The sequence below is a fragment of the Ranitomeya imitator genome, chromosome 3 (assembly GCF_032444005.1).
Source record: "Ranitomeya imitator isolate aRanImi1 chromosome 3, aRanImi1.pri, whole genome shotgun sequence".
Classification (NCBI taxonomy): Eukaryota; Metazoa; Chordata; class Amphibia; order Anura; family Dendrobatidae; genus Ranitomeya; species Ranitomeya imitator.
In genome coordinates, this window is record NC_091284.1 from 380,797,354 (window position 1) to 380,851,106 (window position 53,753).

General features: G+C 45.2%; 1 long non-coding RNA gene and 5 other non-coding genes across 7 annotated transcripts; all 6 read left to right on the forward strand.

Moving 5' to 3' along the window:
- Positions 1–15,637: 15,637 nt before the first annotated feature.
- Positions 15,638–22,498, forward strand: LOC138670003 (uncharacterized). 2 transcript variants are annotated; one of them, XR_011319279.1, is made up of 7 exons: positions 15,638–15,794; positions 16,622–16,658; positions 17,497–17,545; positions 19,019–19,050; positions 20,088–20,116; positions 20,787–20,823; positions 22,180–22,498. It is a non-coding gene; the product is annotated as an uncharacterized lncRNA (long non-coding RNA). The 2 variants fall into 2 exon arrangements; XR_011319278.1 differs by lacking the exon at positions 20,088–20,116 and having other exon boundaries at positions 15,639–15,794.
- LOC138673240 (small nucleolar RNA SNORA16B/SNORA16A family) lies at positions 15,822–15,958 on the forward strand. Its single transcript, XR_011319895.1, has one exon. It is a non-coding gene; the product is annotated as a small nucleolar RNA SNORA16B/SNORA16A family (small nucleolar RNA).
- LOC138673253 (small nucleolar RNA SNORA44) lies at positions 17,276–17,408 on the forward strand. The gene has a single exon (XR_011319907.1). It is a non-coding gene; the product is annotated as a small nucleolar RNA SNORA44 (small nucleolar RNA).
- On the forward strand, positions 18,587–18,657 carry LOC138673270 (small nucleolar RNA SNORD99). The gene has a single exon (XR_011319923.1). It is a non-coding gene; the product is annotated as a small nucleolar RNA SNORD99 (small nucleolar RNA).
- LOC138673266 (small nucleolar RNA SNORD65) lies at positions 20,640–20,710 on the forward strand. Its single transcript, XR_011319920.1, has one exon. It is a non-coding gene; the product is annotated as a small nucleolar RNA SNORD65 (small nucleolar RNA).
- On the forward strand, positions 20,876–20,946 carry LOC138673247 (small nucleolar RNA SNORD49). Its single transcript, XR_011319902.1, has one exon. It is a non-coding gene; the product is annotated as a small nucleolar RNA SNORD49 (small nucleolar RNA).
- Positions 22,499–53,753: the final 31,255 nt, after the last annotated feature.

Sequence of the window (53,753 nt, forward strand, 5' to 3'; positions counted from 1 at the left end):
TAGAGTAGCATGTATTTAAATAGCTTAACAACGGTTTAGTGCATATAAAGCAATGTAAAGTGCCATAACAATCAATAAACATAAAGGAATTACATCACCTTAAATAGAGGTAGCAGGACATGAGGGAAGATCAGGACAGCCAGCACATCCCCAACCCCAAGATATGTAAGCTCGCAACTCGTGCCAAGGGTCCTCACACTTGCGAGTCCTAACACTAAATGGCAAATCCACAAAAAGAGGTTTGCGAGCTTGCATATCTTGGCCAAAATATCGACCAATACCTCACACATTTATATCTATTTTTTGCACTTTATTTTTCACGGAGCAGCCAACCTGGTCTTGGACACAGGTGTCCACATGGAATGCATTTACCGTAGATATTGTTGGGCAGCTCTCCTGATCGAATAGTATGGGCTTGACTAATGCATTACCTGCATGTGAACATTGCCCTATACAAGCCTCTTTTAGGCAATCATATACTGAGCTATCACCACCCTCCTTGAATTGGTTGGTTGTGAGTGGTTGTCTTATTAGTATTTTGCACCTGTGTTGCCGCCATCTTTATTACATGGGTTTGCTGCATCCTGATAGTGCATTTGTTCGGAGACCTGGGCAGGTAAGCACTGCTGCCCCTTTTCTGCTGTATTAACTAATACAAGACAACTGCCAAACGGGTACCTTCTACATGTTACTTAAAGGGCCACTGTCACCCCCTTCCAGCCGTTATAAACTAAAAGAGCCACCTTGTGTAGCAGTAATGCTGCATTCTAACAAGGTGGCTCTTTTAGTTTTAGGTTCAAGTATACCCCAAATAAAGTGTTTTTATACTTGGCCACAATTCCTGTCTCTAGCCAGGGAGGCGGGTCCTCACTCCCCAGCTCTAACCGCTCCTCTGCGGTCACTCCAATCTTCCTGTGCTTTCGGCGCCGCCCCCTCAGCGCTGTGTACGTTTCAAAACCGGTGCCTGCGCAGTGTACTGCTGTGCTGCGCAGACGCAGTAAGCTCTGGCCGTCTGACGTCCCAGCCAGGCTTGCAGACTGCGCCTGCGCGGGCATTGCGGCCAGCCACCTTTGGAATCCCCGCCCCGCACTGTGCATGATGCATAACACAGTGCGGGGCGGGGATTCCAAACACTCAATGGGCAGCGCCATGGGAAGCAAAATGTCCCCACAATATGCTCACCTATTTATGGGTAAACTAGAGGAGGAGTTTGTCATCTTTCTCTATTAAACCTCTAGCATACTTCTACATTGATGATTTACTAATAATGTTTGATCTGCTGCACCTCATTCAAAAGTGGTTGCAGCCGGAGTCCTTTACCCCAGTGCAGATTGTAGAGCAAGTTGTAATGGACCACTTCGTTCACTCCCTTCTGAGCCTGATGCAGAATTGGGCTACCTAGGGAGCTCCCTGGAATGCCAATGACTTGGTCGAAAGGTATCAGGGGATCGACGGTTCCTTGGGGAGGCAACCGACTCCATACTGGTAATCCCTTCAGGGTGTGAGGCTAAAAATGGGGTGGGGCATCCAAAGTCCAAGGAGGTGGCAGAGGTCATGATGTGTTATCGGGTGATATAATTTGCCAGATATATCACGGCCCAGGCCACATAGCTGCCCATTGTCCCCTGACCATCGAGCAAATGGACTGTAGCATGGGACATTGGTGTTTTACACACATCCGGCTAGCAGTGTGGACTGTAAAAGTGAATGGTCTGCAAATGACTGGACTACTACACTCAGGTAGTTTGCTGACCCTTCTGAGGGCCACACTCCCTCTCCAATTGAGCCCTTGGAAGAAGGTAGGCATCCTCTGCATTCATGGGGATGCTAAAGACTACGGAGGACAAAGTGGTCAATGAATTGGCCCGATGTACTGAGTCCCATGAGGTCAGCTTGGTCCACGATTTATTATACCCAATTATCATAGGCCGGGACTTTGTGTTATTTTGGGACTTGTGGGGTTGGAGTGGAGACCTCAGTAGCTCAGGTAAGGCTACGTTCACACTAGCGTTGTGCGCCGCTGCGTCGGCGACACAACGCACGCAAAAACGCAGCAAAACGCACGCAAAAACGCTGCGTTTTGCGACGCATGCGTCGTATTTTGCCGAAATTTGGACGCAAGAAAAATGCAACTTGTCGCACAACGCAGCACAAAAAGACGCATGCGTCCCCCATGTTAAATATAGAGGCGCATGACGCATGCGTCGCCGCTGCGTCGCCCAACGCAAACACGACGCAAAACGGGAAACGCTAGTGTGAACGTTACCTAAGAGACAGCTGGGTCCTAAAGAAATCTCACCAACCCCAGAGCCTGACGGGTTTCCCTTCTGTGTAATGGTGGGAGATGAGGTTTTATCTCGTAGGCCAACATTCCTGAGATACGTTTGACCAGAGAAAATGTTAAACTGCCCAACATAGGTGTAACAACCCTGCTGGCATCACTGCATGGCCTCCCATCCCCCACCTGCATTACATTCAAACTCACTTCTCTGGGCCATCTTATGACTTCTCTCTGCTGCCAGCTCCATGCTGTGTGCCTCATGTCTGCTGCTTGCTCTGTGCAAGCTCTGTGTGCATAGGGGGGCAGCACCGGCAACTCCTGTGTCTTATTGAGACTGTGTGTACCTTGCTAAGCTGTCCCCGGCCAATCGCCATGAGGCTTCCTGTATTTGAGACATCCCCACCCATTGGTGGGGTCCTGTGCAACTTACTCCCTCAGTTCTTAGCTGCTGAGGTGCGAGGCCCTGTCTCTGTTAATCTTATGTCCACCACCCAGGGGGGCGTTGTACCCTGGTCTGTGTCCAGTGTTTGCCATCCAGTGGGGCTTCGTACCCTGGCCTATGTCCGCCACCCAGAGGGGCGTCGTACCCTGGCTTGTGTCCATGTCTCTGTATCTTGTCCTGTTCCTGACTTTTTCTTAGCCTAGTCATGTTCCTGTGTTCGTTTATATCCCTGCCTTGATTTCCTTTCAATGCTGTGCGTACTCTGTGTCTTGCTTTGCTCTTTGCTCTGCATTCTGTGACCTTGCTCTGCTCTCTGTGATTTTGCTCTGCACTCTGTGTCTTGCTCTGCACTCTAACTTTGCTCTGCTCCCAGCTCTGCACTCTGTGGCTTTGCTCTCAGCTCTGCACTCTGACATTGTTCTGCTCTCAGCTCTGCACTCTGGCTTTGCTCTAGCTCTGCTCTCAGTAACTTTGCTCTGCACTCTGACCTTGCTCTGCACTCTGTGGCTTTGCTCTGCGACTCTGCTCCTTGCGGTTCTCCGCCTCCTGCTCTTGGCTCTGCCTCCTGTGTTTCTGCACGTGGCTCTGCCTCCTGCTCTTGGCTCCGCCTCCTGCGTTTCTGCACATGGCTCCGCCTCCTGCATTCCTGCACTTGGCTCTGCCTCCTGCTCTTGGCTCCACCTCCTGCGTTTCTGCACTTGGCTCCTCCTGGCTCCGCCTCATGCATCTCTGTTCTTGGCTCTAGCTCCTGTGCTTTCGCTCTGCATCCACTCTTGCGGTCTTTCTCTACCTATTCTTAAGTCCTCCTGTCTGAACAGGTTCTTACCTGTTTTACATACCTGCCTGCAGACCGGTCCCTACCGGTTCTTCCAGTGTACCAGCCTTGTCCGCCTGTCCTGCCAAAGAGCCAGCCGTACCCATCTGCCTGCCTGTGTCCCAGCCGTGCCCGCCTGTCTGCCAGAGTGCCAGCCGTGCCCGCTTGCCTGTCTATGTTTCGTTCCCCGGTGGGATCAGCAGCCACAGCCAGACACCACCCTGGAGTGGTACCTGGTAGCTTCCTATTGCACAAGTCTGACCTCACCATTAGAGGCTCCAGCGAACACCTAGGAAGCTACTTAGTTACGCCCCTTCCAGGGAAGTTTGGTCTGTGGTCCAGTGGGGCCACACCCCCGCACACCCATGCCAACCAGTCTGGGCGCGAGCGTGACTGCGTTTTACTTGCGGATTTACCACGGATTTCCAGTGTTTTTTGTGTGGCTTTCACCTACAGATTCCTATTGAAGAACAGGTGTAAAACGCTGTAGAATCCGCACAAAGAATTGACATGCTGCGGAAAATACAACACAGCGTTCCTGCGCAGTATTTTCTGCACCATGGGCACAGCGGATTGGCGCTGACTTTCATGACGCATACGCAGTGTCACAGGTCGAGAAGGGGTTAAAGGGATGTGTCGCGGCGGCGACGACCAGGTCCGTGGCCCTGGGCGCCCATGTTAAAGGGACGGTCTTTAGAGGGGTTTTTGAAATAAAGGAATGTTTGTGACGCCACCTGTGGTATTCGGTCAGGGGTGACCGACGCTGCTTAAAGGGGTCCTCTGGAGTTCTGTCTCACATTCTGCCCCTGTGTCTCGCATCATGCTCCCGTCTCACATGCTGTCCCCCTGTCTCACATCCTGCCCCGTCTCACATTCTGCTGACTGTCACAAATTCTGCCCGTGTCTCTCAGCCTGCCCCGTCACAAATTCTGCCCATGTCTCACATCCTGCCACCTGTCACACATTCTGCCCCCTTGTGTAGTTTCCATACCTGCCCCCTGTGTCTCACATTCTGTCCTGTCACACATTCTGTCCCCCTGTGTTGTTTTCATTCCTGCCCCGTTGTTTTCACTCATGCCCCCTGTGGTGTTTCTATTCCTGCCCCCAGTGTTTTCATTCCCGCCCCCTGTGGTGTTTCCATTCCTGCCCCCCTGTGGTGTTTTCATTCCTGCCCCCTGTGATGTTTTCATTCCTGCCCCCTGTGGTGTTTTCATTCCTGCCCCCTGTGGTGTTTTCATTCCTGCCCCCAGTGTTTCCATTCCTGCCCCCAGTGTTTCCATTCCTGCCCCGTGTTTTTCATTCCTGCCCCCCTGATTTAATTCATGCCCCCTGTGTTCTGTTGTTTCCTGCCCCTGTGTCCCCCATCCTTCCCTCCTGTCTTTATCATGCCCCGGGCTTGCCGCATTCAGTAAAAAAAAAACAAAAACACCTTACCTCGCCGCTGTCCAGCGCCGACATCCATCCCTGGCATTTCAGCGCGGACTCGCCGGCGAATGACGATGACGTCATACGCCGGCAATGTGCGCGCTGACGTCAGCTGCCAGCCTTCGATTGGCTGGCGACTTTAACTGTTGCCTTGTGGGCCCGCAAGGCGACAGAGAACACTGAACCTGCGTCTCAGACGCAGGTTCAGTGTACTGTCAGAAGCCTGCCGCTGGGGCCCGGGCCCGATGGGAAGATGAGAAGAGGCCCGATGCGGGCCCCCTCTGCCCACCGGGCCCCATAGCCCAGTCAGGGCAGTAATGCCCTGATGGCAGCTGTGGGGGTCTGGTACACGTGTCCCTGCAGCAAAAGTATCACTGTAGCTAAAGTATCAAGAAGCTGCAGTTATTTCAATGGCAGTTAGTCACGGCAGGAGTCAGGACCCCACACTATGTATCTGTCTCTTTTGGGTATGTCTGCTGAGTAAGCACTTTTGGATCTAGCCTTTCTATTTACCCTCTTACTCCTTGACCATGTTTACATATGCCCTTACAGTGTTTGCTCCACTAAAGGTACCTTCACACTGAACAACTTTCCAACGAGAACGACATCGATCCGTGACGTTGCAGCGTCCTGGATAGCGATCTCGTTGTGTTTGACACGCAGCAGCGATCTGGATCCCGCTGTGCCATCGCTGGTCGTAGCTGAAAGTCCGGAACTTTATTTGGTCGTCAGGTCGGCGTGATTCGTCATGTTTGACAGCAAAAGCAACGATGCCTGCAATGGTTTTCAATGGAACGAACAACCAGTGAGAACGATAAGTACGTCACTGGATCGCTCCTGCATCGCTCAGCTGTTGCCGGTGTTTGACGTCTACTAGCGACCTAAACAGCGACGCTGCAGCGATCGGCTCGTTGTCTATATCGCTGCAGCGTCGCTTAATGTGACGGTACCTTTAGCCTCACTTCGCTATCCCCAATCCCCAGCACCAAATAATCATCTTCCCTTCTCTCTTACCTCCCCACCTGACCTCCTCTGCTGACATGCTTTTCAACCTCAAATCTGTCCTAATAAAACATAAAACAAGCCACCCACTCTCCTTCTCCCACCTGCTCTTCCTTTCTCTGCTTCTCCTCACTGCTGGCAACATATCTCTCAATCCTGGACCCCCACAGCTCATACCTCCCATTACTACCCCCTCCTACCGCTCCCTACCTAATGTGAACTACCGCAATCTTTCCAACGTAAAACCCCTGCCCCTGATGCCCACCCCCCTGCTCCCTCTCTCTGGAGCACTCTGGAATGCCAGCCCAATCTGCAATAAGCTTCATGTGATTCATTCTTTCTTGCAATCTTGCCTTCCTCGGCCTCACAGAAACATGGCTAACACCCTCTGACACCGCCTCCCCTGCTGCGCTGTGTTACAACGGCATCCAATTCACCCATACTCGTTCGCCCCGGCAACAGACACGGTGGAGGAGTGGGTCTTCTCCCCCCCCCCTCCCGCAGAAACCTCGCACACCTAGTCACCAACACGCTCTCTGACTCTGTTCTACCACTGGCATCCATATCCTCACTCCATGACACAGATAGTGCCGCTGCTTTCTACAATGCCACTCTCGCATCAGCTATTGATGCAATCGCCCCTCTCATTGATGGCAGAGTGCGACGTATCAACAAACAACCCTGGCACAATAACACCACTAAAAAGCTCCGGCAAGTGTCCAGGGTTGCAGAGCGGGGTTGGAAGAAAACAAATTCGCAAGACAACTTCACTGCATTCAAACAGGCAACACTTGCTTTCAAATCTGCCCTTACCTCTGCTAAATATGCCTACTTCTGTTGTGAATTCTGTGGCAGAGCTCCCTCCTGTGGTCACAAGTGGTACTTCGGCTGATTCTCTCTGTGAGCTTCCGTTGGTGGAGGAAAGTGGTACTGCGGCTTCTGAGTTTCCTTCCTCAGGTGTTGTGGTGAAGTCGTTAGGTGCTGCTCTATTTAACTCCACCTAGTGCTTTGATCCTGGCCTCCAGTCAATGTTCTAGTATTGGACCTGTTTCCTCCTGGATCGTTCCTGTGGCCTGCTGCTCTGCATAGCTAAGTTCCTCTTTGCTATTTGTTTGCTGTTTTTTTCTGTCCAGCTTGTCAATTTGTTTTTTTCTGCTTGCTGGAAGCTCTGGGACGCAGAGGGTGTACCTCCGTGCCGTTAGTTCGGTATGGAGGGTCTTTTTGCCCCCTTTGCGTGGTTTTTGTAGGGTTTTGTGTTGACCGCAAAGTTACCTTTCCTATCCTCGCTCTGTTCAGAAAGTTGGGCCTCACTTTGCTAAATCTATTTCATCTCTACGTTTGTCTTTTCATCTTAACTCACAGTCATATGTGGGGGCTGCCTTTTCCTTTGGGGTATTTCTCTGAGGCAAGGTAGGCTTATTTTCTATCTTCAGGCTAGCTAGTTTCTCAGGCCGTGCCGAGTTGCATAGGGAGCGTTAGGCGCAATCCACGGCTGCCTTTAGTGTGGTTGGAGAGGATTAGGGATTGCGGTCAACAGAGTTCCCACGTCTCAGAGCTCGTTCTTGTTTTTTGGGTTATTGCCAGGTCACTGTATGTGCGCTGACCTCTATGTCCATTGTGGTACTGAATTACCTTTCATAACAGAACTGGAGGCCCAAAGTACTAATGATTCTCAATAGAGGGAAAAAAGAAGTTCTGAGACCATTTTTTTTCTCTGCACTGTGTTTTGCCTTTTTTTTCCCCTAGACATTTGGGTGGTTCAGGACACAGGTGTAGCAATGGACATTAAAGGTCTGTCTTCATGTGTGGATCAGCTCACGGCAAGAGTACAAAGTATTCAAGACTTTGTGGTTCAGAATTCTATGTTAGAACCGAGAATTCCTATTCCTGATTTGTTTTTTGGAGATAGAACTAAATTTCTGAGTTTCAAAAATAATTGTAAACTATTTCTGGCTTTGAAACCTCGCTCCTCTGGTGACCCAGTTCAACAAGTTAGGATCGTTATTTCTTTTTTGCGTGGCGACCCTCAGGACTGGGCATTTTCTCTTGCGTCAGGAGATCCTGCATTAAGTAATATCGATGCGTTTTTCCTGGCGCTCGGATTGCTGTACGATGAGCCTAATTCTGTGGATCAGGCAGAGAAGAATTTGCTGGCTCTGTGTCAGGGTCAGGATGAAATAGAGGTATATTGTCAGAAATTTAGAAAGTGGTCCGTACTCACTCAGTGGAATGAAGGTGCGCTCGCAGCTATTTTCAGAAAAGGTCTCTCTGAAGCCCTTAAGGATGTCATGGTGGGATTTCCTATGCCTGCTGGTCTGAATGAGTCTATGTCTTTGGCCATTCAGATCAGTCGACGCTTGCGCGAGCGTAAATCTGTGCACCATTTGGCGGTATTACCTGAGCTTAAACCTGAGCCTATGCAGTGCGATAGGACTTTGACCAGAGTTGAACGGCAAGAACACAGACGTCTGAATGGGCTGTGTTTCTACTGTGGTGATTCCACTCATGCTATCTCTGATTGTCCTAAGCGCACTAAGCGGTTCGCTAGGTCTGCCACCATTGGTACGGTACAGTCAAAATTTCTTCTGTCCGTTACCTTGATCTGCTCTTTGTCATCGTATTCTGTCATGGCATTTGTGGACTCAGGCGCTGCTCTGAATTTGATGGACTTGGAGTATGCTAGGCGTTGTGGGTTTTTCTTGGAGCCCTTGCAGTGTCCTATTCCATTGAGAGGAATTGATGCTACGCCTTTGGCCAAGAATAAGCCTCAGTACTGGACCCAGCTGATCATGTGCATGGCTCCTGCACATCAGGAGGTTATTCGCTTTCTGGTGTTGCATAATCTGCATGATGTGGTCGTGTTGGGGTTGCCATGGCTACAAGTCCATAATCCAGTATTAGATTGGAAATCCATGTCTGTGTCCAGCTGGGGTTGTCAGGGGGTACATGGTGATGTCCCATTTCTGACTATTTCGTCATCCACCCCTTCTGAGGTTCCTGAGTTCTTGTCTGATTACCGGGATTTATTTGATGAGCCCAAGTCCGATACCCTACCTCCGCATAGGGATTGTGATTGTGCTATCGATTTGATTCCTGGTAGTAAATTCCCAAAAGGTCGACTGTTTAATTTGTCTGTGCCTGAGCACGCCGCTATGCGGAGTTATGTGAAGGAGTCTTTGGAGAAGGGGCATATTCGCCCGTCATCGTCGCCATTAGGAGCAGGGTTCTTTTTTGTAGCCAAGAAGGATGGTTCACTGAGACCTTGTATAGATTACCGCCTTCTAAATAAGATCACGGTTAAATTTCAGTACCCCTTGCCATTGTTATCTGATTTGTTTGCTCGGATTAAGGGGGCTAGTTGGTTCACCAAGATAGATCTTCGTGGTGCGTATAATCTTGTGCGTATTAAGCGAGGCGATGAGTGGAAAACTGCATTTAATACGCCCGAGGGCCATTTTGAGTATCTAGTAATTCCATTCGGACTTGCCAATGCTCCATCAGTGTTTCAGTCCTTTATGCATGACATCTTCCGAGAGTACCTGGATAAATTCCTGATTGTGTACTTAGATGACATTTTGATCTTCTCGGATGATTGGGAGTCTCATGTGAAGCAGGTCAGAACGGTGTTTCAGGTCCTGCGTGCTAATTCTTTGTTTGTGAAGGGATCAAAGTGTCTCTTTGGTGTTCAGAAGGTTTCATTTTTGGGGTTCATCTTTTCCCCTTCTACTATCGAGATGGACCCTGTTAAGGTCCAAGCCATCCATAATTGGACTCAGCCGACATCTTTGAAAAGTCTGCAAAAGTTCCTGGGCTTTGCTAATTTTTATCGTCGCTTCATCTGCAATTTTTCTAGTATTGCTAAACCATTGACCGATTTGACCAAGAAAGGTGCTGATGTGGTCAATTGGTCTTCTGCTGCTGTGGAAGATTTTCAAGAGTTGAAGCGTCGTTTTTCTTCTGCCCCTGTGTTGTGTCAACCAGATGTTTCGCTTCCGTTCCAGGTCGAGGTTGATGCTTCTGAGATTGGAGCAGGGGCTGTTTTGTCGCAGAGAAGTTCTGATTGCTCGGTGATGAAACCATATGCCTTCTTTTCCAGGAAGTTTTCGCCTGCTGAGCGAAATTATGATGTGGGCAATCGAGAGTTGCTGGCCATGAAGTGGGCATTCGAGGAGTGGCGTCATTGGCTTGAAGGAGCTAAGCATCGCGTGGTGGTCTTGACTGATCATAAGAACTTGACTTATCTCGAGTCCGCCAAGCGGTTGAATCCTAGACAAGCTCGTTGGTCGTTGTTTTTTGCCCGTTTTGACTTTGTGATTTCATACCTTCCGGGCTCTAAAAATGTGAAGGCGGATGCTCTGTCTAGGAGTTTTGTGCCCGACTCTCCGGGTGTATCTGAGCCGGCGGGTATCCTCAAAGAGGGAGTAATTGTGTCTGCCATCTCCCCTGATTTGCGGCGGGTGCTGCAAAAATTTCAGGCTAATAAACCTGATCGTTGCCCAGCGGAGAAACTGTTTGTCCCTGATAGGTGGACGAATAAAGTTATCTCTGAGGTTCATTGTTCGGTGTTGGCTGGTCATCCTGGAATCTTTGGTACCAGAGAGTTAGTGGCTAGATCCTTTTGGTGGCCATCTCTGTCGCGGGATGTGCGTACTTTTGTGCAGTCCTGTGGGATTTGTGCTCGGGCTAAGCCCTGCTGTTCTCGTGCCAGTGGGTTGCTTTTGCCCTTGCCGGTCCCGAAGAGGCCTTGGACACATATCTCTATGGATTTTATTTCAGATCTTCCCGTCTCTCACAAGATGTCAGTCATTTGGGTGGTCTGTGATCGCTTCTCTAAGATGGTCCATTTGGTACCCTTGTCTAAATTGCCTTCCTGCTCTGATTTGGTGCCATTGTTTTTCCAGCATGTGGTTCGTTTACATGGCATTCCAGAGAATATCGTTTCTGACAGAGGTTCCCAGTTTGTTTCGAGGTTTTGGCGAGCCTTTTGTGGTAGGATGGGCATTGACTTGTCTTTTTCCTCGGCTTTCCATCCTCAGACTAATGGCCAGACCGAACGAACCAATCAGACCTTGGAAACATATCTGAGATGCTTTGTTTCTGCTGATCAGGATGACTGGGTGTCCTTTTTGCCTTTGGCTGAGTTCGCCCTTAATAATCGGGCTAGCTCGGCTACCTTGGTTTCACCGTTTTTCTGCAACTCTGGGTTCCATCCTCGTTTCTCTTCAGGGCAGGTTGAGTCTTCGGACTGTCCTGGTGTGGATACTGTGGTGGACAGGTTGCAGCAGATTTGGACTCATGTAGTGGACAATTTGACTTTGTCCTAGGAGAAGGCTCAACGTTTCACTAATCGCAGACGCTGTGTGGGTCCCCGACTTCGGGTTGGGGACTTGGTTTGGTTATCTTCTCGTCATATTCCTATGAAGGTTTCCTCTCCTAAGTTTAAACCTCGTTTTATTGGTCCGTATAGGATTTCTGAGGTTCTTAATCCTGTGTCTTTTCGTCTGACCCTTCCAGATTCTTTTTCCATACATAACGTATTCCATAGGTCATTGTTGCGGAGATACGTGGCACCTATGGTTCCATCTGTTGATCCTCCTGCCCCGGTTTTGGTGGAGGGGGAGTTGGAGTATATTGTGGAGAAGATTTTGGATTCTCGTGTTTCAAGGCGGAAACTCCAGTATCTGGTTAAGTGGAAGGGTTATGCTCAGGAAGATAATTCCTGGGTCTTTGCCTCTGATGTCCATGCTCCCGATCTTGTTCGTGCCTTTCATATGGCTCATCCTGGTCATCCTGGGAGCTCTGGTGAGGGTTCGGTGACCCCTCCTCAAGGGGGGGGGGGTACTGTTGTGAATTCTGTGGCAGAGCTCCCTCCTGTGGTCACAAGTGGTACTTCGGCTGATTCTCTCTGTGAGCTTCCGTTGGTGGAGGAAAGTGGTACTGCGGCTTCTGAGTTTCCTTCCTCAGGTGTTGTGGTGAAGTCGTTAGGTGCTGCTCTATTTAACTCCACCTAGTGCTTTGATCCTGGCCTCCAGTCAATGTTCTAGTATTGGACCTGTTTCCTCCTGGATCGTTCCTGTGGCCTGCTGCTCTGCATAGCTAAGTTCCTCTTTGCTATTTGTTTGCTGTTTTTTTCTGTCCAGCTTGTCAATTTGTTTTTTTTCTGCTTGCTGGAAGCTCTGGGACGCAGAGGGTGTACCTCCGTGCCGTTAGTTCGGTATGGAGGGTCTTTTTGCCCCCTTTGCGTGGTTTTTGTAGGGTTTTGTGTTGACCGCAAAGTTACCTTTCCTATCCTCGCTCTGTTCAGAAAGTTGGGCCTCACTTTGCTAAATCTATTTCATCTCTACGTTTGTCTTTTCATCTTAACTCACAGTCATTATATGTGGGGGCTGCCTTTTCCTTTGGGGTATTTCTCTGAGGCAAGGTAGGCTTATTTTCTATCTTCAGGCTAGCTAGTTTCTCAGGCCGTGCCGAGTTGCATAGGGAGCGTTAGGCGCAATCCACGGCTGCCTTTAGTGTGGTTGGAGAGGATTAGGGATTGCGGTCAACAGAGTTCCCATGTCTCAGAGCTCGTTCTTGTTTTTTGGGTTATTGCCAGGTCACTGTATGTGCGCTGACCTCTATGTCCATTGTGGTACTGAATTACCTTTCATAACATACTTCACAACCCTCATCTCTTCCCTATCCTACAATCCTAAGCAGCTATTCAAAACTTTTAACTCCCTCCTCCGCAAACCACTGCCTCCTCCAACCTCCCTCGACTCTGCTGAGGACTTTGCCACACACTTTAAAAATAAGATCGACCAAACAAGGCAAGTCTTCATTGTTCAACCACCACAACCTCTTTGTATACCAGACCAATACCCAAACCCCATAACCTCCCTATCCAACATCACTGAAGGGGAGCTTAATTGTCTCCTCTCCAAATCGCACCTTACCACATGTGCGCTCGACCCCATCCCATCCCACTTTCTCCCCAACCTCACCACCACTCTTATCCCATTCCTAACCCATCTCTTCAACCTATCACTAACTTCTGGTACCTTTCCTTTTGCTTTCAAACATGCCACAATCATGCCTATCCTTAAAAAGCCAACCCTTGACCCAACCGCTATGTCCAGCTATCTCCCAATATCCCTGCTCCCATTCGCTTCCAAACTTTTGGAGTAGGACGTCCACGCTGAATTTTCCTCCCACCTCTTATCTAACTTGCTCTTTGACAATCTACAATCTGGTTTCCGCCCCCATCACTCCACTGAGACAGCCCTGACCAAAATTTACTAACGACCTACTTACAGCCAAAGCTAACAGACAATACTCTATAGTCCTCCTCCTAGACCTGTCCTCTGCTTTCCACACAGTTGACCACTACTACAAATCCTCTCCTCCTTTGGTATCAAAGACCTCGTCCTATCCTGGATCTCCTCATACCTTTCCAACCACACATTCAGCATCTCCCACACTACCTACTCATCCCACTCTCTCTGTTGGAGTCCACAAGGCTCTGTTCTAGGACCCCTACTCATCTCAATCTGTACACTTGGCCTGTGACAACTCATGAAGTCCCATGGATTCCAGTACCACCTCTATGCTGATGACACTCAGATCTACCTCTCTGGCCCAGACGCCACTGCTCTGCTGTCCAGAATCCCGGAGTTTCTATCAGCCATATCCTCCTTCTTCTCCTCTTACTTCCTCAAACTCAATGTGGACAAATCTGAACTCATCATCTTTCCTCCATCTCACAGATCTTCCTTACCTGACCTATCACAATTAACTACATCACGCTTTCCACCGTACCGGATGTCTGCTTAACCCTTGACACTGCCCTGTCCTTCAAACCGCACATCCAAACTCTTTCCACCTCCTGTCGCCTCCAGCTCAATAATATTTCCAGAATCCGTCCTTTCCTCAAAACTCAATCTATTAAAATGCTTGTGCATGCCTTCATCATCTCCCGCCTCGACTACTGCAATATCCTTTTCTGTGGCCTCCCTGCTAACACCCTTGCACCTCTCTAGTCCATCCTTAACTCTGGTGCCCGACTAATTCATCTCTCTCCTCGCTATTCCTCTGCTTCCCCCCTCTGCAAATCTCTTCACTGGCTCCCATCCCCTCAGCGTATTCAGTTCAAAGTACTAATACTGACCTATAAAGGAATCCATAACCTGTCTCCTCCATAATTGTAAAGTGCTGCGGAATATGTTGGCGCTATATAAAAATTATTATTATTATATATCTCTGAACTAATCTCCCGGTATCTTCCCTCACGTAATCTCCGGTCCTCCCAAGACCTCCTAGTCTCCTCCACACTTATTCGCTCTTCACCCAACCGCCTCTAAGACTTCTCCAGAATATCCCCCATCCTCTGGAATTCTTTGCCCCAACACGTCCAACTATCAACCACATTCGGATCCTTCAGATGGAACCTGAAAACCCACCTCTTCAGGAAAGCCTACAGCCTGCACTGACCCCACTGCCTCTTCACCACTTTACTGCCTCACCAACTCCGGAGCTGCTGCAACCCCCCAACCCGCTGTCTCTTTCCACACCATCCTATAGAATGTAAGCCTGGAAGGGCAGGGTCCTCGCCCCTCTGTATCAGTCTGTCATTGTTAGTTTGCTTACTGTAAGTGATATCTGTAATTTGTATGTAACCCCTTCTCATGTACAGCACCATGGAATCAATGATGCTATATAAATAATAATAAGAGATTTTCATATGTCCACCATGTTAGATTGCAGAATCCACCCTCCTGGGGCAATATATGCACAGAATGTCTGGCCTTTTGTTGAGCATGCAGATACATTATACCAAGGGATTGGTTTGGTGGGTGCCATTGGCTTGACGCATTAAGTAAGACTAATAAGACTGTGCACATGCTAGTTCTTATTTCTTTTATTCTATAGGGTGAGTACTATACCATACACTTGTGTATATGGCTTACCTCAGTTGAATGTTTTTGGGTACAGTAACATATCGTCCCATGATGGGGTCCGATAGGGCCAGCCTGGGAGGGCCGACGTTGAGGCGCCATTTGCGTATTGTGTAGGGTGCAACTTCCAGGGTAAGGCAGGGACACTATAGTTATTATAGCCCCTATGAATGTTTATTGGGAGCTTCCAGACAAATATTTGCGTATTCCACAGATTTATTTGCTTTTTTTCATCCACTTTTAGGTGTTTTTAGAGGTTTAAAATAATATTGATGCTTTACCACTCTTCTCTAAAAGGAATTTAACCATACCCAGAAATCGCCAGTAAAACCCACTAAGGGGGTAGGCCGAAACATCAGAAAGAGGTTTCTTGAAGCGTCTTCTGCTCCAAAGATGGCAGAAAAACCGTGTGCCCCAAGAGTCTAACATTGTCATTCCAACACTGGTGGGATTCTGCAAAGCCCAGTGCTGGTGCCACATGTCCGAAGTGATGGCTCTGCCCCTGCAGGCTGTTAACAATCTGATAATCGACCTTGTAAGGGCAGAGCCGTCACGTCAGCCATTTACTCCTTGTGGGACCACGAGACATCAATCACCACGAGGACAATGTACAAGGATTTGACCGCGAATTTTACCTAGAACTACACATCCCATGAATCTTTGCGCTTTCTGTACTATATCCCATCAAGCATTGCGGTTTTAATCTCTACCAATCAGAGGGTTCGGTATGGCAGCAGCCAGAGCCCTATAAAAGGCTGACGCACGGTCTCCTCGCCCTCTTTCTGCCGTGCGGTCTGGTGTGATGGCTGGTGGTCGTCGCTGGTGTTACCGGCCACACATGCGCCATGGAGCTCCCCATCCCGCAGTCTCCACACAGCTTTACATGGAGGTGACCAGGTGAGGATTAGCGGGCTCCTTCAGCGTACAGGCCCTGATCGAAGCTGCGGTAGAACTTCACGTGTCTAACGCGGTCAAACAGAGGCCGACATGAATGTTTCCTTCCGACGGTCGCTGCTCTGGCTTCTGTGCCGGTGATGGCAACATTATGGGGGAATACAGCTGTGAGTGCTCAGTACGCGGTACCGGCCATACAGGCGCAGTACCGGGGAGCGGTACCGTTGTGTGCTCTATGGCGGGAAATGCAAGTGTTGTTTTTTCTCTATTGTCCTGTCGGGCTATAGTAATGGCGGCTGCCCCCTCCCCAGTCCAGCTTGCATGTGAGGCGAGAACTGACTCCTGCACTTCCTCCATAGAGCCGTATGAGGGCGCCAGTGTTCTCTGCTGTGTAGCGATCCAGTTACTGATGCTTGTAGTGCACCATGCCACCTTACAGCCCATTGATGGCATCATTAGATAGTGCTGCCTGGTACTGAGATGAGAACTAAATGTGGTATTTTATGCATTGGGCTTTGGGTACCTACAGCTCTCTACACTAAAGGTGCGGGGGTTATTGATTGCACTATAATGCTCTGGTTAGTGATTGTGGTGTCCTCTAGCAGCTGACTTCTGCTTTGGGAGTGGTAACATTACAATATGTGCAGTCTGCAGATATTTCATGTAATGTCCAGTTAATTGGAATAGCCCCGGTGCCCGCTCACACTGTCGCCCCAGGAATCCAGCTGTAGACTCCTAATGTCTGCAGTATGAAGTGTTGCACAAATGTGCTTATCAGCCTGTACTTATTGTCATCTTGTACTTGGTATTTAACGCTCTTCTCTCTTTAGATGAAGTTCCCTGTGGAGATGAAGCCGTCCTTTAAAGGTAATTGTTCTTTGTCTCAATAGAATTGATCATGCTCATGGCTGTCTTTAGACTTGAATTGACATCTTGGGAGTAACCAACACTTATAAATGCCCCTAAACACTGGCGGTGGTTCCTGAGACCACCCCTACTGATGCCTTAGGCAGGGAGGAAGCCCCTGGATTGTCTGAGCAGTAGTATAGAATGATTCATGCTGGTGTCCTATACATGTACTGCTTCTGGTTTTAGTCATAGTCCACTAAACGTTAGATTAACTGTATAAAAAAGACAATGGGTCATTAACAGCACTATTTGCAGACAGCCTGTATCAGTTGCACATCACGTCTACATGGGGCAAGTGCTGATAGACCATTTTACAGGTCTTGCATGTTTTAAAATTGCTTCACCACTGTTCACTGGGTGTTTAACACGTTAAGATGGCATTCTGCAATGAGCATTCCTAGAGACTCGTCTAAAGGGGCTATGAGCACCTTGGCCCTACTGATCAGTGCTTTTAAAAGCCTTGGAAGTTCCCTGCTGACCTGAGGTCTTTAGCAAGGTTTACTACACTGGATCTGTTAAACTACAGTACTGTAGCCAGCTTAGGGCCACGTATAATTTTTGCTTTTGTTGACTTGACGCATGTTTACCGAGGGCTGCAGCTAGCATGTAGCAGCAGCTTTTCCAACGACATGCTAGATAAATGGTGGGGCTTTGACTGGTTGGGTCTTAATCTGGTGCCTGAAGCAGTCACTCTACCTACCTACAAAGCTGACCGCTAACATCACTGTTGTAACTTGATTTGAGCTTAATCTTTAACCCTTTCCAATGAGTAATCTAATCTGTCCTTTATTTTCAGGTGTGCAGCTAGAAGCATTAATACCCAGTGGTTGAAGGTCACTTGAGTGGTAAGTGCTTCTCAGATTTAGTTACTCAATAGTAATGAGCGAGCTCAGGGAAGGTTTTATCTGAGCATGCTTGTCTGCTAATGGTGTATCTTTGGAGTGCTTGAGTACAATGTCCAGGTGTTTGTTGCTGTTTGACAGCTGCAACACATGCCGGGAATGTGTATCAATAGCTGCGAGACATGCAGCCAAGGCAACTCGAACATGGTATCTGAGCATGCCAAAGATTGGTGCACAAGTGTGCATGGATTACTCCTTACCTGTTTGGTAGTTCTTGGCTACCAGATAATGTCCTGTGAACAGACGCCTCTTCTGATTAGTAGGTCTGGTACAACAACTGTTGCACCAGGCCTATAACCCAGAAGAGTAATTGGGATCCCAGCTGTAACTGCAGTATTTCTGACTATTGAAGCGGCTGCTGGACAAGGATTTTGTGAATTTGCTCACTTGTAATTTCACTATAAAATCCCTGAAATGCGTAGGTACCTGGGACCACTGATCCTCAAAATAAAGGTTCCTCTGACTGGGAGGAGGTGTGTATGGAACTGTGATCTTGTATTCACAACTAGAACTGATGGCTGTGCATTAAACTGAGTGAAGTGAATGGACTAATGGTCCCACTTGCACACCTCTGCTCTAGCCATATGGCCTTTAAGACCCCCATTAGGAGTATTGGTAGTTGTGATGAGTGAGTTTACTCCTGTTGCTCAGCATGCTTGGGTGGTCTCCCGAGTATTTGTTAATGCTCAAATTAAGTTTTAATCAAAGCAGCTGCATAATTTACAGCTGCTAAGCCAGCCTGAGTACATGTGGGAGTTGCATGGCTTCTAGGGAATCCCCACATGTATTCAGGCTGTCCAGCAGCCATAAATTGACAAACTAAATCTCGGAGCACTAACTATTACTTCTGAGACCACCAGAGTGTACTCAAGTAACGAGTATACTCACTCATAACTAGTATTGTCCCAATGGTGTGATCTAGTCAGACTTGTCACCACTTCACATATTTAACATCTATACAAAGTGGTGACATGGTGGGCATTGTCTGGTCTGTGATGACCAATTACTTTGGAGACTGTTGGATGACTCCTGCGGATATGGGACTGAGGCCGGCAATGTCCAATAAGATGTTGAAGTTATGTCAACTATAATTTGAGGGTTTTCACAACTTTTGGAACCACAATCTGTAGTTCTAGGGAGATGCATGAAGGTAGTTCTCCAAGAATAGAAGTGATTACAAATGCCTTTCAATTGGCATTTTAGTGTTGACTATGTAGGTAACTGTTGTATGAATGCACATGGCTTGTTTTTATAGTTCTTAAATGGAACTGCTTCTCAGTACAAATACTGAATGGGGCCAACATGGCCATAAAGTTCAGGGCTGGTTCTTTATATACAAGTATTGAACTTATACAGTATAAAGGATGACTAATACAACTGCTTGCTGACTTTTTTTTTTTTTTTTCAACCTTTCAGGTAAACCTGATATTCAGACTTCAGAATGGATGGTGAGTTACAAAATTCTTTATGCTTTCCATTAAAAGAAATGCTATATCCAGCAGACTAATTCACAAACTTGTACATTGTATGTTTTCTTATTCTGTAACATTCAGTTTTCTTAAAGCGAACATGTCAGCAGGATTGTGCTCATAAACTAGTCAGGTTGGTGCTGTAAGGCTAAGTTCACACTTTTTTTGCTGCAGTTTCTCTGCATCAAAACCTAAGTGTTTGGCAGGAAACAAGTTGCAGCAGATAAGTTTTGGTGCATGTTTGTCACTTTTTTCCTTTTAATTCAATTAGTGAAAAATGCTGCAAGTGACATGCTATCCACAAAACCTTGCGTAGCGGTGTGTATGACACTTGTGAACTATCTTATGCTTTGCTGGCACTGTTAAAAGCCGCTGAAAATTGGCATAATACCCAGTATGAACTTTGCCTTATACTGATTACAATGATACCTGGTTGATGAAATCTGTCCTGTGGCTGTACAATCTGTATTTGCTGTTTTCAGAGATTCTCGTGCTGTGCGCATGATCACAGTAGCATCTACTGCGTTCTGATAAATGATACTGCATAAGTGCCATTTTACTACAGCGCATAATTTTTTTTCTAGCAAAATGGCACCAACAGTGCTTGCACAGTAACCTTTCAAACTTGATAGATGCTACAGCACATGTGCCTCTGCTGGCACCATTTTGAAGGTGATTTTTTTTTTTTTTTTGTTTTTTTAACCCAGCAATATTAGAGGCATAATGCTATACATGCTACTGTGCAATTGCACCATTTTGCTCAATGGAATTTTTTTTTTCTAAAGCCACCACAGTATGCAAAATAGGGTGGGTCGATCACTGAGGGACACTGATAAAGTTGTAAGCAGTGCACCACAGGCTGCCCAGAGCTCAAATCTCTAACTGAAACCTACAAATGATGATTAAACAACCACGAGACTGATTCATGAACCCAGGTATAATTTTAGTTGGTATTAACAGTGCTGACCTGACACTGTTATAGACTGCTGAAAAGTCCTACCTGTGTTTCATTTCAGATGCCCTGTTGAATGATAGCTTGGAAGAGGTAACTTACATAAAGCAAGGGGAGGGTTCTTCCTAGAAAACTGCTTACATGAAGGTGTTACCAGTGTGATTTGTAGGTCACTAATATTTCTCAACAAGGCATTGGAGTCATACAGTAGGGCCCTTTTCAGCAGTTTAAAACAAGAGCTGCAGCTAACTGTTCTCAAACTACAGCAGGAAGCTCGTGCTATATTGCTGAAATTGGGATTTCACCCTTTATATACTGGACTAAGATTTGGCAGCAAGAACCCAATGACTAGTATTTACTGTATAATCCTCAGTTTCACTTTGCCTACCTAGCCTTACTGGACAGCTCATGTGCTCCTGCAGCGGTTGGTCTTGGTGGCTAGCGTAAAAGCTCTTGAGCTGTCATTTTATTGCTGGACTCATAAAATTATCTTAATATGAGAACTATCAGTAGTCTGAGAAGTAAATTACCCATTAGGTCTAAGATCTAAATAGTAGTGATGTAATTTTCTATTGTCAGACCTACTTTGACTACTTGTGATGTGGACAACTAAGATACATGATGAAAACAAAACAATATAGCTGGAATTACCGGCAGAAACTTCTTGTTGATGACTGTTTTCTGACTGTCCTGGTTGTCTTAATATGGCATGGCATAATTACAAACCTGCCCAACTAACCTGTGATTTATTTTATTTCTCCAGGGACATTCTTTGGATGGAAGTCAGCTGTTCTGTAAAGGTGAGGTATGTTACTATCCATCTGATGAATGGGTGGGAGTGCTACAAAAGACTGATATGATGAGACTCTGGAATAGGAAGTGCCGTCAGATGCGATAACTGACGATGATTTTCCACTCTGACTTGCAGTCTTTAATCAACTCCTGCTTCTATAGGGATGTGCTTGAGGTGCAGGGCTTGGTTACTGCTATCCATCTAGTAGCCAGAGAATTCCTCACCAGCCTTGCTTAAGGAGAACATGTATACAACTATACTCGATAAAACTGTTAATCGCTGGTCTGTCACTGCAAGACCTCAAAATTACACAATGTGACTTAAATAGGTTGTCCATTACTTTTACACTGGCCGAGCAGCCCCACTGACCAGCTGTTGGTAGCAGTGGCTGCCAGTGAGAAGTGCCCACTTGCCAAGCTGACAATCTACTTGTAGTGACTGTACTTGGTGCTGCACATCTGCCTCCTATTCAAATAGGTAGATGTGTGCAGTACCCTGTGGCCACCACTACAAGTAAAGGGCAGATGGCAAGTGAGCACTTCTAGCCAATCTGACATTCGTGACCTATTCTGAAGATAGGTCAATGTAAGTCAAGAACCTCATAATATCTAGAGGTTCCTTAAAATGACTGACTGTACACTTAAAGTGGTTCTGAGTTTCTGGATTCATTTAGCAAAAAGGTTTGTCCTTATCTCATGCACAGTTGGCAACTTTAGTGGAAACTGTCGGCATAAATCAGTGCACCCATCCTAGGTAACACATGCAGCATAAAGAACATCTGCTTGAGAAATCAGGTCAGAGCAGCATCCTGTCTGGCATCATGAACTTGCATTCCTCTTTAGTCAACCTGACATAAGACTTTAGCTATCGGTATGAACATCCATCTGTCAGCCTGACTGTTGCAGGGAGTACTGGTGTCTTCATGCAGCCCATGCTAGGATGGCTGCACAATGCTGGAAGTTGCCATCATTAAAATCCTGTCAAAGTGCACTGCAAATTTGCAGTTTTTTTTTTCTTTTGCTAAATAAAGGTATTTGGAAAAATGTTTAATGGGGTTCTGGTCCAGATCAGTGTGCAGGGAGAGTGGGGCTGTGCACACTGGCTGGGAGTGAGTCTCTGCAGTGCATTCAGTAAGGAATTTACAATTCTGCAGTCAGACTGCAGACTTAGGGGGTTGTGCAGTCCAAACCATTAAGAATGACATTTCTCAAATCTTTATTTTAAATGCAAATTACAGTTGATCAGTGATAAGTAGGTTGCTGATGGTCTCCCCCCCCCCCCCCCCATGATGAAATGTGAATGTTTAAACATGTCTTTAATGTCAGCTACAGAGTACTTGACGTGAATTTTTTTTCTTGTGCAGGTCTGAAACCAAAGGACAACTGAGATGGAAGCTGTTAAATTGGTCAATGATGGCCTTATAACTGATGGACAGACTGAATGAGATGCAGATAGTGGACTGAGCATCACTTTGCCTTGACATGTAATTGATTCTTGGAAATAACTGGTTAATTTTCTAAGTCTGTGTGGAAGAGCTGAGGCTCCAGAACATTTAGGTCTACACGAGGAAAGCTAAAGTAACACTAAGGATTTTTTTAAACTGAATTTCAGAAAATGTAAATTCCTCTTGCTACTGGGAGTTTCATGTATATTCACTAATAAATTTATCTTGGAGCACATAATGTCCTTGTCTTGATTCTAAACTGTGGCACTAAGCAAATTTCGGGTATAAGGAAGCAGATGTAGATTATCATTCACTTGTAAAGTGTGTGTATACCCATCCAATCTGGCTCTCTTCTGAATCTACTATGGGTTGATGGCAGTTTGTGGTGTCTAAAGCTCTTCCTGTAACTTGCTAGTTTGGGTATAAAGGCATTTAGAATCACTGTTGCCAAATGTGATGTGTATTAAAGGGAATCTGTCACCCCCAAAATCAAAGGTGAGCTAAGCCCCTGATCTATCCTGAAAGGTTAGATTATACTCACCAAGGGGTGGTCCCACTGCAGTTCTGGTCTGATGGGCATCCTGGTCCGGGGCCTCCCATCTTCTTGCAATGACATCCTCTTGTCTTCACGCTCCGGTGTACTTTGCCTGCCATGTTGAGGGAAGACCAAAGTACTGCAGTGCACAGGTGCCTGTACACTGCAGTACTTTGCTGCCCTCAACAGGGCAGGCAAAGTATGCCAGAGCCACCGCGTGAAGACAAGAGGACATCATCGTAAAATAGGAGGGACCGGACCACAACACCTATCGGACCTGGACTGCTGTGGGACCACCTACGGGTGAGTATAATCTAACCTTTCATGATACATCAGGGCTTATCTATAGCATTACAGAATGCTGTAGATAAGCCCCTGATGCCGTGGGCTTAGCTCACCTTTGACTCTGGGGGTGACAGGTTCCCTTTAACATCACATTACCCACGTACCTGCCAGGACATGTGCAGACCTCCTTTTTACCCTTCGCCATGACGGCACCCACTGGAGAGATGGGGATCCAACCCAAGGAACAGGAAACCTACAGAGAAATAAAAGGGCGGTCCCCCTCGCTGCCTCAGTAGTTTCCTGTTCCCAGGGGACAGGATCTCTGGATTCTACAGAGAACCATGCTAGGGCATCCGCCTGTACGGTCTCTGCAGGAACGGCAGGGGATGCGGTCCAGAAGCAGCGTCAGGGGAGACTCCGTTAGACGGCTCCCCCCCTCGGCTGTCTGGCATGTGGGATGGCTGGGTCTGGAAGAGGCTGCCCAATCTCACAGAGCAACGCTGCAGGTGTGCGGCCTGGTTGGAGGTTCCAGACGCAGACCGGCATATAGAGGTCCAGGATCTGTGGCACAGCAGCAGCCGGTACACCGCTCCATAGCGTGGGCCGAGGTAAGATCACGGCCGTGCATGCGCAGAGCGGTGTAAAATCCCCATACTTGTCTGGAAGTGTTTAGTAGCACTTCTGGGTCACTCACACAGCGGTGAGGGAAAGCGCAGTTTCGCTTACGCGCAGTACACTACTGAAGGAGAGAAAAAAACTGATTTCTGCCTATAAAAGAGGGATGGTTGCGAGCGCACAGGCGATGCAACAGGTCATCCCCAGGCAAGAAGGTGGACCCAGCAGGTGATCCAGACAGCAGGAGGTCCTCAGATGCCAGCCGTAGGAGCGATGCCACGGATTCAAGATCCAGGAAAACTCTTCAGCCACCTGATCTGGTACCGTACAGCTTCACTGGGCGAGTGTAAAACCCTCTGCCTAAAAAGCTGACCCTCTTTTCCACTATCTTCTTCACCCAGGCCAAAAAGAAACAACAATCTAAACAGTGTGCATTATGTGATGAACCTCTCCCAGATTCCTACCCTAAAAAACTCTGCAACCAATGTATTACTGAAACCATGCAGAGTCCATCTATGTTGCAGATATACGGGCCATAATCAGGAAAGTTACAGGCCATTACACAAGCCAGCGCACCCCCTAAGAAATCCAGTAAAGAGAAGATAGTATCCAGCTCTGAGTCCGATGATGAAGGCTTCATCCACTCAGACTCCGCATAAGTTATCCTCTTCAGTACCATCTGACATTGAAGGTTGGTCTTGTTTTCCCCTTGATGGGGTTGACCACCTAGTAAGATCCATCAGAAATACAATAGGTTGTGAGGATACAAAAGATGACCAAACTGCACAAGACATCATGTTTGCAGGGTTAGCAGAGAGAAAAAGCCTTTCCAGTAATTCCTGCTGTTAAGGCATTGATAAAAAGGAGTGGGAAAAATAAGACCAGAGAGATTTTCTCCCATCCGCCTCCAAAAGGAAGTACCCCTTTAGTGACGATGAGCTAATATTCCTAAAGTGGACGCAACAGTCGCCTCCACTTCAAAACAATCAGCTTTACCAGTTGAGGATGCAGGCCTACTCTCTGATCCTCTGGATCGGAAAGCGGAATCATCATTAAAAAGATCATGGGAAGCTTCCACGGGCATATTCAAACCAACAATTGCCAGCACGTGCACGGCTAGATCCATGCTTGTCTGGATTGATCAGTTAGATCAACAGATCGAACAGGGAGTCTCTAGACAAAAATTACAGGATGCGATACCATTAATTAGAGGAGCAGCGGCATTCATGGCCGATGCATCAGCTGACTACGCCTCGCAGCAAGATCAGCAGGTCTAGTAAATAATGCCAGACGTGTGTTGTGGATTAAGAGTTGGAAGGGGAATACACAATCGAAGGCCAAGATCTGTGCTATTCCGTGTGAGGGTGAGTTTCTATTTGGAAAAGCGTTGGATGAGATCCTCAAAAAAGCAAGAGAGGAAAAAAGCCTTCCCTGACCCCTCAATTCCTTTCTATAGGAAGACTTTTAGGAGGAGACCGTTCGGAAAGAGAACGCAAAATGAAAGACCGTTGCGGTGGGCCACAAGAAAGGGGAAAACAGTGGTACTATGTTTAACCCCTTAGTGACGGAGCCAAATTTTTAAAATCTGATCAATGTCACTTTATGTGGTAATAACTCTGGAACGATTCAACATATCCCAGTTATTTTGAGATTGTTTTTTCATGACACATTATACTTTATGATAATGGTAAATTTAGGTCAATATGTTTTGTTTATAAAAAATATCAGAAATTTGAGAAAAATTTCTAAAAAATTAGCAATTTTCTAACTTTGAATGATTATCCCTTTAATCCAGATAGTCAGACCACAGCAAAACATTCATAAATAACATTTCCCTCATGTCTGCTTTACATCTGCACCATTTGTAAAGTATTCCTTTATTTTGTTAGTATTTTAGGAGGTTTAAAAATGTAGCAGTAATTTTTCATTTTTTTCAAGGAAATGTACAAAATTTCTTTTTTTTACCACCTAAATGCCTCTAACTTCTGGACAGGTTACAACAGCTGTCAGACTGTAAGGCCGCTATTTCGTCATGAATAGCCATCGCAAACATCAGGACCACACATTCATGATCCGAGAGCACCAATTGGGATAAAGAGGAAGCCCCCACACTGTTAACCATTTATAATGATGTAGTCACTATTGACAGCAGCATCTAAGGGGTTAAACAGATTTGGACGGTGCAAACACTGATTGTGGCTGATACAGCACATTGTCAGCTATAGTGTACAACTGACAGCTGCTGGATTGTCACCTGTATGGGGAGGCTATTCTCTTATATCTCAGGTCAGTTAAAAGACATATTGGCTGTTATTAAGGGGTTAAAGGCCCCCCCTTCCGTAGAGACAGATATTAAGGCACCAGTCACCCCAGTAGGGGGTAGGTTAAAAAAAAATTTTCCCCAATGGCAAAAGATTACGTCAAATTCCTGGGTCCTAAAGATTATTAAAGAAGGAATTAAAATAGAATTCCTGCAAATTCCCCATGATTCTTTTGTTTTAACAGCCCTTAGCTCACCAATACAACAAAGGGCCCTTGAACTAGAAATCCAAAGTCTCATAAATAAAAAATGTCTTAGTTAAGGTACCTAAGAGACAAGAGGGTAGGGGGTACTACTCTCCATTATTTTTAATCCCTAAACCTGATGGTTCATTCCAAACAATTATAAATCTTAAAAAACTCAATACGTTTATTAAAAATTATACATTTAAAATGGAATCTATTAGATCTACCATTAAGCTTCTTTATCCAAATTGTAAAATGGGCGGCATTGATTTGAAAGATGCCTACAACCATCTCCCTATTCATAACAGATATCAAAAATACTTCAGAGTTGCAGTAAAACTCGAGGGGGAGATTCATCAGTTCCAGTACACGGCCATGCCCTTTGGTCTTTCCACAGCACCAAGAATCTTCACCAAAGTAATGTTAGAGGTGATGGCCTACCTTCGCCAATAGGACACTTTAATCATCCCCTATTTAGATGATTTTTTTTTAGTTGTAGGAAATTCGTCCCTTCAGTGTGCTGAACGTTTAGCTGACACTGCCTCGTCCTTAACCCCTTCATGACCGGGGGATTTTTCGTTTTTCCGTGTTCATTTTTCGCTCCCCTCCTTCCCAGAGCCATAACTTTTTTATTTTTCTGTCAATTTGGCCATGTGAGGGCTTATTTTTTGCGGGACGAGTTGTACTTTTGAACGACATCATTGGTTTTAGCATGTCGTGTACTAGAAAACGGGAAAAAAATTCCAAGTGCGGTGAAATTGCAAAAAAAGTGCAATCACACACTTGTTTTTTGTTTGGCTTTTTTGCTAGGTTCACTAAATGCTAAAAATGACCTGCCATTATGATTCTCCAGGTCAGTATGAGTTCATAGACACCAAACATGACTAGGTTATTTTTTATCTAAGTGGTGAAAAAAAATCCCAAACTTTGCTAAAAAAAAAAAAATTGCGCCATTTTCCGATACTCGTAGCGTCTCCATTTTTCATGATCTGGGGTCGGTTGAGGGCTTATTTTTTGCGTGCCGAGATGACGTTTTTAATGATAGCATTTCGGTGCAGATACGTTCTTCTGATCGCCCGTTATTGCATTTTAATGCAATGTCGCGGCGACCAAAAAAACGTAATTCTGGCGTTTCGAATTTTTTTCCCGCTACGCTGTTTAGCGATCAGGTTAATACTTTTTTTTAATTGATAGATCGGGCGATTCTGAGCGCGGCGATACCAAATATGCGTAGATTTGATATTTTTTTTATTGATTTATTTTGATTGGGGCGAAAGGGGGGTGATTTAAACTTTTACGTTTTTTTTATTTTTTTCACATTTTTTTAAACTTTTTTTTTAAACTTTTGCCATGCTTCAATAGCCTCCATGGGAGGCTAGAAGCAGGCACAGCACGATCGCCTCTGCTACATAGCAGCGATCTGCTGATCGCTGCTATGTAGCAGAATTGCACGTGTGCTGTGAGCGCCGACCACAGGGTGGCGCTCACAGCGACGGGCGATCAGTAACCATAGAGGTCTCTAGGACCTCTATGGTTACCATCCAGACGCATCACCGACCCCCGATCATGTGACGGGGGTCGGCGATGACGTCATTTCCGGCCGCCCGGCCGGAAGCGGTAGTTAAATGCCGCTGTCTGCGTTTGGCAGCGGCATTTAACTAGTTAATAGGTGCGGGCAGATCGCGATTCTGCTCACGCCTATTACGGGCACATGTCAGCTGTTCAAAACAGCTGACATGTCCCGGCTTTGGTGCGGGCTCACCGCGGAGCCCTGCATCAAAGCAGGGGAGCCGGCATCGGACGGTATAGTACGTCCGATGCCGGTAAGGGGTTAAAAAACCTAGGCTGGATCATCAACTCTGAAAAATCCAGACTTGTCCCACTTTCTCTCCAGACATTTCTAGGGTTCAATCTAGATTCCAAAAAACAAAAATGTCTACTCCCGCAAGTAAAAATATCTCTAATAGAGGGGAAAGTAGCGGCTGCCATTCACAAAACCCAAATGTCCCTGAGGGAAGGAATGTCCTTATTAGGATCCCTTTCCTCCTGTACTCCAGCCATCCAGTGGGCACAACTTCATACCCGAACATTGCAACACCAAATTCTTTGGGAACAGAGAAAATTCCTAGGGCACCTTGAGGCTATGTGCACACGTACAGTTTTTTTCGCGCTAAAAACGCTATAAAAACTCATTAAAAACGCATACATTATGCATTCTATCATTTAGAATGCATTCTGCATGTTTTGTGCACATGGATGCATTTTTTTCCGCGAAAAAAACGCATCGCGGTAAAAAAAATGAGCATGTTCATTATTTTTGCAGATTTTCTGCGTTTTTCCCACAATTCTATGCATTTGGGAAAAAACGCACAAAAAACGCACCAAAAACGCGTCAAAATCGCAGTAGAATCGCATGCAGATTTCTGGCAGAAATGTCCGGTTTTTGTCAGGAAAATTTCTGCAAGAAATCCTGACGTGTGCACATACCCTGAATCAAAAATAACGTTATCAGAGGAGGTCCTAGCTTCCTTGGTGTGGTGGCTAGATAATAAGAACTTAACGAGGGGTGTCCCTTGGGTGATAACACCATCCCACACGGTGACTACTGATGCTAGTCCCCACGGGTGGGGCGCACATATGGGGGATAATTTCTGCCAGGGAATGAGGATGAGATCTTATATTCATCTAATTTAAAAGAGTTGAATGCAGTAAACTATGCACTGCGTCAATTTCTCCCACAGCTACGAGGAAATCATGTCAGAATCTGTTCAGACAACACTACGATGGTGGCTTATTTAAACAAACAAGGCGGTACTCGATCAGACGCTCTAATGTCTTCCGCAGATAACATCTTGATCCTGGCCGAAAAGCATCTGTTGTCCCTCTCTGCGGTCCGCATCAAAGGAGAGAGCAATCAACAGGCAGACTTTCTAAGTCGACACACTCTACATCAAGGAGAATGGTGTCTAAATCCTCACATTTTCCACAAAGTAACATTATTATGGGGCAGGCCCCAGATAGACCTGTTTGCTACGAAACAGAAAAGACAAGTACAGAAATTTGCATCTCGGTCCCGTGCAGACCACCCGGACATTCTAGATGCTCTTCAAATACCCTGGCAATTCAAGCTGGCATATGCCTTCCCTCCGATAATTCTGCTTCCACAAGTAATACGGAAGATCAGGGAAGAACAGGCCAGGATAATATTGATAGCACCATTCTGGCCCAAAAGACCATGGTTCTTGTGCCTACAATCAATGTCGGTGACCGATCCATGGGTTCTTCCCTCAATCCCTGATCTACTCTCTCAGGGACCTTTCTTCCACCCCCAAGTGGACAGCCTCCACTTGACGGCCTGGAATTTGAAAGGCAGATATTAAATTCCAGAGGGTTTTCAAAAGGTCTAATTGATACACTCCTGCTTAGCAGGGAACCATCTACTACAAAGATTTATACTAAAATATGGAAGAAGTTTCTTCAGTTCCATACAGGTTCAAACCCCTCTGAAGTTCCAATAAAATGTATCCTAGAATTTCTACAGAGAGGGAAAGAGTTAGGTCTGTCGGTTAATACATTAAAAGTCCAGGTGTCCGCTCTGGGTGCACTCAATGGCCATAATATTGCTGGTAATAAATGGGTATCCCACTTCATGACGGCCTGTGAACGAGTTACTCCTGTCCACATATCTAGAGTAGCTCCTTGGGACCTAAACCTAGTCCTAGACTCTAACAGAACCTCCGTTTGAGCCTATAGATACAGTATCTCTAAAACACTTGTCGCTAAAAACAGCCTTCTTAGTAGCCTTAACATCGGCTAGAAGAGTCAGCGACATTCAGGCCTTATCAATAGATCAACCTTACCTTCTCACATTTCATGACAGACTAATTTTAAAACCAGACCCCTTATACCTTCCTAAGGGCAGTCCCCACGTCCAGATAATTCCGGTACCGGAAAAATCGGTACCAGAACTATACGTGTCCGTGTGTCCGTGCGTTTCGCACGTTTCTGTGGCACATCAGTGTGGCACACGTGTGCCGCCCGTGTGCCTACTGGGTACCACACGCAAAGTGCAGGAGACAGCGCTAAAGTTTAGCGCTGTCCTCTGCATCTGGTGCTGAAGCTGCCATTCATATCTTCCCTGCAGCAGCATTTGCTGTAGAGAAGATATGAATATTCCTTTTTTTTTGTTTGTTTCTCGTGTTTAAAATAAAGATCCATCCGCCCGCTGTTCTTAAAATACTCATCCTGCTCCCTCGCTGGCTGGCGCTGCTTCCTGTCCTGGCCGCACCTTCTACTGTATGAGCGGTCACGTGGGGCTGCCGATTACAGTCATGAATATGCGGCTCCACCTCCCATAGGGGTGGAGCCACATATTCATTACTGTAAATGAGCGGCCCCACTGTCATGGACTCATTAAAAGAGCATTACCGGTAAGTAATCCGGTTATTTTATACTGTGTATCAAGTATGTAAAGCTGACATGGTGGGACAAACTGCCTTTTACCACTCTGTTGGTATCCTTGTTCTGATTGACCTTAATCGGACAAATACATCTTGTATTATGGCCTGAATCACCCATAGCTCATGTGAAACATACACTAGCACAAGGTGAACAATTAAGTGCAAGACCTTACAATGTAAAAAAAGCACCACAAACAATTCCTTTATGCAAAGATCTTATGTCTAGTTTCTAATAGTGGTGAGCGAATGTGCTGTAGTATGTGGGGGAAAAAAAAAAACAGAAAAAGGGCCTTCTCACCCCCAAAAGAAAATATCCCTTCGAAGACCCCATGTGTTCATTCTGGGAAAAAGCACCAAAATTAAATGTTGTGATCTTCAAAGCCTCCCAAAAATTAGCACTTCCTTTCGAGGATATGGGGATGTTGAAAGACCCTATGGATAAAAAGGTGGATTCATTCCTAAAGGGTTCCTGGGAGGCTGCTGGAGGACTAAAGCTGGCAATTGCTGCCACTTGTATGGCTAGGGCTCTGATCTGGCTAGAAGACAAGACCCCTAGACACACAATTTTGAACACTTCCTATAACGAAGGGGAGGTGGTGGATTTTTTGGCGGACGCATCCGCAGATTCTGTCATACTAGCCTCTAGATCGGCTTCTTTCTCAAATGCAGCTAGGCGGGCCTTGTGGGTTAAGACTTGGCCGGGGGATCTTCAAACCAAATCAAAATTGTTCTAGCCCCTGTGAAGGCGAGTTTGTTTTTTTTTTATTCTGGCCCACCATGGACAATATTTTAAATAAGTTGGGAGATAAAAAATCTTTCCCTAATCTCTCCGGTTACTCCCATAAATGGCCCTTTCGGAGTAGATTTAAGAAGCCTCCCCAAAATCCCCGGGATGGGGGATAAAAACAGAAGTAAGAGGTTCATGTTTAATAAGCCCAGCACCTCCAAAAAGACAATCCCAAAGGGTTTTACTCTTTCCTTGAGGAAACCAGACGGGACTTCAGGATGATTGTGAACTTAAGAAAACTGAACAAATGTTTACATGTAGAGTCCTTCTAAATTGAGACCATAAAATCAGAAGTAAAAATGCTCTTTCCTTCCTGTTATATGACGGTGTTAGACCTAAAGGACGTGTACGATCACGTCCCCATCCACAAATATTATTGCAAATTCCTCAGGTTAGTGGTCATGATTCAGGGGGAGATAAAGCATTTTCAATTCACAGCTCTTCAATTTGGTTTAGCTATCGCCCTGAGAGTGTTCACCAAGATAGTGGTGGAGGTGATGGCCCACTTAAGGGAACAAAATATTTTGATAGTCTAGATACGGGACTATCTTCTAATAGGCAGTTCTCATCACTGCAGCAACCAACTAGACAGTCATGGGGGGCTTTGACCAACTTAGGTTGGCTTCTAAATTTGCCAAAATCAGGATCGTGCCAAGTCAAGTACAGGCGTATCTAGGCATATTACTGGACTCAAACAGGAATGCCGTCTCCCAGATCGGAAGATCCAAAATATGGCAGAGCTGGCATCTCAAGCGATAGCTTTCCCCTGTATCACTCTGCAGAAAGCTATGTTGCTCCTAGGAACAATGACTTTGTGTATCCTGGATATCCAGTGGGCTCAGGTTCATTCCAGAAAATTGCAATGGAAAATATTGTCAGAAGAAAATTCCCTAAAAGGGAATTTAGAAGGGCGGTTAAACCTGTAATCAGAAACAGTCCTCTCGCTGCAATGGTGGATGAACATAGACTACTTAATACGGGGAGTTCCCTGGGCATTACCAATTTCACAAATCTTGACTACAGACACAAGTCCCAGTTGGTGGGGGGCACACCTGAACAACCAGTTAGCCCAAGGAGATTGGAAAGGGGAGTTAAGATCGGTATCCTCGAATATGAAAGAACTCCTAGCAGTAAAGTTCGCCCTGGTACATTTTCTGAACTCTCTCCAGTCTCACCATGTGAGAATATTCTTGGACAATCAAGTAGTAGTAGCCTATCTAAATCATCAGGGGGGCACCAGATCCCACTCTGATGGAAGTAACATTAAATTTTTCAGGTTGCTGAAAACAACTTGAGCTCTGTCAGCACTCCATACAAAGGGAACAGAAAATCAGACAGTGGATTTCCTGAGCCAAACCGAGCTAAGACAGGGCGAGTGGGAGTTGAAGCAGTCAGTGTTCAATCAGATCGTAAAGGCATGGGGTTACCCCCATATACTTGTTCGCAAATAGCAGGAACCGGAAAGTAGACACCTTTTGTTCAATAGATTCCCTGGGGAACCCGGTTGCTCTAGACGCCCTCATGATACCTTGAGATTACCATCCAGCATATGCCTTTCCGCCTACGGCCCTGATTCTAGCAGTACTGAGGAATATTCAGGAGGCGAGGGTAATTTTGATAGCCCCCTTCTGGCCAAGGAGACCATGGTTTTCATGGCTGAGGATGTTGTCCATCTCAGACTCTTTGGTCCTTCCGGATCTTCCGGACGTTCTTTCCCAAGGGCCTGTGATCCGTCCGCAAGTAAAAAACTTGCACTTGACAGCATGGAACTTGAGAGGTCACTTTTGAGTAATAGGGGGTTCTCCCAAACTTAGTTTTCACCCTCCTACAGAGTAGGAAACCTGTAACTACCAGAACATATGGTTGAATTTGGAAAAAAATTATCTCCGTGTCAGGTGTTTCTTGGGGCTGGGAGGTTCCACTCACGGCCATATTTGAATTTTTACAGAAAGGCCTAGAACAGGTTGGCCACAAGTGCCTTAAAAGTTTCTTGTCGCGGCACTAGGAGCCCTGTACAATTATGACCTGGCTGGGTATCGCTGGATAGCTAGATTCATCAAGGCTGCAATTAGGTCCAGACCCATCCTCTCTCGGGGTGCCTCCCCTGGGATCTGAATTTGGTCCTCTCGGCTCTAACTAAGGCTCCTTTTGAACCTCTATCAGAAGCCCTACTGAAAGTGTTGTCCCTTAAAACTTCCCTTCTCGTGGCCTTAACTTCAGCGCCCAGGGTCAACTATATCCAGGCGCTATCTGCATACCCGCCCTTCACTCAGGTTTTGGAGGATAGAGTTGTCCTTAAAACAGACCTGGCCTACCTTCCAAAAGTGGCATCACGTTTTCACAGGTCTCAGGAGATAACCCTCCCTGCTTTATGTCCCAATCCCAAAAATAGTAGGGAGGAAGCCTTACACATCCTAGACATCAGGAAAAGTAGAATCCAATATCTAGCAGCAACACAGGAGTGTTGGAAGGATAGGTCTCTGTGTGCTTTCAGGGACCACAGAAGGGGCAGAAAGCATCCAAAAGTACACTCGCAAGGTGGATAAGAGACGCTATTACACTCTCATACTCCTCTCTCGGGGCAGCTATTCTGGAGAAAATTAAGGCTCCCTCAACAAGATCAGTGGCAATTTCCTGGGCGGAGAAAGCTGGAGCCCCAATAGAACAGACATGTAGAGCCGTTACTTGGTCTTCTCTCTCTAAATTCTTCAACCACTATCGGCTGGACCTAGCCTCCTATTCAGACCTTACCTTTGGGAAAAGGGTTCTGGAGGCAGTGGTCCCACCCTAATCTGCATACCTCTGCAGTTCTCTCCATGGTGCAGTCATGGGGGGAGAGAGAAAAATATAGTTACTTACCGTTAACGGTATTTCTCTGACTCCATGACGGCACCCGTATATTCCCTCCCCTCACATGTGTGTGCACAATTAGTTATTTAGTAAATATTGTCACATGGTGCTTTCTTTGAGTAATAAATAGTGATATTGATTAAACTGAAAGTTCCTTTAGTGCTCTGTAAAACAACTGATGTGGAAGAGAGGTACAGCCTTTTTTATCTGTAGGTTTCCTGTCCCTGGGGGTGGATCCCCTCTCTCCGTGGTGCCGTCATGGGGTCAGAGAAATACTGTTATCGGTAAGTAACTATATTTTTCTTGTCATGCCATTTTGCATTAAATAATTCCTGGAAAGCACAGGTTAAACTACCTGAAAGCAGTTTTTAATCTGGTTTAACTTTTAAGGGTTTTCATTCATAGTTTAACCCCTTCACGTCACAGCCCACTTTCATTTTTGCATTTGTTTTTCGCTCCCCTTCTTCCCAGAGCCATAACATTTTTTATTTTTCCATCAATATGGCAATGTAAGGGCTTGTTTTTTTGCGGGGCAAGTTGTACTTTTAAATGACACACCATTCATTGACTATACCATATCGTGTACTCAAAAACGGGAAAAAATTCCAAGTGTGGTGAAATTCCAAAAAGTGCAATTACACAAAGGTTTTTGGATTTGTTTTTTTTTACCATGTTCACGATGCTAAAACGGACCTGACATTGTGATTCTCCAGGTCATTACAAGTTCATAGACACCAAACATGTCTAGGTTCTTTTCTATTTGTGGTGAAAAAAATCTAAAGTTTGTCAAAAGAAATTGTATAATTTTCCAAGACCTGTAGCGTCTCCATTTTTCGTGATCTCAATTTGGGTGAAGGTTTAATTTTTGTGTTCCAAGCTGACATTATTAATACCATTTTGGTGCAGATATGATCTTTTGATCGCTCATTATTGCATTTTAATGCAATATTGTGGCAACCAAAAAAAATGTAATTCTGGCATTCTGAATTTTTTTTACACCATTTAGCAATCGGGTTAATTTTTTTTATATTGATCGGGTGATTCTGAACGTGGCGATACCAAATGTTTGTTTTTTTTTAATTTTAAACGGTACAAAAGGGGGTGATTTTAACTTTTATATTTAATTTGAAAAACTTTTTTTTTACTTTTGGCATGCTTCAATAGTCTACTTGGGAGACTAGAAGCTGCCATAACCTGATCGCCTCTGCTACATACAGGTGGTCAGATCACCTGTATGTAGCAGAATTGCTGACTTGCTATGAGCACCAACCTCTGGGCAGCGCTTACAGCAATCCAGCAGTGACAACCAGAGGTCTGCAGGAGCCCTCTGGTTGTCATGCCAACCCATCAGTGACCTGCAATTATGTGACAGCTGTCACCTATGGGCAGATTTCCAGCACAAATGTCAGAAGAGCAAGTTAAATGCCGATGTCAGTTTGACAGCAGCATTTAACACGTTAATAGCCACGGGTGGATCGTGATTCCACCCGTGGCTGTTCTGGGCACAAAAACAGCTGATGTGTCAGGAAAGATGTGGGCTCAGCGCCAGAGCCCACATCAAAGGGAGAGAAGCAACATACAAAGTACTAGTACGGCGCATGTTGTGAAGGGGTTAAAGGTTACTAGTTTTAAGAAATTTGTCAAACTTAATAATTCTTATAAATTGAGAACATCAACCTAAATTTACCATGTGCCGGGTGAGTAGGGGGTCTCGATCACTAAAACATGTAGAAACTGATATACAGTATTGTGCTAGTAATTTCCTGGCCATAAACAGCATAAGAAACACTGCAGTCTGGCCATGATCATCCATACGTAAATCCTCAATATAACCCCAATACACATACAAAAGGTAAAAACAAATTGAGCTTGATTTCAGCTGGTATACATGTAGCACATAAACGCGTGTTCACTTTGGCCATAAAGCGCACAAAACCTACAAGAAACAAAATGAACATAAACACTGCTGTAACTAAATAAGTATAAAGCAAAAGTGTATTTAAAAAATACAGGGTTCTTAGTAACTCTGTTTTTGATTTAAAAAAAAAGGCATAACAGCTATCCCATTGGCAAGGTGAACCTGTCTAAAATTAAAAACCTAATATCTGATAAATCACACTTTAACTCCGAAAAGTTTTATTGTCCTGTCCAACAGTACCGGAAAACACAATTTATTAGCAATATTAGGATCTGCAAAACATTTAATCCCCCTGCACTGGAAACACCAAGTTCCTCCAACCCATTCAGAATGGGTGAAAAAGTTAAATATGATTCAACGTCTTGAGGAACTCACTAGCTGGGGATCCTGCACACACCCTCAATTTCTTAAAATCTGGGAGAGATGGAAATCTAGCCGAACAAATTAACCCGTCTTTTGATGTCAGATTCCAGCTTCTCTGTTCTCTTCTCTGTGGTTATATGCACTATTGATTGAAGTCTTACACTGATCTCATTTGATACTACTTTTCTGTTCTGATGCAGCCTACTATATCCTAAATGTGTTAGGTTCCTTTTCTAGGTACTGTTTTTTTTTTTCGTTTAGTAGTCATGGTTGTCTGTACCCTTGTCTCAATGTTTTAAGCACCTTAGGGTGCCTCTTTGACATCACATGTTATTAATCCATTGCATCTCATGACTCATGTAAATTTTGTTTACTAAAATGTCTAAATAAAGAATTCTTTAAAAAAAACTAATGCAAAAGGTGTATTATCAGTGCTGACTGAATAAACCCTATTCATTTCTAACATGCCTTTCCAAATTGTGACAGGACCACATCATATGCAGCAGCTTAGCGGAATGAACCTTGGTCTAAGAACTGTCAAATAGGAATTGAGTTCTGTAAGCCTGATACAACATGTACACATGAGAGAATCTAGGTTTCACTTAGGGACAGTTGGGGAACTCATTCCAAAAATTTCTTGCCAATGGCCTTCTATGGGACCGATCATACCCTCCCATTTTTCTGTTGAACGAATTGGATATTTAGCTGAAACCATGTCCAGTAGGGCACTATATAATTGAGATCAGACTACCAGAACAATGTGAGGATGCTATCCTCTGTATTAAGTTCTTAGGTACACAGACATCAAGAATGAGTCCCTTTGCCTAATATGCATGCCGATGCTGTAGCTGAAGGTTTATATAAAATTAAGAGTGAGGTATTCCAAATTCGCATCGTAATAAGTCCTAAATTGAATCGCCCATTAAAATATGAGAAAACCTAATCATCCCCATTAAGCTTCAGCTTTTGAACCCCTTCAATTGATATAATTTAGAGAACCATGAGGTTTCTCACTGGTGAATTGTGTGATTCCATCCAGGCCCTGCAAGTCTCTCCCATTCCACCAAAGATGGTGTATTAGTAGTAAAGTTTGGTGTTTTCCCAGACGAAGCCCTAAACCTGTGTGCTTCCAGTGCCTCATATAACCTAGATGACTTAAGATAAAGTTGGAGTAACAAATGCTGTGCACCCTCACCCCCAGGATCATCCCAGCCATGAATATGTTGACGTTGAGCTACCACTACCATATAGTAGATCCACAGGGTTTAGACTACCCAACCACCCTCACTTGTCTCTTTGTAGGGCTTCCAGCTTAAAGGGAACCTGTCACCCCCAAAATCGAAGGTGAGCTAAGCCCATTGGCATCAGGGGCTTATCTCCAGCATTCTGGAATGCTGTAGGTAAGCCCCCGATGTAACCTGAAAGATAAGAAAAAGAGGTTAGATTATACTCACCCAGGGGCGGTCCCGGTTCTGTTCTGGGGTCTCCACCATTTCGCCCCAGATCTGAAAACCACTGCCTGCGCAAAGATCTGCCACATTTCATGTGACCTGGTCCCGTGCTGCTTAGCTTCTCCTTCTGATGACAACTGCAGACCCACTAATTCTGCACCGTAAATGTTGCTGATGTGTGTGCTGTAGCTCTTCAGCCCCCTGGATTCTGTAAGCTGGGCTCACACTTCTGGGTAATGTTACCTGACATGATGTGCTCTGGGCTAGACAGCCCTCCTGACCTAATAGGCGCACTACCCCCGAATGAGCTAAAACAGGAAGCCCTCACTACCTTATTCCCACCGTGCCCCTCCTATGCTAACTATTTACGATTATGCCCCATCTAGTGGCCAACTAGGGGTATTACTACTCTAACACTAAACTGACCCCGAGGTGCTTACTTTCCCTGACAAACATAGGCATGACACATATTATACATTAAGACAGAGCAATACACATAAGGTGTAGCAGTACTCTTATACACAGTGGTAATACACTTTCTGTGTAGCAGTACCACCATGTATGAACACATTAATATTATGCAGTATAATTATCACATCCCCTATATCTGCGTACTCAGGAGAAATTGCACAACAGATTGTATGGAGCTATTTATTTTGTTACCCTTATGAAAATGCAAAATGTGATTTTTTTTTTTATTTTCACGGCTTAGCATGATAAATTTCTGTGAAGCACCTGTGGGTTCAAGGTGCTCAATACACATCTACAGGTCCTTCTCAAAAAATTAGCATATAGTGTTAAATTTCATTATTTACCATAATGTAATGATTACAATTTAACTTTCATATATTATAGATTCATTATCCACCAACTGAAATTTGTCAGGTCTTTTATTGTTTTAATACTGATGATTTTGGCATACAACTCCTGATAACCCAAAAAACCTGTCTCAATAAATTAGCATATCAAGAAAAGGTTCTCTAAACGACCTATTACCCTAATCTTCTGAATCAACTAATTAACTCTAAACACATGCAAAAGATACCTGAGGCTTTTATAAACTCCCTGCCTGGTTCATTACTCAAAACCCCCATCATGGGTAAGACTAGCGACCTGACAGATGTCAAGAAGGCCATCATTGACACCCTCAAGCAAGAGGGTAAGACCCAGAAAGAAATTTCTCAACAAATAGGCTGTTCCCAGAGTGCTGTATCAAGGCACCTCAATGGTAAGTCTGTTGGAAGGAAACAATGTGGCAGAAAACGCTGTACAACGAGAAGAGGAGACCGGACCCTGAGGAAGATTGTGGAGAAGGACCGATTCCAGACCTTGGGGAACCTGAGGAAGCAGTGGACTGAGTCTGGTGTGGAAACATCCAGAGCCACCGTGCACAGGCGTGTGCAGGAAATGGGCTACAGGTTCCGCATTCCCCAGGTAAAGCCACTTTTGAACCATAAACAGCGGCAGAGGCGCCTGACCTGGGCTACAGAGAAGCAGCACTGGACTGTTGCTAAGTGGTCCCAAGTACTTTTTTCTGATGAAAGCAAATTTTGCATGTCATTCGGAAATCAAGGTGCCAGAGTCTGGAGGAAGACTGGGGAGAAGGAAATGCCAAAATGCCTGAAGTCCAGTGTCAAGTACCCACAGTCAGTGATGGTGTGGGGTGCCATGTCAGCTGCTGGTGTTGGTCCACTGTGTTTCATCAAGGGCAGGGTCAATGCAGCTAGCTATCAGGAGATTTTGGAGCACTTCATGCTTCCATCGGCTGAAATGCTTTATGGAGATGAAGATTTCATTTTTCAGCACGACCTGGCACCTGCTCACAGTGCCAAAACCACTGGTAAATGGTTTACTGACCATGGTATTACTGTGCTCAATTGGCCTGCCAACTCTCCTGACCTGAACCCCATAGAGAATCTGTGGGATATTGTGAAGAGAAAGTTGAGAGACGCAAGACCCAACACTCTGGATGAGCTTAAGGCCGCTATTGAAGCATCCTGGGCCTCCATAACATCTCAGCAGTGTCACAGGCTGATTGCCTCCATGCCACGCCGCATTGAAGCAGTCATTTCTGCCAAAGGATTCCCGACCAAGTATTGAGTGCATAACTGAACATTATTATTTGTTGGTTTTTTTGTTTGTTATTAAAAAACACTTTTATTTGATTGGATGGGTGAAATATGCTAATTTATTGAGACAGGTTTTTTGGGTTATCAGGAGTTGTATGCCAAAATCATCAGTATTAAAACAATAAAAGACCTGACAAATTTCAGTTGGTGGATAATGAATCTATAATATATGAAAGTTTAATTGTAATCATTACATTATGGTAAATAATGAAATTTAACACTATATGCTAATTTTTTGAGAAGGACCTGTAGATAATTTCCCTAAGGCTGGGGTCAGGCTAGCACGAGAGCATCGGATGCGATATGCTAATGACCCTCGGCTCCTGCTCTGCTGACAATCGCAGCATGCTGCGTTTTAACTCGCTGGTTGAAAACGGCCGAGAAAAAAATGCGCGGATGTGAGCTGCCCCATAGCAGAATACTGGTCCGAGCGCTATGCGATGTTTTATCGCATAGCACTCATCCGTATTCATCGCTAGTGAGACCCTGGCCTAAGGGGTCTAGTTCCAAAACGGAGTCACTTGTTGGGGGTTTCCACAGTTTAGGCACATCAGGGGCTCTCCAAACGCGACATGGCGTCCTCTAATTATTCCAGCATATTTTACATTCAAAAAGTCAAATGTCGTGTGTTCAAACAGTAGACTTCCCCCACATATGGGGTATCAGCATGCTCAGGAGTAATTGCACAACAAAGTGTATCATCCATTTTCTCCTGATACCCTTGCAAAAGTAAAATAATTAGGTCTAAAGGAAAATTTTTGTGAAAGAAAAGTAAATGTTTATTTTTTTTCTTCTACATTCCAAAAATTCCCGCGAAGCATCGGAAGGGTTAATAAACTTCTTGAATGTGGTTTTGAGTACCTGGAGGGGTGCAGTTTTTAGATTGATGACATTTTGGGGTATTTTCTGTCATATTGGCCCCTAAAACTTCAAATGTGAGGTGGTCCTTAAAAAATGGTTTTGAAAATTTTGTCGCTATTCAACTCTTAACCCTTATAACTTCCTGACAAAAAAAACTATGTTGCCAAAATTGTTCTGATGTAAAGTAGACATGTGGGAAATGTTATTCAGTAACTATTTTGTGCGATATGACTCTCTGATTTAAGGGCATAAAAATTAAAAATTTGAAAATTGCAAAATTTATGCCAAATTTCCAATTTTTTCACAAATAAATGCAAGTCATATCAAAGAAATTTTACCACTATTATTAAGTACAATATGTCACGAGAAAACAGTGTCAGAATCACCGGGATCTGTTGAAGCGTTCCAGAGTTACTACCTCATAAAGGGACAGTGGTCAGAATTGTAAGGCTGTGTTCACACGTTGCGGTTTTTTCGCGGTTTTTCCCCAATAAAAACGCTATAAAACCGCAAAAAAAACCGCATACAATAAGCATCCCATCATTTAGAATGAATTCCGCATGTTTTGTGCACATGATGCGTTTTTTTCCGCGAAAAAAACGCATCGCGGCAAAAAACGCAGCATGTTCATTAATTTTCCGGTTTTTTTGCGGATTTCCCACTCCAAAATGCATTGGGAAGTGTCCGGAAAAAAACGCATCAAAAACGCATCAAAACCGCGGCAAAAACGCGTCAAACCCGCGGCAAAATCGCGGCAAAAACGCATGCGGTTTTCTTGCGGATTTCTTGCAGAAAATGTCCGGAATTCTCAGGAATTTTCTGCAAGAAACCCTGAACGTGTGCACATAGCCTAAGGGTATGTGCACACGTTGCAGATTTGCCTGCGGATTTTTCTGCACTAAATCCGCAGCTCTTGGCAGAACACACAGGTGTGTTTTTGCGCGTTTTTTCATGCGGTTTTGTATGCGTTTTTGAAAGCTAAATAAAGATGTATTATTGAACGAAAAAAAAAAAGATTTGTGATGTCATGTCTTGTCCAACCTCCTCTTTCACATTTGTCCAACCCACACTCCATTACACACATAGATAGACAGACAGATAGATAGATAGATAGATAGATAGATAGATAGATAGCTGGAATGAGATAGATAGATAGATGTAGATAGATATATGGATAGTTAGGCTACATCAGGTTTTTGCCGTCAGGCATAATCCAGCGAGTTTTGAAAAAAAAACGGATCCGTTTTTTTTCCGGCCGATCCGTTTTTTTCTCAGAGTTGTACTAGCGCCGGATTGCGCCTGATAGCCTCACGTTTCATCCGTTTTTTGCCGGATCCATAGAAGAAAACTTTCCGGCGGACAGAGAAAACGTACAGAGGAAAGTTTTGTCTGTCCGGCGAAAAAACACGCAACGACTGATCCGGCGAAAAATGTATGAAACTGAGATGTGAAATGATGAATCCAGCCTCTGAATCCGGTTTCTCATGCATTTTTTCAATTGAAATCATGCACATTTTCCATTCTCTCTCTCTCTCTCTCTCTCTCTCCAAAAAAAACCCAGATCCGTTGCATAAGTTTTTCACTATTTGCAACGGATCCATTTTTTCAAAAATTCACCCGATCCTGCCTGACTGAAACAAACTGATGTGTGAAAGTAACCTAACAATCCATATATCTATCTACAGCTATCTATCTGTTATATGTTGTATGTTCTGTTATCTGTTGTATGTTATATGTTGTATGTTCTGTTATATGTTCTATGTTATATGTTGTATGTTCTGTTATATGTTGTATGTTCTGTTATATGTAGTATGTTGTATGTTTGTGTTTTGTTTTTTTTTACACTCAACACATTAGCCGGATGATGGGACTACTACTGTCCCATCATTGGCTAATGTGTCAATCACTGTCATTGTAGCAGGCATAGCCCGATGGGACTTGTAGTCCCATCGGACAATGCCTGCACACACCCGCACAGACCCCCGGCAGCCCGTCAATGCGTGCAGAAACGCTGCAAATCCGCACAAAGAATTGACATGCTGCGGAAAAAACAATTCTGTGTTTCCATGCGTTTTTTCCGCAGCATGTGCACTGCGGATTTGGTTTTCCATAGGTTTACATGGTACTGTAAACCGCATGGGAAACTGCTGCAGATCCGCAACGTCAAAAACGCAGCGGATCCGCGATAAAAACCGCAACGTGTGAACATGGCCTAAAAATTGGCCTGGTCAGGAAGTTGAAAACAGGCTTTGGGGCGAAGGGGTTAACAGCATCGTGAAAAGTACTCAATAGTTGAGGCAGTATTATATCCCCAAGTTTCTTATACATCTTGGTGGGAAGCCCATTCAAGCCCAGCAATTTGTCGCTAACCATAGAGGCCACCGCTATCAGCAGTTCTTCCAAATGGAGTGATCTGTTCAAATATTTTTGATCAGCCTGTTGAGAATCTGGTACTTACCAATCTTGGACGCATGGATGCACCATGGTGATTTTGCGCTCACAGAGGTTGTGTGCGTGCGATCGCCGCCAGGTGTCAGCTGATTCTGATAGCTGACACCCGCCTCTCAGTGCCAGGAGTAATGTCCGCACTGCCCTCGGCATATTAACCCCTAAATGCTGCGATGTATATCGATTGCAACATTTAGCAGGCATGCATGTAAAAACAACTGCTTTATTATTACACCGCCGAACAAAAAGTGGCATAAAACTCAATCAAACAGACGACTTTAAATAAATATGATATCTGTGAAAACATCATCTTGTCCCGCAAAACACAAACCGCCATATAGCTCCATCAACGGAAAATAAAACGTTATAGCTCTCAGAGTAATGCGATGCAAAAATAATTATCTTTTCTATAAAATAGTTTTTATTGTGTAAAAGCACCAAAACATAAAAAAAATATAAATGTGGTATTGCTGTAACCCGAAGAATAAAAGCTGCCTTATCAATCTTACCACACGCAGAAAGACATAAACAAGAAACAAAAAAAAATTCCTGAATTGCAGGTTTTTGTTCATTCTGCCTCCCAAAAATCAGAATGGAAAGTGATCAAAAAATGTAATGTGCCCGAAAAAGATACCAATAAAAATATCAAATCATCCCGCAAAAAACCAAGCCATTACATGACTCTGTGGAAATATGGAAAAATTATAGTTCTCAAAATATGGCAATGCAAAAACTAGTTTGTGCAAAAAAAGCGTCTTTTAGTGTGTGACAGCAGCCAAACATAAAACCCCAATATAAATCTGGTATCGCTGTAATCGCACCGACCCAAAGAATAAAGTCTTCTAATCTCTTATACCAGAGATATAATCAAACCAATTATTATTCTACTGTTGTTAATTCTGCCTCCTAAGAGCTCTTTCACATGACCTGATATGGGAAGCACCAGTACTGTTAGCGCTGTTCCCCAATGCCTAGTGCTTAAGACAACTATCATCATTCTATCAGCTGTCAGCTTGACATTGGTTGGTTATGAAGAATAGAGGGGTCCCCATGCTGTATTTTTTTTTTAAATCATCTAAATAAATCATTTAAAATGGTGTAGGGTCCCCCCCCATTTTTGACAAACAGTCTTGCTAATGCAGACAACTGGGGTCTGGGATGCTCAGGCTGGTATGGTGCCATGGATATTGCCCCCCCAGCCTAAAAATAGTAGCTTGCAGACACCCAGAAAAGGCGCATCTGTTAGATTCAGAATTGTGGCGCTTTGCCCGGCTCTTCCCACTTGCCCTCTGGCGGTGGCAAGTGGAGTTCATATTTGCGGCGGTTGATGTCACCTTTGTATTGTCTGGTGACATCAAGCCCACGTGTTAGTAATGGAGAGGCGTCTATAAGACACCTATCCATTACTAATCGTATAGTTGCATTGTAAAAAACACACAGCAAGAATAAAGTATTTTATTTGAAATAAAAACTAAACACACTTTTCGTTTTTTATTTAAAAATAACAAACACAGTAATACTCACCTAACACCCATTCCATTGAGGCCCTCGTCTCCTGTAATAAAACAAAAATAAAAAAACAACACTATCCCTCACCTGTCTGTCATTCTGTCCCACACCGTAATCCATGTCTGGGAATAAATAATTTTCAACCTGGATGGTGCCAAGATGCGACCGTCCAGGCTGAGAACCACTGGTGAATTAGCTGTTGTGATTGCAGCATCAGTGAGCAGTGGTCACGGAGGCTGCATTCCCAGCCGGGCTGAACTGTGGAGACCTCAGCACTGGGAGAAAAAAGTGAGTTCACTACAGATCACCATGAGAAATCGCCACACGGTGATCTGATGTGAATTCACTGACTTTTACCTCGAGAAGACCACGACTGCTCACTGATGCGGCTGTTCTGCCCATCTTAATGTGCAGAGAGTTAATTATCATGTTATTCAAGTTGTGGCCACTGGAGGTCATCAGTTGCCTACTTTTCATGTTGTTTACCAACCTTTCCCTCCTAAGAGCAATGTCTTATGGGTTAGTTCCGCCCACATTCTTCTTGTGAAGACAAGCTTCAGTAGCCATTTTTCCTGAGATCTGCAGAGAGGCACACGTGCTCCTGTCTCGCTTACTTTCTTACCCCTGTCCTAACGGATCTCGGTAGGTTTATAAAGGTTTAATGCATCTTATGTTTGTGTTAGTATTTAAGCCTTATGCAGCTCCTATAGTCAGATATAGTTAGGCAGATGTGCTTTGCAGCTTGTAGTTAGGTTAATGTGTACTCTGCATTTAGATAGATGCATTCTTGTATAGAATAGGGCAGTGCTGTTAGAATTACTGTGTAATGCACTCTGTATAATTCTTGCTGTTATGTCCCAGTTATTTATGTGATTGCACCCTGTATGTGCATATACTGAAATGCTGTTATTCTTTACAGTTTTTCACCAGTCATCCACTATGATCAGTCATCCACTATGATTATTCACTGAACATCCACTTTGTACATCAACATCATTCACTATTCGATCATCTACTATGAATACTGTCCACCATTGTTGTTCAACGTTATAGTTTTGGTTATCATCACCCTAATAAATAAGACTTAAGCATCAACACAGTCTGTTTACTGGGATGTGGATGAAGGTTTAGCCGTATGTTGGAATCCACACAGCATCCTACGTGGAGGAAGACAGAACAGTGAAAAACGAGACCGCCAGTCGCAGGCGGTGATTGTAAAGTAAGAACAGATTAGCTGCCTTCAGTGAAACTGATAGCCGGTCGCAGGCTGTAGTTGTTCAGACTGTACGGAACCGCTAACACCCACACTGCTCCGCATTCGGGTATCACAGCAGCCGCCATACAGCCGCGGGACTATACTGCAGCCCGCCAAGAGAAGCTACATCATTCCCGCCACGCGGAAGCTCACCGCACCTAGACTCAGTTTCCCGCCAAAACACTCAGCAGTACGCAGCTAAGCGCACAATGTCTCGAAACAGCACATCCTCACTCAAGACGAGGTCACGAGCAAGCTCTAACAGGTCATCATTAGCAGAGCTGGCTGCTGTCGCTTGTGCTGAAGCTGAAGCAGCCAAAGCGAGGTCCTCCTTTGCCGAGAAAGAAATGCATCTAAAGCTGAGACAAGCAGAGCATGAGGCAGAAAAGGTACGTTTGCAGGCAGAACAAACTGCACGCCTGCAAGCCGAAACCGCACGTTTGCGGGCAGAGCATGAAGCAGAAAATGCACGTTTGCAGGCTGAAACCGCACATTTGCGGGCAGAGCAAGAAGCAGAAGGTGCGCGCCTGCAAGTGTCTCTAGAAAGACTTATGGTAGACAAAGAGGCAGCAGCTGCAATAGCTAAGGCAGAGTACTTGGAAGCCATGAAGGATCCTGATTATGAGAGACGCAGCAACGTTCTTGGAACAGATCTAGAGCAGCAAGATCCAGCTCAGCGCGTCGCAGAGTACGTTCATCGACATTCCAGCATGGACAACACCCTCGACAGACTACAACGATCAGCCTACGCCGATTATCATCGATCCAATCCCGAACTTCACTACTACAAACAAGAAGACTTCCAACACAGAGGGGTCGACCACAGCTACCGTTCCACTGAGAAGAAGGTACAGCTCCCACCTCACCTTAAAAAGACATCTTCTTCACCAGAAAGGTACTATGCAGACTGTCCGAAGCCAAGAGCATCTCACAGGTATGGTGACGCACCACACACTAGACATGGCTATAACATACCGGCTCGTACCAACACTGATCAAGCCACCATAGACTTGGCAAAGTTCTTTGCCCACCGAGAACTGGTAACAAAAGGACTTGTAAAGTTCACTGACAAAGCCGAAAACTACAGGTCGTGGCGAGCTTCGTTCCAGAACGCCATTCAGGGACTGGACCTTTCTAGTAGTGAGGAGTTAGATCTCCTGGTAAAGTGGCTTGGAACTGAATCGGTCGAGCATGCTAAAAGACTAAGAGACATTAACATAGAATACCCACACATAGGTTTACATAAAGTGTGGGAAAGACTTGACGAATGCTATGGGTCCGTAGAAGTAATAGAGAATGCTTTATTCAAAAGAATTGATGATTTCCCTAAGATAGGGCCCAAGGGTTATCAAAGACTTAGAGAATTGAATGATTTATTGATAGAGTTACAGGTCGCCCAGAAGGAAGGTCACTTGGCTGGATTGGCATTCTTAGACACTGCTAGGGGTGTCAATCCAATAGTACAAAAACTTCCTTACAATCTTCAAGAAGATTATACATGGTTCACGGTATAAACAAATTCATAACGTACCATTCCCTCCTTTTACTGTATTTGTTGAGTTTGTCACCCAGCAAGCCAAGATCAGAAATGACCCTAGTTTTGATTTCACTCTGTCATGTTCCACTACCCCTGGTGTCAAACCCAGTAAGACACCCGTGGCAGTCCATAAAACTGATATTGATTCCATAGGTCCTCCACACAAGACAACTAAGCCCCCTACGGAAGAGAGCAAACCTCAGGATGTCAGTAAGCAGTGTCCTCTACACAGGAAACCACATCCTCTACTAAAGTGCAGAGCCTTCAGGGAGAAGACTTTAGAGGATCGCAAAGGTTTCCTCAAGGAAAACAACATCTGCTTCAAATGCTGTGCTACGACCTCTCACTTCGCCAGGAACTGTGGAGCTAGTGTGAAATGTGCAGAATGCAGCAGCACGGATCACAATACAGCCTTGCATCCTGGACCACCTCCAGGAGTGTTGTCACAAGCAGAGGAGCACGATGAGAAACAGAAGAACACCGACGAAGACACCCCTGCGGTCACCTCTCAATGTACGGAGATCTGTAAGGGACTCAAGGGAGGAAGATCCTGCTCAAAAATCTGCCTTGTCCGAGTCTATCCAACAGGCCACAGAGACAAAGCGCTCAAGATATATGCAATCCTAGATGACCAAAGTAATAGGTCTTTAGCCAGGTCCATCTTCTTTGACAACTTCAGCATTGTAGGCCCCGGTTCTCCCTACTCCCTTAGGACATGTTCAGGTACCGTCGAGACGGCGGGGAGGAAAGCAACCGGATACAAAGTGGAGTCCATGGATGGCCAGACCTGTCTGTCACTACCGACCATCCTGGAGTGCAACCAGATTCCTGACAACAGGTCTGAGATACCTTCACCAGAGGTGGCAATGTATCACCCCCACCTGAAGCGTATAGCCCACCTGATACCTAAGTTGGAACCAAAAGCGCCAATAACTTTACTTCTGGGAAGAGATATACTACGAGTCCACAAGACTAGAGAATATATCAACGGCTCACTGAATGCTCCATACGCGCAGAGGCAAGACCTTGGATGGGTCATTGTAGGAGATGTCTGTCTAGGAGGAGCACACAAGCCGGTCTCAGTCAACAGTATGCTTACCAGCACACTAGAAAATGGACGTCCATCTCTCTTCCAGCCGTGTCACAATAGTCTGCTGGTAAAGGAACTACCGAGCAGCACTCCCCTACCTTGGCCTTTCTCAGTTCCTATCAACGAAGACCACGCCTGTGAAGGTGAACAAGACCACATAGGATGTACAGTCTTCCACAGGACGAAGGAAGACAACAAGGTAGCGATGTCTATAGAAGACAAGATATTCCTGGACATCATGGACGAACAAATAGTCAAGGATACGGCGAATAGTTCGGTCGCACCTCTACCATTTCGACCTCAGAGGAGACGCCTACCCAACAACAAGGAATTGGTCTACAGCAGATTCATCTCCCTAAGACACAAGCTTCAGAAGTCACCTGAGACGAAGGAACATTTCTTTACCTTCATGGGAAAGATATTCCAGAACAACCACGCAGAGATTGCACCTGCACTTCGACACGGAGAGGAGTGTTGGTACCTGCCCATCTTCGGAGTGTACCATCCTAAGAAGCCAGGTCAAATTAGAGTGGTATTTGACTCAAGTTCCAAATGCAAAGACGTGTCATTGAATGATGTCTTACTGTCGGGCCCAGACCTCAACAACAGACTTCTGGAAGTATTACTCTGTTTCCGTAGAGATTCAGTGGCATTTATGGCCGACATACAACAGATGTTCCACTGTTTTCTCGTCAAAGAGGAACACAGAAACTACCTGAGGTTCTTCTGGTACCGTGACAACGACCCGGACGAAGACATCGCAGAGTACCGGATGCGGGTACACATCTTTGGGAACAGTCCTTCCCCAGCGGTCGCAATCTACGGCCTCCGACATTCTGCCAAAAAGGGTGAAGAAGAGTATGGCTCGGACATCAGGTCCTTTGTGGAAAAGGATTTTTACGTGGATGACTGTTTGAAGTCCACACCGACAAGTGAGGCCGCAATCAGTCTACTAAAGAGGACTCGTGACATGCTCGCTCAGTCTAACCTAAGGTTACACAAGATTTCTTCCAACAGCCGAGAGTTGATGGAAGCCTTTCCCTCTGAAGACTATTCCAGCGATCTAAAGGATTTAGACCTCAGCATCGACCCCCTGCAGCGGAGCCTTGGATTGCTGTGGGACCTGAAGACAGATACCTTCACCTTTCAGATCAGCAAGGATGAGAAACCCTTCACGCGCAGAGGAGTTCTTTCCTTCGTGAATAGTTTATACGACCCCTTGGGGTTCGTAGCTCCAGTAACCATCCAAGGAAAGCTGATGCTCAGGGACTTCACCCAAGACACTACTGATTGGGATGATCCACTTCCAGCGGGAAAGGCTGACCTGTGGGCAGAGTGGAGGAAGTCTCTTGAAGCCCTGACCAACCTTCGTGTGAAACGACTGTATGCTCCTGTGCCATCCACAGAGGTCAAAACGCAAACACTTTGTATTTTCTGTGATGCATCAGTCAAAGTGATTGCAGCAGTAGCGTACCTCAAATCCACAGACGTAAGCGGACAATGCCATATCGGGTTCGTTATGAGCCGGACGAAATTGGCACCACTTCATGAACACACGATACCCAGACTGGAACTCTGTGCTGCTGTCCTCGCAGTTGAGTTGGCCGAGCTGGTCTCGGATGCGATGGGCCTGAAGATCGGGGATGCAGAGTTCTACACCGATAGCAAGGTGGTACTGGGGTACATCTGTAACGAGACACGACGCTTCTACGTCTACGTCAGCAACCGGGTACTTCGGGTAAGAAGATCCACCGACCCTAATCAGTGGCACTACGTACCTACTCACCACAATCCTGCAGACCACGCGACTAGATCCGTTGCACCCAGTCATCTGAAGGACACTTCATGGTTCACAGGTCCTACCTCTTTGTACCATTCGATGTCCCACATCAGCAGGCCTGAAACTTTCGAACTAGTGGGTCCAGACACAGACGAAGAGATCCGTCCTCAAGTGTCTGCTCTACATTCAGAGATTTCAAGCTGCCACCTCGAATCTCACCGGTTCAACAGGTTCTCCACCTGGAAGTCACTCGTTCGAGCTATAGCTTGTCTATTTCATGTAACCCAGTCCTACAAGACAGTACTTTCTAGTGATTCTGGAGATCCATCTATCCTTACTCCTGCAATGTTACTCACACAGAAAACCTGTGTCCCGAAAGCTCCACTCGGAGAATTCAGTGACAAAGACCTCTACAGACGACAATGGAGGCAAGTACAAAGCGTGTCCAACGTCTTCTGGAATAGATGGAGGAAACAGTATCTCTCCACTCTGCAAACCAGGACAAAGTGGCAGAAAGACCGTCCAAACATTCAATCTGGCGATGCTGTACTCGTCAAAGACAGTCAGTCACATCGGAACGAGTGGCCACTCGGCCTAGTCATTAAGACCCTTCCCAGTAAAGATGGGAAAGTGCGGAAAGTAGAGGTCAGAGTGTGCAAGCTTGGAGAAAACAAACTGTTCCTCAGGCCCGTTACCGAGCTTGTATTATTATTTTCCCCAAAAGAACCTAATTGTGGCATCTATTGATGCCAAGCGGGGAGTGTTCTGCCCATCTTAATGTGCAGAGAGTTAATTATCATGTTGTTCAAGTTGTGGCCACTGGAGGTCATCAGTTGCCTACTTTTCATGTTGTTTACCAACCTTTCCCTCCTAAGAGCAATGTCTTATGGGTTAGTTCCGCCCACATTCTTCTTGTGAAGACAAGCTTCAGTAGCCATTTTTCCTCAGATCTGCAGAGAGGCACACGTGCTCCTGTCTCGCTTACTTTCTTACCCCTGTCCTAACGGATCTCGGTACGTTTGTAAAGGTATAATGCATCTTATTTGTATGTTCTCTCCGTGTTTGCGTGGGTTTCCTCCGGGCACTCCGGTTTCCTCCCACATTCCAAAGACATACTGATAGGGATTCTAGATTGTGAGCCCCATCGGGGACAGTGATGACAATGTGTGCAAAACTGTAAAGCGCTGCGGAATATGTTAGCGCTCTATAAAAATAAAGATTAAGATTATTATTATCTTATGTTTGTGTTAGTATTTAAGCCTTATGCAGCTCCTATAGTCAGATATAGTTAGGCAGATGTGCTTTGCAGCTTGCAGTTAGGTTAATGTGTACTCTGCATTTAGATAGATGCATTCTTTTATAGAATAGGGCAGTGCTGTTAGAATTACTGTGTAATGCACTCTGTATAATTCTTGCTGTTATGTCCCAGTTATTTATGTGATTGCACCCTGTATGTGCATATACTGAAATGCTGTTATTCTTTACAGTTTTTCACCAGTCATCCACTATGATCAGTCATCCACTATGATTATTCACTGAACATCCACTTTGTACATCAACATCATTCACTATTCGATCATCTACTATGAATACTGTCCACCATTGTTGTTCAACGTTATAGTTTTGGTTATCATCACCCTAATAAATAAGACTTAAGCATCAACACAGTCTGTTTACTGGGATGTGGATGAAGGTTTAGCCGTATGTTGGAATCCACACAGCATCCTACGTGGAGGAAGACAGAACAGCGGCACTAGCAGCAGCTCATTCATCAGTGGTTCTCAGCCTGGATGGTCATATCTTGGCATCGCCCAGGTTGAAAACCATTTATCCCCAGACATGGGACAGAGCGGCGGAGAGGTGAGGGATATGGTTGTTTTTTTATTTTTGTTTTATTACAGGAGAGGAGGGCTTCAATGGAATGGGCGGTAGGTGAGTATAACTGAGTTTGTTATTTTTAAATAAAATGGAAAAGTGTGTTTTGTTTTTATTTCAAATAAAAGACTTTATACTTGCTATGTGTTTATTTACCATACAAATAGGATTAGTAATGGATAGGTCTTATAGATGCCTCTCCATTACTAATCCGTGGGCTTGATGTCACCAGACAATACCAAGGTGACATCAACCCTACAAATATGAACCCCACTTTCCAATGCCAAGAGGGCCAGTGGGAAGAACCAGGCAAAACTCTAGAATAGACGCGCCTTTTATGGGCAGCTGCGGGCTGCTACTTTTAGGCTGGGGGCAATATCCATGGCTTCTTACCAGCCTGAGAATACCAGCCCGCAGCTGTCTACTTTAACAAGGCTGGCAAAAATGGGGGGACCCCACACCGTTTTTTAAATTATTTATTTAAATAATTAAAAAACAGTTTGGGGACCCCTCTATTCTTGATAAACAAACCTTGCAAAAACTGACGGTTGCATCCCGCAGCTGTCAGTTTTGCCTGGCTGGTTATCAAAAATACTGGGGAACCCATGCCATTTAAAAAAACATGTATTTGTTCATAGCACAGGCGCCGGCTGATGAATACTCCCATCAGATACCGGCTGCTCTCACTGTTATTAGCAGCAGCAGTTGTAGGCTGATGGGAATAGTAGACTCATCATCAACCTGCACTTGCTGTTATCAGTTGAATACAATTCTCAACATAATAATAATCTTTATTTTTATATAGCGCTAACATATTCCGCAGCGTTTTACAGTTTGCACATATTATCATTGCTGTCCCCAATGGGCCTCACAATCTAAATTCCCTATCAGTATGTCTTTGGAGTGTGGGAGGAAACCGGAGTACCCGGATGAAACCCACGCAAACAAGGGGAGAACATACAAACTCCGTGCAGATGTTGTCCTTGGTGGGATTTGAACCCAGGACCCACAGAGCCACCGTGCTACCGCTGATTATAGAGCAAGCAGGGGAGAATGATGAGAGCTGTCTTCACTACCCAGCACCAGAGACAGCGCTAACAGTAACGCTGCTTCCCAGGAATCGATACATGCCACTGTGTCTCATTGGTGTGCACATGTGTGGGACATTTTGCGGCCTTTGCTGATGTTAAAAAATGAACATGTCAAAGTATTTTGCCCATGGACACACGATCCTTGGAGA